The sequence below is a fragment of the Helianthus annuus genome, chromosome 2 (assembly GCF_002127325.2).
Source record: "Helianthus annuus cultivar XRQ/B chromosome 2, HanXRQr2.0-SUNRISE, whole genome shotgun sequence".
Taxonomy (NCBI): Eukaryota; Viridiplantae; Streptophyta; class Magnoliopsida; order Asterales; family Asteraceae; genus Helianthus; species Helianthus annuus.
In genome coordinates, this window is record NC_035434.2 from 158,696,027 (window position 1) to 158,767,098 (window position 71,072).

The window sequence follows — 71,072 nt, forward strand, 5'->3', positions numbered from 1 at the left end:
AACCTAGTTAATGGAATATGACAAAATGATAAGTTAATTTATGAGAAAGCCTAAATTGAACACTCTTTTAAAGTGGGAGGGTTCAATGTGTAAGTATTAAATGAAAATGTTTTAACTAATAAAACAAAAATTAAAAAAAAAACACCCACATTGGGGTTCTGGTCGATCGACAGAAGAGAAGCAAGGGGGTGAAAACCCTAGCTTTACAAAATCCTCAAGAATCAATAGAAATCTTAAGGAAATCGAAAGTATACTCAGCAAATTCTAAGCTCCTACACCTGTTCTTCGAAGTGGTAAGTCCGATTTTGTGATTTGTTGAATTGTAAGAAGTGGGTCTTAACCCAAGCATGAGTGCATGACATAGAATTCGTGAAATTTAGTTAGGATTAAGGGATAGGATAAGAACAATGGCAGAATTTATGTTTGATTTTGGATGGGATGTTGTGATTATAGCAAAAACCCGCTTGTTAAGAAGCTAGTAAGTGTAGGATGATGGAATGAGATCATATAACTAGAATTTTTATTATGAGCTTGATGTGATGTATGAATGATGAATAAAATTGATGTAGGATGAAGTAGTTATGTAAATTCGAATAAATGTAAATGTTGTATGATGATGAACTAGTAGAAATGTGCTTATTAGTCTTGTACCGTATACCTTAATTATGATGCCTACCAAGTGTTTGATGAAATGCTTAAGAGATAAATGTATGTGTGGTATGGAAAAATGGCTGAACGAATTGATTGACTAAATGAATGAATGAATGTTGTAATGTAGGCGTGAAGGAAGAAGGTACAAGCACTAAGAAAACGGAAGACACGCATGATCGAGGTATGTTCCGTTGCATACAAAACCTTATTTAAAATTTTGTTTATATTATGATAAACAACCCTTGTTATAATGATTATAGTGATTAGGAAGTAGATAACAAATCCCTCACGGATTTGGTTATGCTATCGAAGGTTACATTAAGCTATGCAAGGCGACCGGTTCGAGTCGAACCGGGTCGAGTAAGAAGATGGTACCATCCGTTTAGCACGGGTGGTCATGAATGCAAAAAGCAATGTATGAGTTCAATCCGTTATACGGATAGAACGGAAGTTTCTATGTGTAAGCTATTAACCCGATAATACCGGGTCGTAAGTGGTATTCTTGAATCTCATTATGAGAGTATATGCCATTACCCATTTAATTGGGTAATCGAATGCGTAAAAGAAATGAAAATATGTAAGCGAATGGAACTAAAATGTTAGTATTGTAAACGGAATAGATATTATGACTAACTTTTAAAAGCTTTGTTGTTGAATGTAGGTAAATCCTCAAGTTAGGCGACTTGGCAATTTGGAGCGAGCATATGCACACTTGATGGTTATCAAGCGCTTCCGCTATTATGTATTAATGTTTTGGGTCAAATGCTTGTTTTTGTATAACATTGTTAGTAGTTACACTTGTTAGTACTTGGTGTATGGTTTTTAGTAGTGTCTAGTCGAACGGGTCGTAAACTTGTTTGTTTGTTGATGGTTAATACAGGGATAGACCCGTCCTACGGACGGGTCATGCCCAAATTTTGTTAAAATCATGTGTTAATGGTATTAGCGTTTTTACCCTTTAAGTTGTGAAAGAGTTGTACATTTTAAAAGTTTATGTTTCTAGCGTCTTTTGGATGTCATTTCTTCTAGACGCAAATACGGACGTTACAAACGGCATAGTCACTCGCATCGCACATGAGCTCAAACGGCAAGCTCCAGTTGGGCGAGATAAGAATATGGGCACTTACCAACTGTTCCTTCAAGAAGTTGAAGGCCTTAAGACACTCCTCGTCGAAGACGAATGGAACGTCCTTCTCTAGCAAACGGGTCATGGGGCGGGTGATTTTTGGGAAATCTCTAATGAAACGCCTATAGAAACCCGCTTGCCCTCGAAAACTCCTAATTGACTTAACACTCGTGGGTGGAGGTAACCTACTAATGGTGTCTATTTTCGCACGATCTACCTCAATACCCTTTCTCGATATCTTATGCCCTAACACTATACCTTCCGTCACCATGAAGTGGCACTTCTCCCAATTTAGCATAAGCTTCGTCTCTACACACCGCTTCAGCATTCTTTCCAAATTCTTCAAACACACATCGAAGGAATCACCATAAACTGAAAAATCATCCATGAAAACCTCCATGGAAGTCTCTATCATATCCTGAAATATGGCGACCATGCAACGCTGAAAAGTAGCTGGAGCGTTAGATAACCCGAATGGCATGCGTCGGTACGCGTAAGTGCCATAGGGGCATGTGAAGGTGGTCTTATCCTGATCCTCCGGTGCGATGGGGATCTGGAAGTAACCGGAAAAGCCATCTAGAAAACAATAGAATTGTTGACCGGCTAAACGCTCCAACATTTGATATATGAAAGGCAATGGGAAGTGGTCTTTACGGGTGGCATCATTCAAGTTTCGGTAGTTGATGCACATGCGCCAACCCGTGACCGTGCGAGAAGGGATAAGCTCGTTCTTTTCGTTCATGACAACGGTCATCCCCCCCTTCTTGGGGACAACCTGAGTGGGACTAACCCAAGGTGAATCAGAAATGGGATATATCATCCCGGCATCTAGGAGTTTAAGAACCTCCTTCTTCACTACATCTTGCATGTTGGGGTTAAGCCTTCTTTGGGGTTGCACCACCGGTTTATAATCGTCCTCCATGAGTATCCGGTGGGTGCAATAGGAAGGGCTTATGCCCTTAATGTCAGACAACCTCCATGCAATGACCTCTTTGTTGGCACTCAACACATCTAACAACCTCACTTTCTCACTCTCCTCTAATGCGGATGAAATAATAACGGGTAGCTCGGAACCCTCCCCTAAGAAAACATACTCTAGATGAGATGGAAGTACTTTAAGTTCTAAAGGTGGGGGTTGGGTGGTGTCATCACTAACCGCTAACACATTGGGGATTAAAGGAATCCCTTCCTCTTCAACTTCACCTACACTCTTCACCTCCTCTTCTACCGTCGCTCCTACCTTCTCTTCTACCACTAGGTCCGCTCCACTAATGTACTCTAAGCAATGGTCGACACACGAGATAAACGAGTTCAAAAAGTAGACGGAATGGCAAGGACCACTATAGTCATCCGAACCACTCGGGTGGTTCATGGAACGATCTATATCAAAAGTGACTCTCTCTCCTCACCGACCATAAGGGTGATCTTACCATCGTAAACGTCTATGAGAGCTTTCGCGGTACGTAAGAAAGGACGACCTAGTATAATGGGAACTCTCAAATCCGCTTCCATATCAAGAATTACGAAATCGGCGGGAAACACGAATTTGTCTACCTTAACTAGCAAGTTCTCAACTATACCCCTAGGGTATTTAACGGACCGATCAACTAAGGACAATGTCATTCGGGTAGGTGCAAGCTCTCCAAGGTCTAGCTTCTCATAAAGAGAAAAGGGCATCAAGTTGATGCTAGCACCTAAGTCGGCTAAAGCTCGAGTGTTGGTGTTGCTACCGAATAGACAAGGAATGGTAAAAATGCAGGGATCGGTAAGCTTTTCGGGAAGCTTATTTAACACCACGGCGGAACATCCCCCATTCAACGGGACGTTAGACAACTCTCCTAATTTCTCTTTGTTCCTAAGGAGGTCTTTCAAGAACTTCGCGTATTTGGGCATTGGTTGGAGTGCCTCTATAAATGGAAGGTTAATCTTCAATTGCTTGAAGATGTCCAAAAACTGCCCGTATTCCCTTGAGTATTTCTGGTTCTTGAGGCGTGAAGGAAACGGAACGTACGCATGGTTCACTAAGGGTGAAGGTCTAACGTCTATTGGGGTTTTCTCAACTTTCTTCTCACTTTGAGACTCACCGGGCTGTGCGGTACTTGCTGGGCCTAGCCTATTTTGCACTTTGCCGGGAGTCTCCATTTCGATCTCCTCGTCTATCACATCTCCCTCTTCACAAACCACTCTCTCCTCGACTCTAGGGTTTCCTACGGTCTTGCCACTATGAGTCGTAATGGCTTTAGCATTGGGATTGAGTTGGGTGTGACCCGCAAACTAACCGGGAAGCCTCTCCTCTGATTTTCTAGACATATCCCCTACGACTCGTTGAAGATCTTGGAAGGAGGCTTGGTGGTTCTTAAGCATGAGATCGTGTTCACTAAGGGTCTTTTGAGTAGTTTGGTCCCTAACAATTAGTTGACTCATCATGGACTCCATCCTTTCTAAACTACCCCCTAGATCATAGCTTGAACCTTGACCTGTTTGACCTTGATTATTGACCCCCCATCCTTGACCTGCCCATTGAACCCTTTGTTGAACTGCCCACCTGAACCCCCACCAAAAAGTGAACTTTGGCCCCTATTTGGGTTTTGAGCCATTTGAAAGCCAGGGGGTCCATTTGAGCGAAAAGTGTTATTATTAAAGTTATTATTATTATCTCACCAACCCGACCCAAGATTATTATTACCAAAACCGCTAGATTGACCTCTACCAAACCCTCCTCCTACAAAGTCGACCTGCTCCTCACCAACAAGTAATGGACACGCATTCGTGTCGTGACCCCCTCGACAATACTCACATTTGTCTACCTTAGCCTTGATTTCTTTAAGTTCCCTAGACATGTTTTCCAGAACAGAGGCTAAACTAGGATCCATTGTGACATGGTTCACCACTCGGGCGGGTGCACTAATAGTGGTACTGGAATTACCACTTTGATACCTCTGATCGGATCGTGATTGGGATTGAGATTGAGAAATGCCTCAAAACTCTCTAGACACTCAGCAACTGTAAGAATACCCATCATATGCCCCCCCTGCATTAGTGTCGAACATATCACGAGTCTCTTGGGTGAGACCGTTATAAAATTTCTCACATAAAGCCCAATCGGAAAGACCATGTTGGGAGCAACGAGCACACAGGTTTTGGAAACGCTCCCAAGCAAGGTAGTAGGGCTCGTCGGGCTCCATGCAAAAGGAGTGGATTTGGTCCCTAAGACGTGAGGCTTTAGCGGGCGGGAAATACTTGTTCCAAAAGGCTTGACGAAGCCCCACCCATGTGGTGAAGGTACCGGTTGGTTGAGAGTCCAACCAAGTAGCTGCACGGCCAGCTAGTGAAAACGGGAAAAGTTGCAAGTAGGTGGCATCATTGGGTGCACCGTGAAGGCTAAAGGTAGCTAGCCTACGAGAGAAACAGTTTATGTGGGCCGGGGCGTCCTCATCGTCTCGGCCATGGAATTGGATGGTATTGGTGATAGCCTGCATGGCATAAGATGGAATCTGCCATGAGTTTTCATTGACTATGGGTGGAACGGTGATGGGTGAAGCTAGACCGGTGAAATTTTGGGTGGCTTGCTGATGGACGGTTTGCCTAGGGTTGGCCATTGGTTCTAAGTTGTCTGGATTACTAGAAGTACTAGAAGGAGGACTATCGGGTGGGGAAACCTTGGGTGAAGTTTTAGGTGAACGGTTTGGCGAAGGTGGTGGTGTAGGAGGTGGGGTGGGTAATGGGGTGGAATCAAAGTTAGGGAAACGAGAAGAGGATGTAGAAGTAACCTGAGGGCCTTGGCCCAATTGAGATGATGACTGCTTGACTGGTGGTGGTGGTCCGTGCGAGCGCAGATGTGGCATCCACTACAAGCAAAAACCTGAACACAAGAAAAGCAAACAGAAGTTATTACGACTCAAGATGAAAATAAAAGACACAAAACAAAATAAACCACGTAGCACGTATTTGTCACTGAAATCTATCAAAGCTAATGCACGCGATTGCCAAGAGTCCCCGGCAACGGCGCCAAAAACTTGATGTGTGCTAAACAGACTATAAAAATTAACTAAATTAGACTCTCTAAGCTAGACACGACAAAGCTTTAAATTCTAGACTCGACCTAAACCACACAATCGGCAAGTGTACCGATCAATGTAGTATAACCTAGGAAGTCCGGATATCGAACCACAAGACTCTATGTATCATGCAAATTAGACTCTAACAGACGCTGAAAGACATGACTTAACTTGTTTTAATTGTTTAGGGGGGGTTACGGAAAATCTAGGAAATCTATATTAAACAACTAAATTAAGATAGAATTAAACTAATACGAATTAAGACTGAGGACTTTCTTTATATGAGAACGAGACCACCTAGACAAGAATCCTGGATCGTTTTTAAGAGATTACTGATTAAGTTAAGTGCACGAGTTATGGAACCGGGATCTTAAAGTACTAAACCTATTAAGAACCATCGAGGCCCCTCGACCCTTCTCAAGGAGAAACCTGTGGAACTACCTAGGCCGTTAATCCTACCGGTTATTAGACTTCTTCCCAGTTGTCTAATTATTGTGTAAGTACCCTAATGTTGACCTACTCTTTCCCAATCATAGATCTAGGGTAGTTTGGATTAATTAATTTGACTTGATAGACTAATAAAACCGACAGGTAAACCAAGACATGACCTTTCCCAAGGACTATCTAAAGCAATTCGCCGGGTAAGACCTACCAATAGCCCCTCACTTCCCAGATATTAGGACTAGTAGAACACTAAGAATTAGCAAATTATTACTAGTTACGTCTAGGGGTTATTGCGCAATTCTCCCTAAAGAGTGAAGGTTTTCTAACGTGATGTAGACACTCACCGAAACCCTAAACCCTAGTATGACTCTATGTTGTGATATAGACCGTCACTAAGAATCATATGAAGCAAGTAATAACAGTAAACCAATTCAAAGTACGCATACACATCAAACCATTAAATCAAACCGCTTACTAAACATAATCACCCATAACAATCATGCAATTAACAAAACCGGTAAAAACTTTATATTAATCCATTCATCAAGTCTAGGCGGTTTATGAAATTAGCCAAGCATACTAAAACGTATCATCAATCCAAAGAAATCTAGAACAGAATTCATTGTAACAAAGTTCCGAAATAAATAACCGACAAAACAAGGGATTAGGAAACCCGATATAATCTTCGATTCTTCGCCCTCGACTCGTACCAATGATTCCTACGCCTTCAAATCTCCGATTGCTTGCCAAGAATGCTCCCAGATTGCCCAAAGATATCCAATTTTCGTAATTAGGGTTGTGTGTTAAGTTTCTTGGGAATTCATGCATCAAAACCCTAGCTGGGAAACACATTCCACGAGATCAGACCCTAGGCGTGACGCGACCGGGGGGGGGGGGTGGCGTCACGCGGCGCCTCCATGTCTTGATTTTATTATTATTTTTATTTCATTTCGATTTCCAGCTTCTCCGACGCACGTACGAATCCCGGTTTTCTTCCAAACTGCTCGTTTTTACTTGTTTTTCATCACTTTAAGCTACGGGACCTGAAATCAAAGCTTAATGTCAGCAGTATCGAAATTCTAACCTAAACTAGACTCAAAACAACTGAAAACTGACAAAAATATACACTATAAACATATGTACTTTGCACAAGAACGCCACGGGGGGGTCGATCCTAGGCGTGTTTGGGCGTTTTCGAGCACAAGAACGCCCCAAAATGGAGCCACTACGCACGGTCTTACACTTTATCCCCTTACAAAAAACTAAATTCTCTCACGACTTTTAAAATGGTCATAACTTTTTGTAATGTTAACATATATCTTTTTTTAAATTACACCATATAAATGAGTATTTTATTCTCTTTAATTTGAGTATAGTATTACTATAGTTTTTTTAATTAAAAATTGATATGTTACGTGATTAGCAGTGTCCAAGGGTGAGTAATAACTGAATTGTTAACCGAAACCAATCTGAAATCAACCAAAAACTAAATTAACTGAAAACTGATTAACCGAAACCCGAATTAACAAAAGATGGATATCGATTTTTTTGTATCCTCATTAAACCAAAATTAACTGAACCGAGCCATTCATATTTTCATATATTTCTTGCTTTTATATCTTCGGTTAATGTATTTCATATTTATACCCATATTTTATGTATTTATACCTCTATTTCATATACCTATACATTTATTTCATGTATTTATTATACCAAAACTTCATGTATTTCTAATCAAAAGCTTTAGCCAAATTTTGGTTTTGGCTATTAACAAAAATTAAACGAATCAAACAAAAAATCGTCCATCTAACGAATAAACCAAACCGATTAACTGAAAACGGATTGCTAATAAAATAGACTAATCGATTACCTAGATTTTGGAAAAAACAAAAAAAATCGGAAAAAATCAGAAAAAATCAGAAAAAATTGGAAAAAAACACATATTGTTGGTGCACTACATTTGTTGATTTCGCCTTAGATCGAGTCTTTCATTGTAATGTATAGATTAGGGCGCGTTTTACGAGAAAACTGGAGAGTTTATGTTTTGTAGAGAGGAGGTCCGCTTATACGGACATAGTAGGTCCGCTTTTGTGTCAGGTCCGCTTTTACGGACATAGTAGGTCCGCTTTTATGGCAGGTCCGCTTATACGGACATGTCCGTATAAGGGGACCTACTCACCTATATATACCACAAAAGAGGACCTCATTTGTAACTTTCCGGATTCCATACCGAGGTGCTGCCGATGTGAGAACTGAATGTAAACGTTGTCAAATTAATCAGAAAAAAGATTTAAGAAGATATCTAGCTGTTTCTACGTCAGGTACTTGTTTTCCGCACCTGTATCTGATCAAACTCCTCTGATTGACTCGTTCGGGTCAGAATCCGATCCTACACATATTCCGGCCAAAACCTCCCAGATTCCGGTCAAAACTTGTCCACTTAATAAAATTACGTATAAAAATATATGTATATATGTATAAAAACTTAAAATTATACATAAAAAGTCCGATCCGATTAATCCCGATTAATCCCGAGTAGTCGCTAGTCCCTACCTCACCGACCCGCTAGCGACTAGCGAGTTCTCCAACCTTGATATATAGGGTAGGGATAGTGTTCATTAATTCAAAAGTGTGAGAAATGTTTTAAACCACTAGATATTTGATCTAATGGTTGATATCAATAGGGACCAAATTATAAATTGTGTTTTAATTATTTGGACTGATTTGAAAATTGTAGAGGTAATAGTGTCTTTGTATATATTTCAAATTAGGTAACCTTTCCTAAATTCTAGCGATTCACTCTTTTCTAGCGATTCAATTTTTAACTTACTTTAAAATTCAGACATTCTAAAAAATCCAGAAATATGTAACTGCAATAAGAAATTTATAACACTATACATTCGTCATAAAACACTATATAACACCATATAACACCGTATAACACTATGTAACACCATATAACACCATATAACACTATGTAACACTATATAACACTATATAACAATATATAACACTATACATCTATCTAGGGCTGTAAACAAACCAAACATTCGGCGAACAGTTTGTGAACCGTTCGGCGGGAAGTTCGTTTGTGTTCGTTCATTTATTAAACAAACGAACACGAACAAGAAATTTTGTTCGTTTAGTTAAATGAACAAACATGAACAGAGGTCGTGTTCGTTCGTTTATGTTCGTGAACATTCGGTAACGTGTTCGTTTATGTTCGATAGTTCATTAGTGTTTTTAGTTTTTATATTTATTTAAATACTTCAAAATTCCAACAAATTAAATATCTAATAAGTGTCAGGGTATTATATATTTTGTTCATGAACGATTGTTTGTGTTCGTTTGTTTCCATTTGTGTTCATGAACATTAGTTTGTGCTCATTTATGTTCTTTAACATTCGTTTTGTTCGTTGCCTAAAATTAACAAACAAACACGAACAAGTTCATTTCCTTAACAAACGAACACGAACATAAAATCTCCTTCGATGGTTCGCGAACACATATATTTCTTAACAAACGAACATGAACAAGGTCTTGTTCGTGATTGTTCGGTTCGTTTGCAACCCTACATCTATCATAGACTTGCTATTTGACAAATATAACACTATAACAATATATAACTCTAAATAACACTATATAACACCATATAATACCATATAACACCATATAACACTATACATCCATCATATACAACTATATAACACCAAAAAACACTATATAACACCATATAACAGCATATAACACTATGTAACACTATATAACACCATATAAAAATATATAACACTATACAGTTCTGAAGGAGATGACACAAATTCGTAGATTAATTCTTAATTCGTATTCCTATAATTAAGGGTGGCCGTTATGGAATGTTATCAATTAATTAAATCAATAAGAAGAGTAGGGATCCTACGGAAAGTGTGTTTTTCCTAAAAAGTGTAAAAAGTCATAAAACACAATAATTTCAGGCATAAAACACACCTAAAACTCACAAATAATAGAATGAATATTACTAAAACACCATATTCAAACTCTAATAGTCCATAAAAACTTCAAACACACCATCGTAGAACTATGAATATAAAACACACAATGCTAAACAACATAAAACACAATAATATTTGTCATTCCATAATCAGAGCCTTAACATCTAAAACACAACACAAAACCCACATACATGATGTTTTAGTAATCTTCATCATATTATTTGTGGGTTTTTGATGTGTTTTATGGTTGACATTATGGTGTTTCATGACTTTTTACACTTTTTAGAAAATTTGGACTTTCTGGCCAACTCCTAGCCCAATAAGAAAATCTCTTGTTTACCCTTTTGAATTATTTAGATTGAGGACAAATGTCATCACCACAATATTTCTCACAATTCTCACACTTTTAGATTAATGTACAAGATATTCTACATATATATATATATATATATATATATATGGGAAGGTTCATTTGAGAAGAAAATTTAATTGAGAAGAAAAAGAATAAAGGATAATTTTGTAAAACATTATTCACTTATCTCATTTATTATCATATATGACTAATAATTAGTCATAAAGACTACCATCCTCCACAATAACTTTTTTTTTTCCTACACACATCAAAAGTTATCATACATATTTCGAAATTTATCATACACGTTGAAATTTATCCTACACAACTTGTAATTTATCCTACACTTTAAATTATTTTATTTTATTTTTTGAAAAAATATATATTTCGAAGATAAGTTACAAAAAATTGAATGTAGTTTGCTATTAAAAAGGAAGATTACAAATTAATAATCTATGTAGATTTACCAATGTACCCTTATAGTAATATTAAATAATTATATTAAATGAAGTAAAATAAAACATTCTTATTGGTTGAAATTTCTTCGTTTTTTCTTCTTACAAAAAATTTCTTCTCATTTGAACTCTCAACTATATATATATATATATATATATATATATATATATATATATATATATATATATATATATATATAGGGCTTGGTTAGATAAGAAACCCCTTCTTTTTAAGAAAACTATGGAAACCCATTCTGAACCATTGATTAGCTTACATCTAAGTTGATCAAAGGCCATGATTATTTTGGTGTTAATAAAAATAAAAGGAAATACAAAAGACTGCCAACTTGTACCATCCAAGGGCATTTTCGGTAGGTAACATAAACATCAAATCACCATAAAAGCTTCTCTTTCTCTTACCTCTTTCTCTTTCCTCTTTCTCTTTCCCATTTCTTCTTCCCTGATCTTGAAGACAACCATAGCCACAACCATAAAAGCTTATCCGGACGGTTTGAAGACCCTTCTTCGTGTTCAGGTGTTGTTGATTAGAGAAACAATAATCTTTAGAGAGAGAACGATGACAAGATAAATGTTTTTAGAGAGAGAAAGTTGATGTTTTAGAGAGAGAAACAACAATCTTCATCATGTTCATCTATAATCTTTATTTTTTTTAGAGAGAGAGAGATTTGAATGTTCAAGTGTGTGTGAGATAAGAAGGTTTGAAGACCCTTCTTCGTGTTCATCGGACGGGTATAGATCCGGTAAGTGTTCTTGAAATATCATTTCACACTTGATTTTTTGTTGAAATGGTTGTTAATACGTTTTTATGTGCTGAAAGTGTTTTAGTAATGGTTAATGGGGTATCCATGGTTAATGTTCATGTGTTTTAAATAAATCAAAAACTTTAGGATGAAATTTTGAACGAGTTTTTTTTGTTGGTTTGGTTGCTTGTTAGGGGCTTTTGATCTTAACAGTAGCTGTTCTTATGTTGGTTTGGGTTGCTTGTTTGGGTTTATGATCTGAACAGTAAGTGTTTTTTTTTTTGGTTGCTTGATTCACAGACTCAGGCCCATAACATGTGTTAAGCCCCCTGTTAGAATCTTATATAACGTGTGTTAATTTATAGAAACAAACCCATAAAGATATTCAATTGACAAGCTTGATGGATTTAAATAAATCCAAAACTTTAGGATGAGATTTTGAACGGGTTTTTTTGTTGGTTTGGGGCTTTTGATCTTAACAATAATTGTTTTTTTTGTTGGGTTGCTTGATTTACAGAGGCAGACCCATAACATGTGTTAAGCACCTGTTAGAATGATATATAATGTGTGTTGATTTACAGAAACAGATCAATAAAAGATATTGAATTGACAAGCTGGATGGATGTAGGCGACGTTAATGCGGGGACATTGAATAAGTCACATCCTTTGGGAAAGATGTCTTCGTTCATTTATAGCATGTGTTGGTGGTTCATGCTGTAACAGAACACCATGATGTAACGTGTAATATGAAACGAGCCATTTATGGTAACACATGTACCGGTAATTTTGGAATATATAATATTGTATTCATGTATAAGCTAGTGGTTTACAAAACACCATGATGTGTATATACTGATCTAACATGTGTTACAATTTGTCTGTTCGGAACATGTAATTGCTTAACATGTGACAAGGGTGAAAACAGTCGACGGGGGCGATGAGTTTAATGGGGAGCTTAGTTAATATCGTAATCTTGTTGTAACCCCACTTGTATACATATGATAACATGTAAGCATCCATTATAACCCGACTTGTATTCATGTATATGAAAGTGGTTTGCAAAACACCATGATGTGCATATACTGACCGTAACACATGAACGAGTTAACATGGAACATACAAGTTAATATCGTAACACCGTATACCTGAATAAAATGTGTTAAGCCTCTGTTATACCTGAATACATTAGTATAAGCTAGTGGTTTCCAAAACACCATGATGTGTATATACATACTGTAACATGTGTTAAAGTGACTGAAAATGTATAACGTGTGTTAAGCATCTATTATAACGTGTGTTAAGACTTCCATAATGGATGAATAAACTACAATAGTAACTTAAAAACAACAGAGTAAACATGATATAACGTGTGTTAAGCCTCTATTATAACATGTGTTAAGACTTCCAGAATGGATGCATAAACTTCAATAGTAACTGTAACAGTAGAGGTACAAATACGGGCGCCTCCACCATTATAATCTTGTTGTAACTCGACTTGTATTCATGTATATGAAAGTGGTTTGCAAAACACTATGATGTGCATATACTGATAGTAAAAACGTGTACAAGTTAATATGGAACATACAAGTTAATATCGTAACACCGTATACCTGGGATAAAATGTGTTAACCCTCTGTTATAATCTTGGTTTAACCTAACATGGTGTCATGTATAAGCTATTGGTTTCCAAAACACCATGATGTGTATATACATACTGTAACATGTGTTAAGCGACTGAAATGTATAACGTGTGTTAAGCATCTATTATAACGCGTGTAAAGACTTCCACAGTGGATGAATAAACTCCAACAGTAACTTAATAACAACAGAGTAAACCTGATATAACGTGTGTTAAGCCTCTATTATAACATGTGTTAAGACTTCTAGAATGGATGCATAAACTTCAATAGTAACTGTAACAGTAAAGGTACAAATACGGGCGCCTCCAACAGAAAATGTGTTAAGTCTAGACCGTTTTAACATCGTGTACTAGAGAAAACAAGAAGAGTCTCACATTACATATTACTAGTAAACAAAAACACATAGCACTAATACGTGTTACATTGTACATGGGTTTCATGTCACATGTAACACATGCATGTCCTGAAGTTCAAACTATAACACGTGTTAGTTGTGTTGTGCTGTAACATAAACATGGTCATGATCCTTAAGCATCTGATCCACGTTTGACGAAACCAACGGTCCCGAGAATTGGATCTTGTTTCCCTTGTATCCATCACCATCCTAATAACAAAAAGATAAGATAACCGTTAAGTCGTTAACCACACATAACTATTAACACATTCATAGCCAGAAAATCTTTTTCTCAAACAACATCACAACTTTTTAGCTAAATTGCAATCTTTTTCTCAAATAAAATCACAACACAACCAAAAATCAGTTCATATGCAAACCAAGCATAACTTTTTAACACAAAAATAAAAACCTGTAAATTACATTAGCAAGTAACCCCTTTTAAGAACCATTTTAACAAAAAAAAAATCATGTTTCATCTCTAAAACAACCATTACACAAAAACCTATTAACAACCAGGTTTTATGAATAATTTTTGATATTTTTTCGTCTTTTTTTTTTGAAAATTGTGAAAAGCAAGGAAACAAGATTAAATATTTCAGAGATTTAAACCTGGGTTGCCTAGAACACTTCTTTTAATTGACATATATGGACAAACCTGGAGCATTAAATTCCTCATCGTTTTGGAAGTCGCTGCAAAAGAACCGGTTTGGGAAACTACGGACCGGCGACATTAATTCAGAGGTTGGTGGATTTGTCTCCATTGATATTAATGGAGATGCTTGCTACTTTGGTGTAAATATGAAGTTTGGTGTTTCTCTGATGAGTGATGAAGAAGAGATAAAAGGAAAATATGAAAAAGAAATATGGGGGAGAGTGAATGTACGATTTGATGGGTTTGATGGGCAATTAATGAAAAGGTCACCTCATAATTCTTGGGGGTTAAAGAAATTTACTAATATAACCTTGATGTAAAAGTTAAAATAAAGAGATCAGTGCAACGTGGCAACATGCTAGCCACATATATAGTTTGCTAAGTTTCCTAAAAAAATGGGGTTTTTTACCAAGCATTATCCTATATATATATATATATATATATATATATATATATATATATATATATATAGAAGGTTTAAATGAAAACCACTAGTTAACGTGAAAACTCGAAAACTAACTAAAAAAGCCTAAAATACCAATTTTTGCTATTTTATGTATATAAAAAAAACTCTTTTTAAAAAAAAAAATTGCAGTGCACATGCGTAATAGTACACATGTGTTTGTGTATTACACACATGTACACTACAATTTTTTTTTGAAGAATTTTTTTTTATATAAAAAAAACTAGCGATTTTTAATAGAAAATTAAAAAAATTGGGTGTGTTTTTAGGCTTTTTTAGTTAGTTTTCGAGTTTTCGCGTTAAAAGTGGTTTTCATTTGAACCATCCCCTATATATATAACTTCATAAAAGAAAAATTACGGTTATTTGATGAAAATGGCAACTACCAAACTATTTAATGTGAGTTAACTGACTTTTTTAACAAAGTTAGTGGGTTGGACCAAAATGGCAAAAAAGGAAAACTCAGGGATCCCGAAGAAAAAAAACTATTTAGACTAAAGTGATAATTTGAGAGAAACTTAAGGACTAAAATGACCATTTACTCATTTTTTTGTTTCGTTATTGTTATTATAAGATGAGCACTAAATGCGTGTTGATTGTTGTTTTCTTTATAATTTCTAAAATATGGTGTTTTCAGATTCGAATACAACATTGTACTCTCTTATATTTTATTTGAAATCAAAGTGTGTCAAATATAATATATATTTTTTAATTTTTTTTCACAACAATGTAATGTTTTCTTATAATGATTATACTGTTGCGGCGTGCTTATTTCTACCTATTCTTCAATACAAATTTTATTCGGAAACTTGCCACAACACGCGTTCAAAATCCACGGATCAAATATAAAAGAGTTAAATCCTATTTTAGTCCTTGTGGTTTGGGTCATTTTGTTAGTTTAGTTCAAGGGTTTCATTTTTCACCTGTGGGTCCAATAAGGTTTCATCGTTGCCATTTTAGTCAACTGAATTAACTTCATCTATTTTTTCTGTTAACAAGAAGAGCAATTCGGTCATTTTATTTGTAATTCTGTTAACTAGAAGGGAAATTCGACCATATAAAATAACCGAATTGCTCTTCTCGTTAACAGAAAAAATGAATGAACTTAACCCATTAGACTAAAATGGCAACGGTGAAACCTTTTTGGACCCACAAGTGAAAAATGAAACCTTTGAACTAAACTGTCGAAATAGCCCAAACCACAAACAGTAAAATGACATTTAACTCAATATAATATATTAACTTTTTTTTTCACAACTTAGGTGCTGTTTGTTTTTTCTACAGGAAAAGGTCTGCAGTCTACGGACCACATTTGCAGGCATCTGCAGTAGAAGTGGTGGACCAAATGTCTGCAGTCTGCAAGGAGAAGAGGGTTTGTTTTTTTACTACAAAAACCCTTCTCTTCTCTTCTCACACACAAACACACACAGACCACAACTCTCTCTCTGCCTTGAACTCTCTCTCTCTCTCTACTAACTCTCTCTCTACAATTTGTCACAACCACCGCCTATAGCACCACCACCACTGCACCACCTCCGCCATAGCACCACCGCCATCATCTACCGCCAAGAATAACCACAACCGCCCACCCCCGTCTGCCTTCATCTACCACCACAACCACAACCACAACCACCCACCCCCATCGCAACATCAAAACCCACCACCACCGATTTGGGGGTTTTGTTCGATTTGGGGGTTTTGTTCCACCACCGATTTGGGGGGTTTTGTTCGATTTGGGGTTTTTTTCTACGGTCTTCGATGATGATGGTGGTGGACGGTGTAGCAGCGATGATGATGGTGGTGGTGATGTATCAGGTGGTGGGCTTATGCAGGTGGGAGAGGTGCGACGGTGGGATGGGGTGCGACGGTGGGAGAGGTGCGACGGTGGGATGGTGGCAACAGGTGGGAGGGTGTGATGGTGGCAGCAGGTGAGGTGAGGAGAAGGGGTCTGTGATGTGAAGAGGAGTGTTTAGAAGAGGTGAGAAGAGGTTAGAAGACATGGGTTGATGTCTGCGTGGGGAAGAGGTCTCGCAGACCTTTTTTAATGAAAGGTCTGCGAGAAAACAAACAAGCTGCAGGACCTTAAGGTCTGCGCACGTCTGCGCAACGCAGACATAAGTGACCAGAAGTGATTCTGGCCAAAAAACAAACAACACCTTAGTGTATTTAGGGTCAGGCTCTCCAAGGACTTCGTTTTTATCATTATCAATCAACTTTTACCTTTTAAGTGTTATTATTATTATTTGATTTTATCTCTTTTTATTAAGTTTGGGTTTAGATTTTAACGAACTGAACTGATGCTGTTTAGTTTTGAGGTTTCTCTTTCGCTTGCCATAGCATGTGTCCATACCATAAAGAATCGATATCTATCGAATTCCTATTACGCCCCACAATAATGCACAATTTAATGCGGCTAGTTTGACTAACTTATTACCTTATGTGTACTTTCAAAATAATACTTCAGATTAAACTACGGGGTGTGGAGCGTTGGTTGGGGCGGGGACTGCCGGGTAACGCTGGCTAAACCACATCGACCCCGCGTTGGCCACGGTGGTGCCCCGCTGGCATGGCTTTGAAGCCTAACGTGGGGGGGGGGGAGAGGTCAGGTGGTTGGCTTGGATTGGCTGGTGGGAGATGAACGTTTAGGCTAGCCGTTTGCTCTAGCCGTTGGGGATGGCGGTTTTGAAGTAAAAAAATCAAATTTAAAAAAAATTACAATTTTTACCTATAAATACCCATCCCATCTTTATTTTTTCCACATTTATCATCTTCAACCAAAACCAAACACAAAAAACAAATCTTCAACCAAACCCACACAAAAAAACAAACATTGTACATTGGACAGGGGAGGAGGAAATCACACTTGTGACATCGATTGTCGATGCACAACGTACGCTACAACGCGGTAAAACCGCGTATTGGGGACGAGCGTTTCAGCAATACCAACAACACGTTGGGAACGCGCATCACAATTTAAACGTGTGCCAACACAAGAGGCGTGAACTCAAACCGAAGTTGGATCGGTTTAAAGTTTGCTTCGACCGTGTCCCTGCGGGCGACTTGACCCACGACGATCGAGTGGAGATCGCGAAGATCGAGTATAGGGACGATGGGAATTCGGATTTTAAGTGGGTGCCCCACTTTAATATTTACCGAACTTTGTAATTTTTTTTTTCTTTTTTTAGGAGCTATTGTTTTTCAATTTTTTAGGATTTAATAAGTATTTTTTTTTAAATTAGGATGCTATGTAACTTTTTTTTTAAATTAATATAAGTTAGATGTTTTATTTTATAAGTGTCAGCTATATAAAAAAATATAAAAAAATCCACATGTCACCCCACGCTGGTTTGGCTACGCCACTTCCACACCCCACTTTTTTGGGGTGATCTGGTGAAACTCACACTCGCCACGTGTCAAGTAATGCCCCCCCCCTCAACCCAAACCCCCAAACCCGACAGTATTATGTTATATATATATATATATATGGTAAGGTTCATGCGAGAACCATTTTTATTGCGAGAACCAATGTGAACACAACCTAAAATAGTTAAAAAAACCCTAACCCCCACCCACCCACCCCCCCCCCCCCAAAAAAAAAACCTAACCCCCCCCCCCACAAGCTAAATGCTAAAAACTAAAACCCCCCAAAAACCTAAAAAAAACAAACACCCCCCCCCCCCACCACCACCCCAAAAAACCAAAACCCCTCTCCCCCACCCCTAAAAACCTAAACCCCCCACCCCCACCCCAAGCTAAAATGCTAAAAACTAAACCTCCAAAAAAACCTAAAAAAATCTAAAAAAAAACACACAATTTTTTTTTAAATATTTTTTAAGTTAAAATTGCTACTTTTGGTAGCAAAAAAAAAAAAAAATGGCTACTAAAAGTAGCGATTTATTATAAAATATATTAAAAAAAATATTTTGTGTGTTTTTTAGCTATTTTTTGTTGTGTTCACATTTGTTTTCGCGGTTCTCACAATAAATGGTGGTTTCTAACGGATCCTTGTCCTATATATATATATATATATATATATATATATATATATATATATAGGACAAAGATCCGTTAGGAACCACCCCTTATTGCGAGAACCGCGAGAACCAGTGTGAACACAAACAGTAATTCCTAAAAAAATCTAAAAAACACCCAAAAAAATTTTTTTTTATTTTTTTACTATTTTTTTTGAAAAAATCGCTATATTTTGTTAATAAAAAAAATAAAAAAAAATTTTCAAAAAAAAAAAAAAAAAAAATTTCGAGTAACAGTTATCCATGCACATGTGCATATGTGTCGTTTCTTTGTCAAATTCCGTAATTCATTACAAATAATAGTCAATTGCACTTTCATTTACACTACTACGTGTAATACACTATCTTTTACATTACCAATGTTAGAAATGCACATGTGCATCTATATGTATCAACAGGAAATAAGATGTTTTGGTACACTACTTTCTCTTTCATCTATCATTTCATCCATAATACACAAGCATGCACATGTGCATTTCTGTCATTTCTTTGACAAATTCCGTAATTCATTACATATATTAGACAATTGCACTTTCATTTACACTACCATATGTAATACACTACTTTTTACATTACCAATATTAGAAATGCACATGTGCATTATCATGAAATAAGGTGTTTTGGTACACCACTTTGAATACACTTTTCCTTTCATCTATCATACCATCCATAATACACTACCATTACCTCCTACCATCCATAATACAATACCATTACCTCCTACCATCCATAATACAATACCATTAACAATATTTTCACTTTATTACATGTATGTAAACACCATTTATACCATCCAATCAACATATTACATAAAAAATTGACAACTATAACCAAATCATCAACCACTAGATATAACTAACCAAAAAACATGTATATGGGTCTACTTCTCCATTCAAAATCACAAACTTTTTGTATCAAAACACGTTATATCATGGTTATACCTAATTATGCACATGTGCATTTTGAATATTGATAATGTAAAAAGTAGTGTATTACTAATGGTATTGTAAATTAAAGTGCAATTGTCTATTCCTGATAATGTATTACCGAATTTGTTGAAGTAATGATACATATGCACATGTGCATGGATAACTGTTACTCGAAAAAAAAAAGTTTTTTTTTTTTTTTTTTTTTTTATGGAACGAAATATAGCGATTTTTTGTTAAAAAATATTAAAAAAAAATAAAAAAAAAAATTTTGAGTGCTTTTTTGATTTTTTTTAGATTTTATTTTGTGTTCACATTGGTTCTCGCGGTTCTCGCAATAAGGGTGGTTCTCGCATGAACCTTACCCTATATATATATATATATATATATATATATATATATATATATATATATATATATATATATATATATATATATATATATATTTCTGCACAAAAAGAGATTGGACTGTCACGAAATAATAAACAAAGGCACCGTGCCACTAGCACGTACATGTTACTAAGATTGCAGAATTTAATCCATATACAAATTCTATATATAATTCATCATCTTCTCAAATGAGTCAACTTTGAACACAATGCCTACCATCAACAAAAAGCTCTTACTCAACACCACCGCAGTCCACATCGGCTGCGGTGGCGGCTGCCGGAGACTCAAACTCTCCAAAATCTTCAACCCTAAACTCTACAAACACAAACCCTACTACCACCACTCCTCCGCCTCCACCTCATGGACCACCACCCCCTCAACCACCACCACCACATTCTCACCGGACTCAACGGCAGAATATTCTGAAGTAAGAAGCTCTAGAGCCGTTCTAGGGTTTGGAAAGATCGGCGGCAACAGTCTAGCGGTGGAGAAAGATTCCGATGACCCGTACGTTGACTTTCGAGAGTCAATGTTGCAGATGATAATGGAGAAGGAGATTTATGGGAGAGATGATTTGAGGGAGCTTTTGAACTGCTTTTTGCAGTTGAATGATCCATATTATCATGGGATTATTATTAGGGCTTTTACTGAGATTTGGAACAATGTGTTGTGTGTCAAACTCATGCATGGGGATCAATGATTTGATTTTGTTGGATGGTGTATGCAAACTCAAGGTTAATTGGTTTAAGTATATGATGTTATTAGCACTTCAAAATGGATTATTCTATTCTTTGTAATGCTACTTTTTAGTTATTACAACTAGTTTTAGGGTTTTAGGATATTTTCAAGTGCTAATAACATCATTTATAATATATGTTGTCATGTTTTAGGTTGTGTTTGTGTTAGCAACTTAGCATAATGGTGTTAAGAATATATGTTTTATTTTAAATGTTAACATCATATAATGATAACATAATGTACTTGTTAGTTTTTTTTGAGTGACAAGGCCGTCTCTGAAAATGATAAAATACTTTTGGGCCCCATGCGAAACAAAAAAATTTAGGTCCCTCCCTATAATATATAAACTCATTAACCGTATATCAAAAAACCACAATACGACTATAATTGTTATAAAATAAACAAAACAAAAGCAGTGTAGCAAAATAACTGAATATATATAAACATACCCAAATTAGTTTGGCAACACGAACCTTTTCATATAAATTAAAAAAAATAGAACTATATATTGACTTATTGAGTTCTTATAAGTTTATATTGTAAATGGTTAAATGAGAAATGAGAAATAAAAAACCTACAAGAAAACATGTAAAGTTTGTTAGGTAAATGATTAAATAAGAAGAAAAAATGAATGAACTTGCAAATTTGTGGGGGCCCAAATTTAGATGTGAAAAATCAAAATTAAAACTAAGAAAATAGCCTTTTTTTTACCCCTATAGATAAAACAAGCTGAAATCAGCTCCAACCAAATAAAAAACATAAATTAAAAATGAAAAACAAATACAGAACATGAATTAAAAATGAAAAAGACGACAGGGGGAGGGATTAGAACCTGGAGTCTCCGGCTCTCAATTTAACTTCTGCATCCATTGAGACAAAGGACTAATATTTTCGTTTTTTCCAGCAACAAATTTATATATAAAATATATATTATTTTTAAACAATTTAGGCCCCTAAATGTTTTGGGCCTTGTGCGATGATACCTCTTGCACAGGCCCAAAGCCGGCCCTGGTGAGTGCTAACTTAATATGGTGTTTAAAGTTTGAGTGATTAGTTGTCTGTTTTATATCTCAAATCTGTATTAAGATTATATTATATATGTAACATAATTTGTGGTATTATGATACAATAGAATTATGAAAAATAATGATGTAAGTTTATTGTTTTTTTTTTCCATTATTTTATATGTATTTCTGTGTCTTCTTAATTAATTAAATAACACTTTTTTCACTCATAATTAATCATAAAAAACATTAAAAGTGCAAATCTTGGAAGTTACTTACGCAAGTATTTAAGTCTTAAAAGTAAGTTAGTAAGTACTAGTCAAACATTAAAGATTCATTACATAGGGTTTGGACTTTAAAGAATCAGAGGCAAAAGTGTCTCTTGAATGGGAAACTAAAACCCACTAGGATTTGAAAATCTTATTAACACAATGCATTGCAGATGTATTGTGACATGGATAATAAGTTAATTGGAGGAGAGAGGGAGTAGAGAGAGGGTAAAAAGGTTTTTGGTTAAGTGCACACATTTGTGATCAGAGAGAATGAGATTTGTGGGCAGTAAAATCTTAAATGAAGAAAAAAAAAAGTAAATAATGAGATGATACGGCAAAACATTTTGCAAAAAAAATGATTGTGCATTGGGGATGCTCTTATATGTATATGTGTACGCAAGTGCGAAACAGGGTGGTTTAATGCAAGTTTAATGACAAAATCATAATATTCCTTCGCCTATGAGTAGGGTTGTAAACGAACCGAACGGACACGAATAAGACCATGTTCGTGTTCGTTCATTAAGAAAATTAACATGTTCGTGAACTGTTCACGAACGCATACCGAACATAAGTTTATGTTCGTTAAGGAAATTCAATTGTTCACGAACAGTTCGTGAACACGGGTCTCGAATACAAACGAACACAACCAAATAAAAACGAACATAAACGAACATTTAAGTTGAAAATAATAAATAAAAACATTGTTATCCTTAAACAATGAAAATAAGTAGTTAAATACAACCATCAGATGATAAACAAAACACTAGAAGTCTACTACAACCACCAAACGATGAATCAAGTTTAACTAACTTAGACATAATTATCTCAAAAAAATGTCTTAGAATGTCCAAATTTTAGCTAACTTAGAAAAAATAGAGTTTCATGTCTTCAATATGTTTAGATAAAAGTTTTATTATTTATTATTTTTTATAATATAATCAAACGAACGTAAACGAACGAACATGAACTAACGTAATCGAACATATTACCGAACGTTCACGAACGCAATCGAACGAACGAGACATGTGTTCGTGTTCGTTCGCTTAGTTAACCGAACGAAATTTTTTGTTCGTGTTCGTTTGCTAAGCTAATTGAACGAACATAAACGAACTTCCCACCGAACGGCTCACGAACTATTAGCTGAATGTTCGGTTCGTTTACAGCCCTACCCATGAGGCCGCAAAGGCTTGAATTTCATCGCCTTTTGAAATCCTAAAATACACTTCAAATGTTGATTTTTCATTCAAAAGGGATAGTCTAGTGGTAAAGTAATGTATTCCCCAACTAAATGGTTGTAAGTTCAAATCTTGCAAAGAGCAGGTGTGGTGTAATTTAATTTTAGTAGTTAAAGCAAATTAATGTGATTTAATTTTAGTAGTTAAAAAAAGTGGATTTGTACCATGAAAAGTACACTCATGGTTTGGTTTTAATTTTTTTTTAAACGGCCATATTTCTTTAAGAAAAACCAGCAGAAGCTAGCACAACAAAACAACAAAATATACATAACAAAGATCTAAAAGGGGACCTATTTTTTTTTTATCCAAAGATAGCTGAGAGACTTGATTTCTTCCTTGGTTTTCGCGATGTTGGCTGTTGCGCCTGAGAAAACGGCCTCGTTTCTTCCCTTCAAAATACACCAACACGCCGAGATCACACCACCATATAAAAGACTTTTTTTAATCTCCGTTCCATTCTTTGTTCTTTACACATGGCACCCTACACCAACTCGCCACGGCTTGCCAAACAAGAGAGGCGAAAATCCATGAGGTGAAAAGGTGCTCAGTCGTCTCTTCATCATGCCCGCACAACTTGCAAACGCACAACCCAACCTGCACATTCCTATTTCTTAGCGCCGTGAGGGTTGGGAATCTATTCGTTTCCACCTTCCAAACCATGATATTTGCTTTTAGAGGGACCTAACCGGGCAACTATTCCATTTCATAATGAACGGGGCTAGTTAACTTCAAACAACGCAGTTTTCATTGACGCCACTGAAAAATCACCATCTTTGCTCGCAAGCCATGTCCAAGGATCCGTACCGAGGCTGAAACGGACCTCCACTTGGTTGAAATATTGCCTCTTCGAGCGCCATTTCCACTGAACCGTATGCATCTCGTATCTATCCTGAATCACACAAGTTTTAGCTTTTTCCAGCATGAATAATCAGTTTGATTAATCAGCTAAAATTATGATGATTAAAAGATTTTTAGGTTAAACTGTTTTCTTAATGTCTTGTTCTTTGATTAATCAGCTAAAATTATGATGATTAAAAGATTTTTAGGTTGAACTGTTTTCTTAATGTCTTCTTTAATGTAGATTGTACCGTATCAAATGAAACTGACGATGCACTAAACTTTTTTCACACTGAACTAAGACAGAACGTAGTGGGGCGCTATGCTCTAATATGGCGCCGGAAAACGCCCCCAAACACCGAAACGGAGGGCGGTATGAGTGAAAAAATGGGGTGGAGCGCGAGTATTATAGCGGCGCTATGGGGTGAGGTTTCAAATTTTGGACCAATAAAAAATTAGTTAGTCTTTTTATAATTAATTAATAAAAAACGAAAATTAATAACTAGGTATTGATGGGTAGGGGCTTTATGACTACGGGCTCTAGTGATATAACACCCCATAAAGCCCCTGTGTGACGTGGCATGACACGTGTCGCATAACGTCCACAAAGGGGCTTTATGACTACACATAGCCTAAGATGTCAGTGAAATGAATATTCAAAAACACTTGCTTTGAAAATCTGGTATTGGGGGTAGGTGCATTTACATTCTTATATGCATTATCTATCATTATTAACTATGGTTATATGACATTCAAAAAAAAACTATGGTTATATAAAAACAATATTCATATACAGGACTACAAAACAACCATTTGTGACTGTTAACCCAGTCGTAAATGCCCATTTGCAACCGTTTACGATAGTCGTTGATATCATAAACGCAACTGACTTTTATGAATGGAAGATTTTACGACCAGGTTTCACGTTGAATTTTCACACCCCTACACCTATACAACCCGTATAGAGTTATACAGGTCGTATAAGAGAATGTTGTAGAAAAAAATGTCAGAGAATATTTTTTTGGTCTCCATCTATACGAGCCTTTCAAAAAGAAAAACTATACGAGTCATATAACATTATACGATTCGTATAGAATGTTAGATGACCCATATAATGTTGTACGACCCAAACCTATGTAATGTTATACGACCCATATAGATGTTATACAACCCATAAATATTTTTTTCATCTATACAAACCGTATAACATTATACGGCCCAATATTTGTCATGTCAGAATATTCTATATGGGCCGTAAAACCCTATACGACCCGTATAGAGAGTGTGAAAACAAGATTTAAGGGTGTGGCTTTATTAAAAGCCTATAATATAAGAAATAGTTTTTTGGAAAAATTACACTTTTCGTCCTTTATGTTTATAGCTAGTTGCAATGGATGACCTTTACCTTTAATAATTACAGCCACAGTCCTTTATTCAGAAAACTCAATACGTCTTTCGTCCTTTAACACTAACTTGGTTAAAATTTTCAGTTAAATCTAATCAAATGAGGGCACTATGGTCATTTCATGTTTTTTTAATGTTATTAATAAACAAAACTAAAAATAGCATAACATAATACAACTTATTTAATCTCTTTATCATTTTATCTCATCCCCTAAAACCCTTTTTATCTCCTCCAGTCACTCACACTCTCTCCCTCTGATAAGTTCACCACCGCCTAAGTCCACCACCGCCACCCTCTGTAACATCACCACCATCATCATCGGAGCTACACGACCACCACCGTCTAAGTCCACCACCGCCACCGTCTGTAACATCACCACCATCATCATCGGAGCTACACGACCACCACACACACTCTCTCTAAATCATAACACCACCGCCAGAACAACCCACTTCAGAAATCACAATTTGGGGGATACCCCTGTTCAAAGATGAAAGAACTTGAAAATGTTGGATTTAGTGGATGAAAACTTCAACGATGATCTTGAAAATGTTGTGTTTAATGGGCGCTGAAGGCGGAAGGATATTCAATCTGCAGTAATATAAATCAATTCAATGAAGTTTCAATCTTCAGTATACATAAACAATTTTCCAACACGCTAAAATGAAATTTAAGCTGCAATAAAAAATTTCTAAAACCTACTAATTAAACATATCAAACATAAACAATTAACAACTCAACCCTTATAAACTCACAATAATCTCTCACCAATCAAAACTGATTTAACTTTTTGAGAAATTACTAACAGAAATATTGTTTCTCACCGGTAATCATAACGGAATCCCCAACCACCACCACTACCCTCGCCGCCGTTCTTTACCAATCACCACTACCCCTATAAATCACCAACCCTAATAACCACCACCGCCGCTTAGGTTTTTGGTTAGGAACGACGCTTCCGGCGTTGGACGATAACACCACCGAAGATAGCTTAACGCCGGTGAGAAGAAACCGACAGTGATTGAAACGGTGGATGATGCCGCCGGATCTGTTGATGAAAACGGTGGTATGTTTGAGGTTTTTGGTTGGAAACATGGCCGTGTCAAACACGGATCTAGTGTTTTCGTTTGAAAACACAACCACCACGCCACACAATAGATATAGGGTTAAGAGATTTGGGGGTTTGCTTTCAATTCGTATGGACAGTGGTTTCAGGCGCCGGAATGCTAATGGTGGTGGACTTTGGTGGTTCAGGTGTTAGAGAGGTGACAGAATCGGAGTGGTGTTGGTGGTGATCTGCACACACAGAGAAATAGAGAGGAAGAGGATGGGGTATGGGTATTTTTATATTTCTTTCTTTGAGTTTTAAAGTATTATTTGCTTTTTTATTATATACTTTAAATTATTAGGTAAAATGACTAAACTATCCTTGTATAACAAGACTTAACTGAAAATTTTAACCAAGTTAGTGCTAAAGGACGAAAGACGTATTGAGTTTTCCAAATAAAGGACTGTGACTGTAATTATTAAAGGTAAAGGTCATCCATTGCAACTAGCTATAAACATAAAGGACGAAAAGTGTAATTTTTCCTAGTTTTTTTTGGCTTATGTATCATTTATACAAGAGCCTTCCCTTTATTCTTTTTTTATAACGGATCAATGGGACTTGAACCATAAATCGTTTACCGTGTCTCCGGGGCACAGTTGAATGTAGATATCATGAACGCGAGGTGCAGGATACCAGGCCAAGAAAGCCGGGCAACCACTCCCCTATGTGCCAATCGCTAACGATCTCAATGCATCCGCCACGGACAACAGCTACACGTACCTCTGTCGACGATGCTGCTCGGACTCCAATCCAACAGTAGCAAAGAACGCAAAAGAGGTTCGTTTTTAGATCAAATTGGTTAATTAAAACAACTGAACCGGTAGACTGATTTATGACCCAGGGTTTGTTAGTGAAATTGTTAGGTTAAACTGATAATCGTATCGACGTTGATGATATTGATATATATGGTCTCTTTTTTGTTCAAATAACAACTTCTAATTCTCTGAATATATTTATACTTTCGTGTGAAATTTATTTATTTTTTCTTGATGATATTTTATATATTTATTTATTAAAACATGCATCATAATAGAGTTTCTATTCAAACATCGCTACTAAAATTTGTTACATTTTAATTTGCAGTTGTCAAGGAAGGAATAGAAGCAAGTTCTTGAGGTTGGTCTCTGTAAATTTTATTCAGCCAATGCTTAAGAGTTTACTGAATCTTGATTACATCCATATGACAAACACACCCCTTCATTTTTTGAAGAACCAGAAAAGGTTGAGATGGAAGAAAAAAAACATGGTATGCAAAATTTTAACTTCACTCATTATTTTATCAAGTCTATTAAAACTGTTGTAACCATTAAAACTCAACCATAACGTCTTACTCTGGTCAACATGTTGACTTTGCAGTATCTAGAAACTCCATTATACATGGCTGCTAAGAATGAGGGTTAGAAATGTTAAATATGATATTATTTCATTTAGAAGGATGCATATGAAATTTTAAGCATGTAGAAGTGTATACATATAATACTATGAAGAACTATTTTATTTTTATGATTAACTAGGTTATAACCCCGTGTATTACACGGGGTTAAATAAATAAATTTTATATACTAAATAATAAAACAATATATCTTTAAAAATCTCATTTATTGTACGGGTTGAATAAATATAATTTTATATATTAAATAATAAAAAGTTATATATATATATATATAAGAACCATATTGTACGGGTTGAATAAATGTAATTTTATATACCAAATAGAAATATTATATCTTTAAAACTGTCACACCCCCAAAATCCACCTGCGGAGTACCACCGCTTGGGAGCGTGACTGACCAGGATCAAGCCACCAATCATATTGAACATGTAATTAATATCAAGTAAAATAAATGTAAACCATACATCCAATACGATAGGTGTTCAAAACATAACCATAGTTTCAAAGTGTAGCGGAAGCATAGTAAATAATCCAACACTAGTTAATAGTTTTAAATGTCATAATAGTTCAACGTAGAAACCACGATCCTTGCCCACAACGACCCGCTTCTCCAGTGCAAGTTCCATAAGTACCTAAGGTCCTGCAAGGCATGCAGCAGAGAGTCAACAACTAGTTGAGCGAGTTCACAGTTAACAGTTCAGTAATAATATGGTATGAGTAATAGTAAGTTCGTTCGTTTATATCATGTTTCATATTTCCATCGCGGCCTCCCAGGCAGGTGTGCGAAGATATTAGGGGATGTTCTTCCCAAGTATTCTAGACTAGGTTTATTTGTATCGCGGCCTCCCAGGCAGGTGTGCGAAGGTTAGTAAGTTTAGTTCGCGGCCTTCCAAAGGCAGGTGTGCGAAGATGTCATAGTATTGCGGCCAACCCGTGGCAGGTGTGCGAAGATCAGTTCAATGAGTGTTACTAGTCTAGTAGGTTCGTATTCGTTTAGTTCTACCATCTGAGTGTGCATAACAATCTATCAAATCCCATTCCCCACCCGGGAACCCATGCCTTGGCTGTGTGAACTCACCTTGGGTTTGCTCGGTATGCTAAGTATGTGCTCAAAGTAAATCAATCACGTCCTAGAGTATGTACGTACACAATCAGTTTGAATTCATGCAGTTCGCGTATAAGCATAATCAATGATCATCAAGTAGTACACATCACCAGTCAACATCACATAAGTCATGCATAGTGTTTAACATCAGTTAGTTAACTCAGTTACACTTAACAGAATTCAACTAGTTTACTGTGCAGGTTATCCAAGTTGGCGAAACACATCAATTGGCGAAACACAGGTTTGGCGAAACATATTCTGTTTCGTCAAACCTCCTTTGGCGAAACACAATCCCTATTTCGTCAATTTCTCTTTGGCGAAACATACTCTCTGTTTCGCCGAGTTCCTGTTTCGTTAAAAGCTCAGATTCGTCAAACATTCACATTCGTCAAGCATTCACATTCGTCAAGCATTCACATTCGTCAAGCAGTCAGTTACGCTAACATACAGTTACACGGAAATCATGCAGTTAGATACAGAAACCCTAATCATGGTTATCGGCCGTCATCATCATCATCAATTATACAATAAATCATACAACACAGAAATCATCATCAAAATCAATACACGAATTCATTGATACTACCGAGGCCAATACATTCATTCATTTAGAAATCGATTGAGACCTAACCAGTGGCATCACAACAGTATTTATCAAACCGAAATCATCAGTTGAGTTTAGTCTAGAACATCAAGCCCTATGTATCAATCGATCTATCCGTTCAACCATCTAATCATAGCATAAACTCCGTAATCTATATGTCTATATCATAACAACAACAGTTTATCAATAATTCATGAGCATGACACTACATCAGAAATCAGTTTATAACAATCCCAAACCATCAACCAATACGAGTAGAAAAATACTAACCGCGACAAAGAATGTTAACGAGGTTGATTTGGGACTTCGGGAGCACAAGTTTGCCGTCGCACACACACACACAGGAGTTCTAGGGTTTTCTGTTTTGCTAAAATGTCAAATGGGGAGATTACGTATAACTTATACGCGTTTAAGGTTAACTGGGCCGAACTGGGCCTTGGCGAGACTGATAAGCCGGCGAAACACATGTTTCGTCGAGATGGGATTTGCGAAACAGGTTTCCTGTTTCGCCGAGCTCAAGTTGGCGAATCTAGTTCTTGTCTCGTCGGGCACTATATGGTTTAATCAATCTAAGTTTTCAAGTAGGTCACATGTTATACATATACAACCAAACACAAACCAAGCAACCACAATAACACTTTCATTCGTCACAACGTACACATTACAAGTCAAACAAGTCAAACGACTAATCAGTCAAAGTCAATGGTCAAGTCAACGTGCATTAAATACGAGTCAAAAGGTCGAGTTGTCACATTATCCCCAACTTGAAAGAAATTTCGTCCCGAAATTTGGTACGTACTTACTGAGGAAGCTAGATAGGTTGCATCGTTCACTGGTTTTCCTGGGGTGTCACATCCTCCCCCCGTTGATCTGGAATTTCGCCCCGAAATTCCGTAGTAGTAGCTTCAGCCTCAGCAGTGGTTGTATCGGTTTCGAATAACTGGGGATACTTTTCTTTCATTTGGTCTTCGCGTTCCCAGGTGTACTCTGGGCCACGTCGGGAGTTCCAACGAACTCGAACAAGAGGGATTCTCTTGTGTTTGAGGACCTTCACATCCCGGTCCGTAATTTCAACAGGTTCCTCGACGAACTGCAACCGCTCGTCGATAGTGAGTTCCTTAAAAGGAATGATAAGGGTCTCATCTGACAGACACTTCTTCAGATTCGACACGTGAAAGACATTGTGAACTGCCCCGAGTTCTGCTGGTAAGTTCAATCTGTAGGCTACCTTGCCGATTTTCTCAATGATCTCGAATGGTCCAACATATCGCGGATTTAACTTACCCCGTTTGCCAAAACGTACCACACCCTTCCAGGGTGAAACTTTTAACAATACTCGGTCCCCGACCTGAAATTCCAAAGGCCTTTTACGCTTATCCGCGTAGGCTTTCTGACGGTCGCGCGCTGCCGCCATACGTTGTCGTATCTGTGCAATCTTATCTGTGGCGTCCACGACAATCTCTGGACCCGTAATCTGACTATCCCCCACCTCTGCCCAACAGAGAGGTGACCGGCACTTACGCCCGTACAATGCCTCGAATGGAGCGGCTTGAATGCTGGTGTGATAACTGTTATTGTATGAGAACTCCACCAAAGGGAGGTGCTTTTCCCAGCCGTTGCCGAAATCGATAACACATGCCCGGAGCATGTCTTCAAGAGTTTGGATCGTTCGCTCAGACTGCCCATCCGTCTGAGGGTGATATGCCGTGCTCATGTCTAACTTTGAGCCGAAAGATTTGTGCATTGCTTGCCATAGCTCTGACGTGAATCGTGCGTCGCGATCTGAAATGATGGAGATGGGCACCCCGTGCCTCGAAACAACTTCTTTGAGATAAACGTCTGCGAGAGTGGAGAACTTATCTGTTTCCTTTATAGCCAGAAAGTGCGCAGACTTGGTGAGTCGATCCACGATCACCCATATGGTATCATTCCCGCGCTGGGATCTAGGTAAGCCTGTAACGAAATCCATGGAAATTTCTTCCCATTTCCATTGCGGTATCTTGGGTTGCTGAAGTAGACCCGCTGGTTTCTGATATTCCACTTTGACCCTTGCACATGTCAAACACTTGCCGACGTAGGTGGCGATGTGGGCCTTCATGCTTGGCCACCAATAAGTAGTTCTGATGTCGTGGTACATTTTGTCCGACCCTGGATGTACCGAATAACGGGACTTGTGAGCTTCATCCATTACAAGCTCTCGTAGACCGCCATAAAGTGGAACCCAAATACGCCCCGTTACATAGTAGGCGCCGTCTTCCTTTTGTTCCATTTGTTGCCTCGAACCACGTAAAGCTTCAGCCTTTACGTTTTCTGGTTTCAATGCTTCCACTTGAGCATCTCGTATCTGTGCAGGAAGACTAGACTGAATAGTGAGCTGCAAAGCTCGTACGCGTCTAGGTAGAGTGTCTTTCCGACTAAGGGCGTCAGCCACAACATTGGCTTTGCCTGGATGGTACTTGATAGCGCATTCATAATCATTCAGTAGTTCCACCCATCTTCGTTGACGCATGTTCAAATCCTTCTGCTTAAGGATATGCTCGAGACTCCTGTGATCGGTGTAAATCGTGCACCTGGTACCGTACAGGTAGTGTCGCCATATCTTAAGCGCGAAAACAACAGCTCCCAGCTCTAAATCGTGCGTCGTGTAGTTCCGTTCGTGAACCTTGAGTTGACGAGAGGCGTAGGCAATCACTTTATCCCGCTGCATCAATACGCAACCAAGACCCTGTGTTGATGCGTCACAATAAACCACGAAATCTTCCGTGCCCTCTGGCAACGAGAGAATAGGCGCACTGCAAAGCCTATCCTTTAAGTATTGAAAAGCGGTTTCCTGGGACTCTCCCCAGCGATAGGTGACACCCTTCTGTGTCAGCAGTGTAAGCGGTTGAGCGATCTTTGAAAAGTCTTTGATGAATCGCCGATAGTAACCCGCCAAACCCAAGAATTGGCGTATTTCCGTTGGTGTACGCGGTGCAGGCCAGTTCCTGATCGAATCTACCTTGGATGGATCAACATGAATCCCATCCCTGTTCACCACATGGCCTAAGAAGTGGACTTCACGAAGCCAGAAGTCACATTTAGAAAACTTGGCGTACAATTGCTCCTTTCGAAGGAGTTCCAAAATAAGACGTAAGTGCTGCTCGTGCTCCTCCTGACTCTTGGAGTAAATCAAAATGTCGTCGATGAAAACAATGACGAACTTGTCAAGATAGGGTTTACACACCCTGTTCATAAGATCCATGAATACGGCAGGCGCGTTCGTTAACCCGAATGGCATGACAAGAAACTCGTAGTGACCGTAGCGAGTTCTGAATGCGGTTTTGGAGACGTCCTCATCCCGGACTCTCAGCTGATGGTAACCAGACCTCAAGTCTATCTTGGAGTAGTAACTCGACCCTTGCAACTGGTCGAATAAGTCGTCTATACGCGGAAGAGGATAACGGTTCTTCACCGTCACCTTGTTCAGTTCACGGTAGTCGATGCACATTCTGAACGTACCATCTTTCTTCTTCACAAATAACACTGGAGCTCCCCAAGGCGAAGAGCTTGGACGAATAAAACCCTTTTCCAAGAGCTCTTGTAGCTGCTTCGACAGTTCTTCCAGTTCAGTTGGAGCTAGACGATACGGTGCGCGGGCTATTGGTGCTGCTCCAGGAGCTAACTCAATCTGAAACTCGACTTGACGATGAGGAGGTAAGCCAGGTAAATCTTCAGGAAACACCTGAGGAAAGTCACGTACAACTGGAATATCCTCCAGCTTCTTTTCCTTTGCTGATGCGTCAGTGACAAGTGCCAGAATGGCAGCATGCCCCTTTCGTAAACATTTCTGCGCCTTTAAGAAAGAGATGATGCCAACCACAGCACCACTCTTGTCGCCTTGAACTTCGAGAGGTTCTTGACTAGAGCGAGGAATACGAATAACCTTCTCCTTGCATAAAATCTCTGCGCGATGTTGGGATAACCAATCCATACCGATGACGACGTCGAAACTACCCAAGACTATGGGTATAAGATCAATCGAGAAAGTCTGACCAGCTAGAACGATGTTACAGCCCTTGATTACATGTGCCGCTTCTACACTTTTACCATTTGCCAGTTCTACGACGTGTTTAGTGTTTAGGGGTGTTGGTGTACGTTTTAACAATTTACTCATTTTCAATGACATATAACTTGTATCAGCACCCGAATCAAATAAGACAGTAACATAAATATCGTCGAGAAGAAACTTACCCATAACCACATTGGGGTCATTCACTGCGTCACCCCGACCTAGCACGAACATACGACCACGAGCTTCGTTGCCATTGTTGTTGTTTCCCCCGTTGTTGTTGTTATTGTTGTTATTCCCGTTGCCCTGGTTGTTGTTGTTGTTGCGATTCTGGTTCAACTGTGGGCAATCGCGTTTGTAGTGGCCTTCAGCCCCACACTGGAAACATCCCCGGTTTCCACGCTGTGGATGCTGCTGCTGGTTCTGTGGAGCTGGTGGTGGGAGTTGCTGGTTTTGGTTTGCTGGTCGCGAGCTTCTACAATCTTTAGCCTCATGGCCCGGCTTGTGGCATCTTTGACAACGTTCCCTGCGACATCTTCCACTGTGGTGTTTGTTGCACCTGTTACACCACGGGTGAGTTCCCCTATAACCACTCTGCCCCTGGTTGCCCGATGATTGCTGATTCGGGCTCTGATAATCGTTGGTGCGACGCTGCTGAGTTTGGGACTGAACCGAAACTGATCCCTTGCTGGAATCCCCATCCCACTTTCTTTTGTTCTCGCTGGTTGTGGCAGAAGTAGTAGCAGCTGGAGTGGCTGGAGTAGTAACTGTAGCAGTAGCGTTGACACGCTTAGGCAGTTTATTCTGGTCCACTGCCTGGTCGGTGATGCGATGAGCGAGGCGTTGAATAGCCTGGATGTTGTCGAGATTAGCCGATGTTACGTGGCTCTGGATTTCTGGCGCCAAACCCTTGAGATACAACTCAATACGCTTGTATGGAGGGTCCACCATAGTTGGACACAGCACGGCCAGCTCATTTGACCGTTTAGTATACGCTTCAAGCTCTGATACCAATCTGTCACACCCCCAAAATCCACCTGCGGAGTACCACCGCTTGGGAGCGTGACTGACCAGGATCAAGCCACCAATCATATTGAACATGTAATTAATATCAAGTAAAATAAATGTAAACCATACATCCAATACGATAGGTGTTCAAAACATAACCATAGTTTCAAAGTGTAGCGGAAGCATAGTAAATAATCCAACACTAGTTAATAGTTTTAAATGTCATAATAGTTCAACGTAGAAACCACGATCCTTGCCCACAACGACCCGCTTCTCCAGTGCAAGTTCCATAAGTACCTAAGGTCCTGCAAGGCATGCAGCAGAGAGTCAACAACTAGTTGAGCGAGTTCACAGTTAACAGTTCAGTAATAATATGGTATGAGTAATAGTAAGTTCGTTCGTTTATATCATGTTTCATATTTCCATCGCGGCCTCCCAGGCAGGTGTGCGAAGATATTAGGGGATGTTCTTCCCAAGTATTCTAGACTAGGTTTATTTGTATCGCGGCCTCCCAGGCAGGTGTGCGGAGGTTAGTAAGTTTAGTTCGCGGCCTTCCAAAGGCAGGTGTGCGAAGATGTCATAGTATCGCGGCCAACCCGTGGCAGGTGTGCGAAGATCAGTTCAATGAGTGTTACTAGTCTAGTAGGTTCGTATTCGTTTAGTTCTACCATCTGAGTGTGCATAACAATCTATCAAATCCCATTCCCCACCCGGGAACCCATGCCTTGGCTGTGTGAACTCACCTTGGGTTTGCTCGGTATGCTAAGTATGTGCTCAAAGTAAATCAATCACGTCCTAGAGTATGTACGTACACAATCAGTTTGAATTCATGCAGTTCGCGTATAAGCATAATCAATGATCATCAAGTAGTACACATCACCAGTCAACATCACATAAGTCATGCATAGTGTTTAACATCAGTTAGTTAACTCAGTTACACTTAACAGAATTCAACTAGTTTACTGTGCAGGTTATCCAAGTTGGCGAAACACATCAATTGGCGAAACACAGGTTTGGCGAAACATATTCTGTTTCGTCAAACCTCCTTTGGCGAAACACAATCCCTATTTCGTCAATTTCTCTTTGGCGAAACATACTCTCTGTTTCGCCGAGTTCCTGTTTCGTTAAAAGCTCAGATTCGTCAAACATTCACATTCGTCAAGCATTCACATTCGTCAAGCATTCACATTCGTCAAGCAGTCAGTTACGCTAACATACAGTTACACGGAAATCATGCAGTTAGATACAGAAACCCTAATCATGGTTATCGGCCGTCATCATCATCATCAATTATACAATAAATCATACAACACAGAAATCATCATCAAAATCAATACACGAATTCATTGATACTACCGAGGCCAATACATTCATTCATTTAGAAATCGATTGAGACCTAACCAGTGGCATCACAACAGTATTTATCAAACCGAAATCATCAGTTGAGTTTAGTCTAGAACATCAAGCCCTATGTATCAATCGATCTATCCGTTCAACCATCTAATCATAGCATAAACTCCGTAATCTATATGTCTATATCATAACAACAACAGTTTATCAATAATTCATGAGCATGACACTACATCAGAAATCAGTTTATAACAATCCCAAACCATCAACCAATACGAGTAGAAAAATACTAACCGCGACAAAGAATGTTAACGAGGTTGATTTGGGACTTCGGGAGCACAAGTTTGTCGTCGCACACACACACACACAGGAGTTCTAGGGTTTTCTGTTTTGCTAAAATGTCAAATGGGGAGATTACGTATAACTTATACGCGTTTAAGGTTAACTGGGCCGAACTGGGCCTTGGCGAGACTGATAAGCCGGCGAAACACATGTTTCGTCGAGATGGGATTGGCGAAACAGGTTTCCTGTTTCGCCGAGCTCAAGTTGGCGAATCTAGTTCTTGTCTCGTCGGGCACTATATGGTTTAATCAATCTAAGTTTTCAAGTAGGTCACATGTTATACATATACAACCAAACACAAACCAAGCAACCACAATAACACTTTCATTCGTCACAACGTACACATTACAAGTCAAACAAGTCAAACGACTAATCAGTCAAAGTCAATGGTCAAGTCAACGTGCATTAAATACGAGTCAAAAGGTCGAGTTGTCACAAAAACCACGTGTATTAGACGGGTTGAATAAATGTAATATTGTTTACCAAATAATAAAATAATACATCTTTAAAAACCTCATTTATTACACGGGTTCAATAAATGTAATTTTATATACCAAATAATAAAAAATTACATCTTAAAAAATATGTGCGTTACATGGTTTGAATAAATGTAATTTTCTGTATTAAAAAATAAAAAAGCATATATCCTTAAAAAAACCCCTGTATATTGTACGAATTAAATAAATCTAATTTTATATATCAAATAGTTAAAAAGTTATATCTTAATTACTTCATGTATTACATGGGCCGAGTAAATGTAACTTTGTATAATGAAAATAAAAATATTTAATATGTTAATACAAAGTTTGGTTTTCGTAATAAAAATAGATTATTCTGTTGTTGCAAAATTTGTTAACGAAGTCTAAATAAATTTAACCTTTTATTTAAAACTCCGTAAATGTATAAATGATAAATAATATTAGTTAATTTTATTTTAAGTTTCGTAAAATATATTTGATACCAAACTAAACAAAACGTTCAAATATAATTAATTCAAATAAATAATATTATCAATGAGAAGAAGATTAAACTAAATAATAATTATCAATAAGATATTGAACTAATAATATTTAGTAGGAGGATTATCTATAACTAATTAGAAGAGATTAAACTAAAGTAATAATTATTTATAAGAGATAGCCTAATATGATGACAAGTGTCCCTAAAGTAGTTTCTTTTATTATATAGTTAGATTAGATAAGGTTATATATTCCACTAACAACAATTATTCCTTTTGATACAGGAAATGATTTGTCTAAAAGTTTTGGATGGACAGTTTTATCCATTTCTTTATCATTTCAAGTTTTTTGTTATTTTTTTGTGTTCTTGAGGTGGAACTGAACTTATTTTTTAGGATGGTTCATTTTCTTTTAGTCGGATAGCTTACATAAAAAAAATACTTTTGCTAAGGCCACTCATGCTTCAACTAGCTTTGATAGATGATTCATTGTTTTCCGAAATACAAATTTTAAACTCATAGTAATATTTTGAGTGAATCGATTTACTTTATGTTGTTATCTTCAATGGATCAAATGGGTAAGTAACACAAACAGATAAACACGAAACATATTAGTAGCTGGTGTGGTGTATTTATTAACTTTACACCATAATTCGAGACTTGGGAGGTAGAAAAACAAAGTTTTCCAAGGGCGTTATGATGACGGCTAGTTGATGCATTTGGATGACGAGAAACGACTAGCTCTACTCAAACAAATCGGCTACGGTCGCTAAAGTGGTAGAAGACATTAAATCCCTTAGATATCTTTGGATAAAGAATAAACCCCCCTATAGATAGGTTGGAATAATTGGTGTAATTTTGATTTTTGAGTTTGTATGTTTGCGCTAGCTTGTTGCTAGTTTTTCTCAAAGAAAGTTGCCATTAAAAAAAAAGATAAACAAGAAACATGTTAAATGAGCCCTACTGGTCGAAAAAGTTCCCTAAATCATATTATTAAAATAATTTGGTTATTATTGTAATAATATCGTTTTTTTAATCATGTTTAATGCTCTAAGTATGTAAAAATATTTTTATAGAGAAAAATATACTAGATTGTTATTGTTGTAACATATGTGCTATTTTGTGAAGTTGGAAGCTTTTGACATCATTGTCATCTGGAGAGAATTTGGTTACACCTCATTCTTTGAAGCAAACAGAGGAGGTTGTTCTTGATCAGGGTTGTAAAGTATAATTTTCTTTATTTGTTTTTAAATTTTTCAGGATTTCTGTTAGTTAACCGCTAAGGATGTAGGAATTCAAGGGAAGTCGCCTAAGAAAGGTTTATGCTATCAAGGAGTGTTCTATAATTATTTTAGCGTATGTATTATTTTATTCATTTCTGGATATCTTATTTATATACTAACAAATGAAAATCTTTTATGGACAGATATTATTTTTTGTTCATTAAAACTAATATCTCTTATATTAAATACTAATAATAATAATTTTAGACATATATTTTACTATTTGGAAATACTATTGAACCGTTATGTGATCACAATTTTGAAAATAAGAAAATCAAATTGAAATAAGTATGTATAAAAATAATTAATTAACTTAATATATAAATAAGTAATAAATGAAAAAAAAAATCGAAAGTGATCGAATGAAGTAAATAAATTTTCCTATACAATGAATTTTTTTTCCGAACACGTGTTACTTTCTGATGCTTTGTCATCTTATTTTACTATTTATCTATTATATTAAATTATAATAATAATAATAATAATAATAATAATAATAATAATAATTTTAAACAAATTAGATAAGAATAAATATTTATTTTTTCTATAAATAATTTTAGACAAATATTTAGATAAGAATAAACGTTTGTTTTTTATATAATTATAAAGTTATATCCCGAGTATTTTTTTTAACGACCAACAGAATCAATCCTGAATACTCTCGGGGCACCCATTGAACCAAACGGAGTACTCCGAGAGTAACCCGAGTCCACAATATATTTTGAAGTTCGGTGATTTTATATTTTATTCAACACGTGCGATACACGAGTTTTTTTTAAGATATATATTTTTTATTATATAAAATTATATTTATACAGCCCGTGTAATATACGAGGTTCAAAGCTAATATATATATATATATATATATATATATATATATATATATATATATATATATATATATATATATATAGGCTAATGCTAGACAAAAACCCTAAAAATTTTTAAAAAACCCTAGAAAACCCAACCTCCCGACATTTTTTTTTTAAAAAATAAAAAATGTAATATACATGTTTTTATGAGTTTTGGGCCAAAAAAGCGCCGAAGGATTTTTTTTTTAAATAAACAAATTTCAGCCACTTTTGTGACTAACATGTGTTAGACAAAAAATGCTGAAACTTGTTTATTTTTTTAAAAACATTCCTTCGGCGCTTTTTTGTTTTTTGTTTTTTTTTGGCCCAAAACTCTTAAAAAAACATGTATATTACATGTGTTATTTTTTTCAAAAAAAAAATGTCAGGAGGTTGGGTTTTCTAGGGTTTCTTAAAATTTTTAGGGTTTCAAGTGTCGGTGGTTAAAGTGTCGGTGGTTAGAAAGACTTCTTATTGAGTAGAAGCTTTTTCCTTAAAAGCCCCTAAAAGCTTCATGCCAAACATACCCTAAGTAATCATTTCAAAAGGAATCAATCTGCCCGGATAGTTGATTCTTCCCCAAATCTATGACCTTGATTGAGGACCTAAAGTTCAAACTGTGGTGTTGTGTGCGTAAAGTCGTAAACAATAGATGTCACACTGGAAAAAGATGGAACGCGACGCAGGACCTAAAGTTCAACCTATTATGGCAATTGCAAGGATCAAATTCTCCAAATACGTATAAAAATGATGCAAATAAGTACAAACAAATTCGAGATTTTTTTTTCAAAAAAACAGCTGTTAACAAGTAATTAACTATATAGGCATATATCAGGAGAGATTAAATGTGATGGTTTACTTACAAGTTTAGAATGTCCGATGTAGGGGTATGGACGAACGATATACATGTTGTTCCGGTGCGTTTCAGGCAAAGGATATGTGAGTTTGACTTGCAAAGCGGTTAGAATATGTGAGATCATAAGAATATATAATATTAAAGTGTTAGATAATGGGTTACTACAAGAATGAGCTCAGTACCGATATCGGTATCGAAAAAAAAATAGTAGTACTAAAAATCACATACTAGAAACCTATAAAAAATGGTAGAACTGAAAATCACATACTATAAACCTATAAAGAAAATGGTATTAAATCTATTTTGACTATAATAATGTTTAGAGTAAATTTCAAAGTTCGTCCTTTATGTATGTCTAATATATCAAATTATGTCCTTTATCTTTAATAACCTCAGAAAACATACTTAATGTTTGAGAAACCAATCAGGTTATGTCCTTTACCCTAAACCTAGTTTGTTTTACCAGTTAAATAAGGTCACGTGACAAGCACATGAGGGCATTTATGTCATTCTACCTACCACCTACTAATTACAGTCATATCTCCAAAAAACCCTAAACCCCAATTTCACCCACCATCGTTCCCCCAATTGCTCAACTCGCCCCTTAGGTTTCTTCACCGATTGCATCGACGATTTCCACGAAGAAACAGAACCATGTCTCAATCAGAGACTTGGTACATACGAGAAGGAGTTGATCATGATGAAGTGATGCAGCTATACGGTAATGAATCCTAGATTTCTTTTTATAAACTGTTAATTTTCTACATTACGTTACTGATCAAGTTCGAAATTGTTGAAAAATGCAGAAGGATTCCCTAATCTTTTCTCCTTTCGGATTCATCATGGTGGTAGGTTAACACATCCTCCTGGTCGCACTTATGTTGGAGGTAGGATTAACTACGTTGACCTAATTGATATCGATTTGTTCTCTGTTTTTGAGGTGTCCTTAATGATTAATGAGTTAGGTTATTCTGTGAATGATCATATAATATACCATTACCTTAACCCTAAAAAAGATATGGATAATGGTATTGAGGAGTTAGGCACTGACAGTGATGTTTTAAGGTTCTCTGCACATGTTGAAGAGCATAAGCTAATTGAGTTGTATACCACGCATGGGTTAAGTAACATAAAGGAGTATTTCAACCCACCAGTAAAACCTCTGAACCCTCTTACTATAGAAGAGATAGATGATCCTGGACCTTATGCTCTTGTCCCAGCATCAATAGTCTTTAAAAGTGTAGGCAACCATTTTAGTGAGGATGGACAATCAAGTGTGTTGGGGCAGTCAAGTAGTGTAGGTGGACAATCAGGTGTGTTTGGACAATCAGATGTAGGTGGACAGTCAAGTAGTGTGCTGGAAGAAGCTGATATTGGTGACTTTGATTTCGATGATTTCCTGGAGGATAATGTGCATGATCAGCAACATCAAGATAATGTGCATGAACAGGAACATCAAGAACATCAAGATAATGTGCATGAACAGGAACATGAGGTTGGCCAGGATAATGTGCAAGATCAGGAAGATGAGGTTGGCCAGGATAATGTACAAGATCAGGAGGTTTCCCAGGATAGTGTGCATGATCAGGAAGAAGAGGATCAAGAAGATGAAGGTAGTGAAGAGAATGATAGTGATAGTGATTTTATTGTTGATGAGGATAATGCCATGATAGATCCTGATGTTGATATGACAGATTATAGGTTGAACATTGATTTAGAAATAGAAGATAATATGGCAGGCAATCATCAAGATATAGATTTGGGAGATGAAGTGTTAGACAATGATAAGTTTTCAAGTGGCTCAGATTCTGATGATGTTGAGACTAGCCTTAGGAGACACCACCTAAGAACCATTAGAAAGGAACATGAAAACTTGGCAAATTTTTACTTAGGCCAGGTATTTAGTACCAAAAAAGAAGGCAAGAGGCTGATTAACAAGTATGCTGTTGAAAATAGGAGGTGTATTAAGATTGTGAAGGATGATAATACCAGGGTAAGGGCAGTTTGTCATGGCATGCTACCAGATTTTGAGGTTGATGATAATGGTGTCCATATTGATACTCAAAGAAGCAGAAGAGGGAAAGAAAAGGTGGCAGATGTGAAAGGTAAAGGAAAAGGGAAACAAAAGGTGGCAGATGTGAAAGGTAAAGGAAAAGGTAATATCAAGGGTTCTAGAGTAAACAAAAAAAACAAGGAGGGGGCTGATGTGAACAACAAAGACAAGGAGGGGGCTGAAGTGGTAAATGTTGGTGGAAGGGGGAAGAAGACAAAACCTGAGGAATATTTATGTCCTTGGGCTTTGTTAATATCTAAAGTTAGTGGTACAGAATCTTGGATGGTCAAAACATACATAAGTGAACATAAATGCTGTCAATCATGCAAGGGTTGTGGATTTGGCTAAGAGGACATGTGCTTGCAGAGCTTGGGAGATCACAGGTACTTTTGTTGTATTGTTTACTTGTTTGGTGTGTAGTACTAATCCATTTAATTTACAGGAATGCCATGTAGGCATGCTGTTGCAGCAATATGGAACATGGCTACTAATGGTAGAAGGGTGGGTTCATTAGAGAGTTGGTGTAATCCCATCTACACAATGGCTAGGTGGAAGCAGGTTTATGCTTTCAAGGTTAACCCTATCAATGGGAGGTCTTTATGGGTCAAATCTCAAGTTCCTACCACCCTTACACCACCAAATCATCATAAGCAGGTGGGCAGACCCAAGAAGGCAAGGAAAAGGTCTGCATTAGAAGTGGAGGAAATGACTCACAGTGGAAGGTTGTCCAAGAAACACACCAAGGGAAAATGTGGCAAGTGTGGACATGTGGGACATAACACAAGGACTTGCAAAGGGGATGCTACTGTTTAGGGTTGTCTTTATGATTTAGGGTTGTGTCTTTTGGTCTTGAACATGTTTAAGGGTTGGTTTATGTCTTTTGAAAACTTTGTGGTTATGTACTTATGTATTAGGTTGAACATGGAATGGCTGTCTTTTGAACAGGTTTTTGGGTCAGTCTTTAACTTATGAAGTGTTTGGTATGATATCCCAATTGGTTCAATGTGGTTTATTTACAAAGCTTATTGCAAATTGTCAGGTGTTTTGTACTCGGACATGTCAGAGATTTACAAAGGTAATTGCACAACTTCTAACAACAATATATCACAACTTTCATTACATGATGTCAAAATTACATTAGATACCAGCAATCACAGACCAAAATTACACTAGAAATACACTATATAACAAATGAAACATATCCAACTGATAATCAACCACTTCTTCAGTTTCATAACCTCTTCTTCACTTTCTTTGACTCAGACCTCAAGCTTGTTCTTCTGTTCTTCAGCAAGGTTCTTTCCCTTAAGCAGTCCAGGTATGATGTCAACACACCTTTGACACCTTGTATCAACCCAACCAATGAATCGACAATCCGAGCCCTAATTAACACAGACATAACAAGTTTCAATTTCAGGTACAAATCAATTACAAAACCCTAATTATCGCATACCTGATCAGGACATGCATAGAAACGACGTCCAGGATTGCGATTAGTCCAAGATGTCACAATTACAGCTTCTTTCCCGCATTCACATACCACCATTGTTGTTTTCTCTTGCACGATTGCGTATTTGAGGGTGACTTGCAGGGGGGACGAATTGGGGATTAGGGTTACGTATGTGGAGCTGATTGAAACATGGAGAAGATGATGGTGAGGTTTAGGGTTTTTATAACATTTATAACAGGGCACAATAATGGGTAGGTAGAATGACATAAATGCCCTCATGTGCTTGTCACGTGACCTTATTTAACTGGTAAAACAAACTAAGTTTAGGGTAAAGGACATAACCTGATTGGTTTCTGTCACACCCCAACCGATGGCGGAAACATCGGGATGAGACGAAGTGTGTAGATTGCTCAAAACGTCATAACACTATGTGACAATAATTAATTTAAATTCAAATTTCATTTCAAAACTAAATGTCATACATAATTCAAAAGGAAATAACAACTTTGTTTCATAACATAACATAACAAACAAAATGATAGATTAATCTAGGTGTGTATCTAGTCCACCCTAAACTTGTTTCATGAATCATCCATACTTCAATAATCAACCTGCAACATGTATTAAAATAGAGTTTCAATGCAAAAGCAAAGAGCGAGTATACAAGTTTGTTTACATAGCATAATAGAATAAAAACTCATATCCAACATGAACATAACAAAATAGTTTCAACGTGCTAGTTTACGTAGTCCAAGTGATAGCCCAAGTTTCCCAATGCGTTTAAAGTACCTAACCCAAAGTTTAACGGGAGGTTGTTATGTCTCCTCCTAACAATACCCCAAAGACTAACGGGGAGGTGCATTACTCCTATAGCGCTACTATTGTTAAGGCGGAACTACACACAAGAATTAAACGTTCACATAGCACAAAATAGTTTCAAGATTCACAAGTTTCATGTTTCATGTTTAAATGGATAGAGTAAGTTTCAAATAAGTTTCAAGTGTCACGTGCGTTTAATATAGAATACATGTTGCACCCAAAGTGTTTAAAAGTAAAAATGGGTTCGAGTATACTCACGGTTTACAAGTGGTGACTTGAAGTTCCGAGAGCAAGTTTGTAGATGAGTTAGTTTGGAGCACCTTGTCCTTCTACACAAGGAAACGTAGGTGTGTGAGTTTGGCGTATACGGAAGATTATAGATTCGGAGTTTTTTAAAATATAAAGAAAGTAACATAGGTGAAAATAATCATCTTGTATACATAACTCTTGTTCTTGACACTATTGAAACTCAAAAGAGTTGGTATGATTTCATGGATTCTAAGATCCATTAGAGTCGTAACAAGGGCATGGTCATAGATGATGTAACGTCCACTTAACAAATAACTATTAAGTCATCATCAAGTCTTAGTTACTTAGATGTATACGTATAGAATAACTTAGATATTATATAGTTTACAAGTCTTATGATTCAAGCATGAGGTAGGAGATTAATTTCTCCATTTAGGTACCTCTTTGTGTCATGGAATACATACATGAGGTAGGAAGAACAAGCTTCCATTTAGGCACCTCTATTGTTCACCACTACACTTGTTGTTATAAACAACAAGGAGGGTCATGAACATACAAGTATCAAGGTATTAACAACAACTAATCTATAGCAAAACATCAAGTAATGAGTGGATTCTTATGAAGGATAGCCCAAGCTAATCCAACCATCACACATTCAACAAGTTTCACACTTGAACATTACTTGTGGGTAAAACCCTAATTAAAAACAGAAAGTTTATGAGGTTTTAACCTCTGATTTAGATGTCTCAACCATGTTTTTAAGCTTAACCAACCATAAGAGAGGTTGTAAGCATTAGGACATTGGTTTGAGATGTGTTTCACACAAGTTGGATGAAGTTTGCATAAGTTTGAAACAAAACAGAAAGTTTTTGGTCAATTTCGGAGCAATTCCAGGTCTGATTTCTCCAAGGAGAAGTCAAGGAATCAAACTACATGATTAACCAAGCAAGTAGGAAAAAGAATCAAGCAATTTCGTTAAGAAATGAGCAAGTTATACCACTTTTAGTGTAGGTGTATCAATCTGCCCGAAAATGCAGCTTTGAGCTTGAATTTGAGAGTGTTTTGGAGAGATTAGAGAGTGTTTGTAAAGTGTTTAGGACTTGGATTAGTGTGGTATTTATAGGAGAAGGTTTAGGTTAGGTTGTGGTTGAGTAATTAATGTTAAAACATGATTTAAAACTCAAAAACTCACCAAAAACCCGCCCAAAACGAGTCTGTCCGCGCTGGACTGTGAATCAGGTCATTTTAACGAGTTGATATATATTTTACTGGGCTGATATTGTTCAATGAGGAGTCCCAGCTCAGCTGGTTAATGCGCGTGTGTGTGAGGGTACATACCCGGGTTCGAGTCCTGGGGTCTGCATCTATTTTTTTTGAATTAATTTCTTTTAGTTTCCCACATGAAACTTTCAGGAAATACATAAACAACCCCTGTAGTTTAAAGTTTCGGTTAATTACTCAAAAAATCCCTAGACTTTAATTAAAACTAATGTTGGGTTATTTTGTTTAGTAAGAAAACTAACTTTATGAAACAAACTAACTAGGTTAGTTTACTAACTTTAAAATCTAACGAGTCTAACTAGATTATTATAAAAATAAACTTTTTTTTAAATTGTAAAATTAATTAATTTAATTAACTAAACAATTTATAAATAACCATATTTATAAGGATAAAAGATTTTTAACGATTAACTTCATGAAAATTTCGAGTTTCATTATTTTACGAGTTTCAACTTGTTTAACGAGCATTAAGCGAAATAACGAATCGGGAGTCTATGATAATATATCGTTCAAACGTGAACATTGCACATAAGTCTAACACAAACATGAATAAAATAGCTTCGTTTTCATAATAGTCTCGAATTACTAATGAAACGAAAGTAGATTACAAAGAGAATACAAGTGTCTAAATATGGAAAGTACAACATGACTTGCTAAAACAAGAAGGGTTCGAAAATGCGGAGCGTTACAGTCTCCCCTCCTTTAGGAAATTTCGTCCCGAAATTTAGGAATACGTAGGGAAAAGATGAGGTCTCGTCATGGTTAATCGGATATAATGCGTTTGTGAGTTGCTTAAAGCTTGTATTAGGTCCAAGAGGTCTGTAAAACACTGAATTTCCCATGGCACGTTTTATGAAATTTTGGTAACATGGTGAAAACACTTATATATAGGAAGTACCAGCGGCGTATCCACCATATTTTGACCATGTTACGTCCATTTCGTCTTCGGTGTCATGTTACGTTCCGCGTATTACCATACGCAGTAGCACACTCTATGGTTCTCATACGCCTATCACTATAATCCCGTGTGCACCCGTGATTATTTTGATCGTCGCATGATCCGCATAGCTTGTACTAGTTGCGTATGAATCAAGGTATGCATAATTTTGAAAATAAGATTGCGAGTGTATAGAAATGTAGCATATAAGTACGTTTGTGTTCCAAATAGTATAACAAAGTAAGCGAATCCCTAGGGTTTCGCTCGCGTATAGGTGCGAAAGTATAAATTTTGTGTAAAAGCATGAGCATAGTATAAGTTTAAATACGAACACGCACGAGAGCATAAACACAAAACGCATGCCAGGAGTATGAGTACAAGTATAAGCATAGCGTGTATGAAAAATGAGTATAAATGTGAGTACAAATTTGAGCATAAACGAATGAATGTGAACATAAACGTAAATCGTATAAATGAGAGTATATATATAAGTACGAGTCTAACATAAATCGTATAAATGCGAGTATAACTATGAATTTAAGTATAAACATAATTGTATTGGTATGAGGAAAATATATGGATGTGAATATAAGTTTAAGCATAGTTGTATAGGTACAAGTACAAGTAGGATATATGAGTATAAACACGAATACGAATATTAGCGTAAACGTAATTGTGAGTGTAAGTATAATTGTATTATTATGAATATAAACTTGGACATAAGTATGGCGTAAATGTATAATTTGTGAACATGAGTATAATATAAAGTGTATGAATATGTATATGATTATGAAAATAAACATAAATGTGTAAGCGTAAGATGTATAAATACGAATATGGATATGAGTGTAATAAGTAATAATTTTGTATGTGGTATTAATCGTAATATACGAATTTAAGCATCTAAAAGGCCGAGAAGTTTTGAGTATATAAACAGAATGAGGGGTATATGCGGATTTGTCGTGAGATATAAACTAAAACACGTAAGATAGTATGCATGTATAGTTGTTTGAGCAAAGCGTGAAGTTTAATTAAAATCAAAATAGATTAAGTTGACATGAAATATAGAATCTAGTTCACAAATGTAAAGAGAGTATAAAATATATATTGGTTGTGTGTGTTATACTTTGTGAAAGAAAGGAAATGCTACTCTTGTTTTAAAAAGGATTTACATTCGTTGAAGATGGTTGGTTCTTATGAAGTTTCCTTGCCTATACATTTTAAATTAAATTGACGTTTTGAATAATGGTTGAAAAGGTTCTAGAAGTAAATAAGTTTGCATCGTTTTAAATAATCTTGCATTAAAGAAAAAAAATTCGAAGTTTAGAGATTTTTGCGACAACGTTGATTCTTAAGAAAAAGGATTTTGGTATACGATCTTAGTGATTATTGAAAAAGCGTCTTTAATAAAACATTTTACTGATTTTGAAAGAAATTTTAGTAAATGATTGAATAACATTGGTAGTATTTTGTAGGTGTGCGTGAAAAGTTGGTTTGATTCCCAATTGAAAATAGAAAATCTCTAGTTTAAGGACATAAGATGAGTCTTTTTCAATAGTTACGTTGAATACAAAATTTCGTTGGCAAAGGATTTATTAAACCAACTAGGTTGATAAGTAGCATTTCGTAAATTTTGAAAATCAAGGAATAAGCGTTTATGGTAAAGGTTAAGAATTTTGCGTGTGTGAGCTATATAAAAATAGATTGTAGAGTAAGGAATTCGTTCATATAAACAATGCATGTTGAAATAAATAGAGATTTGGCCAATGATAAATGATTTAGATATAAACGTGATCATGTTTACGTAATATTGTCTATTAAGGAAAATAGTGGTAACGATCACCTAGGTAAGGGAATCACCCCTAGTTCGTTGGCGAGGTCGTTGTAAGATGAGAAAAGAAACGGAGTTAGTCGTCAAGGTAAGGAAATCACTCTCATCTTGATGATGTGTCTCCATTTATTGTTACAAGGGGTATAAATAAAATTATGTGAAATCATGTATATGAATAATGTATAAATGTATGATAAAGTATTTGTACGATATATGAGTAAAAGTGAAATTTAAAAAAATAATTTGAATTCGAAAAGAGGGAATAGGTGGGACTTAGTCATAATGTTTGTTTAAGAAAACGAAATTGATCATATAGCATAAGGTGTCACATAGCATAAAGGGTTCACTTGATTCACATGGCATAAAATGTCATATAGCATAAAAGGTTCAACTCGAGATGTATAACATAAAAGATTAAGACGTCTCACATAGTATAATCATGGGTTTCACATAGCATAACATGAATAAGGAAAGCATTGTAAATTTAGTTTGTTCGAGAAGAATTATTATTGTTCGTGATTGCGATAGCGTGCGAAATGTTTAAAACGACATTTTGAAATGAACGAACGTTCAAGTATAAAAATCACATATAAATTGAGATACATAAAAGAGAGGCTCAATAAAACATTGGAGTGTTTCGGGTAGAGAAACGTCGACTATTCCAAAGTGGGTCGAAAGTTCTTTCGAATTAGAGATATTGTGCTTTGGCCTATAAGTAAGATACTCTCGTCGAGAAGCGATTAACGGTATCTTACCCTTCCGGTTACTACACATCTCTAAATGATTGAAACATTCGGGACTTTGGCGAGAATAAAAATCAAGGAATGGGACTTAATCGACAAGATGCGGGTTTCACCCCTAATTTGACGATTTCGTACCCTAAATGTGGTTGGTACTCGTCGGCCAAGATAAATTTTGACACTTTGACGAGGGTCCACTAGAGTTGAAATGGAAATTACCATTAAGTTGTGGATGTCACTCCTAGCTTAATGGTGAAATTTCGTGCAAAAATAGATTAAAGGTAGAATGAGAGTCGTTTACCAAATTGTGGGTTTCACGCCTATTTTGGTAAATTCTTCTCGTTGGTGTTACAAGAGTATAAAAATAGCATAAGTGTATTCGTGTTAGCCTTAGGAAAGGCACATAAATTTAATCAAAAGTATAGCTAGGAAGCATGCATGGTAGAGTGCAAAAGTTTTAAACAACACATAAGAGGCAAAATTCTTAGAACTATAGATTAGGGCAAAAGCATGGCAATTTTCCTAATTCCCTATAGTTATGGCTCTGATACCAATCTGTCACACCCCAACCGATGGCGGAAACATCGGGATGAGACGAAGTGTGTAGATTGCTCAAAACGTCATAACACTATGTGACAATAATTAATTTAAATTCAAATTTCATTTCAAAACTAAATGTCATACATAATTCAAAAGGAAATAACAACTTTGTTTCATAACATAACATAACAAACAAAATGATAGATTAATCTAGGTGTGTATCTAGTCCACCCTAAACTTGTTTCATGAATCATCCATACTTCAATAATCAACCTGCAACATGTATTAAAATAGAGTTTCAATGCAAAAGCAAAGAGCGAGTATACAAGTTTGTTTACATAGCATAATAGAATAAAAACTCATATCCAACATGAACATAACAAAATAGTTTCAACGTGCTAGTTTACGTAGTCCAAGTGATAGCCCAAGTTTCCCAATGCGTTTAAAGTACCTAACCCAAAGTTTAACGGGAGGTTGTTATGTCTCCTCCTAACAATACCCCAAAGACTAACGGGGAGGTGCATTACTCCTATAGCGCTACTATTGTTAAGGCGGAACTACACACAAGAATTAAACGTTCACATAGCACAAAATAGTTTCAAGATTCACAAGTTTCATGTTTCATGTTTAAATGGATAGAGTAAGTTTCAAATAAGTTTCAAGTGTCACGTGCGTTTAATATAGAATACATGTTGCACCCAAAGTGTTTAAAAGTAAAAATGGGTTCGAGTATACTCACGGTTTACAAGTGGTGACTTGAAGTTCCGAGAGCAAGTTTGTAGATGAGTTAGTTTGGAGCACCTTGTCCTTCTACACAAGGAAACGTAGGTGTGTGAGTTTGGCGTATACGGAAGATTATAGATTCGGAGTTTTTTAAAATATAAAGAAAGTAACATAGGTGAAAATAATCATCTTGTATACATAACTCTTGTTCTTGACACTATTGAAACTCAAAAGAGTTGGTATGATTTCATGGATTCTAAGATCCATTAGAGTCGTAACAAGGGCATGGTCATAGATGATGTAACGTCCACTTAACAAATAACTATTAAGTCATCATCAAGTCTTAGTTACTTAGATGTATACGTATAGAATAACTTAGATATTATATAGTTTACAAGTCTTATGATTCAAGCATGAGGTAGGAGATTAATTTCTCCATTTAGGTACCTCTTTGTGTCATGGAATACATACATGAGGTAGGAAGAACAAGCTTCCATTTAGGCACCTCTATTGTTCACCACTACACTTGTTGTTATAAACAACAAGGAGGGTCATGAACATACAAGTATCAAGGTATTAACAACAACTAATCTATAGCAAAACATCAAGTAATGAGTGGATTCTTATGAAGGATAGCCCAAGCTAATCCAACCATCACACATTCAACAAGTTTCACACTTGAACATTACTTGTGGGTAAAACCCTAATTAAAAACAGAAAGTTTATGAGGTTTTAACCTCTGATTTAGATGTCTCAACCATGTTTTTAAGCTTAACCAACCATAAGAGAGGTTGTAAGCATTAGGACATTGGTTTGAGATGTGTTTCACACAAGTTGGATGAAGTTTGCATAAGTTTGAAACAAAACAGAAAGTTTTTGGTCAATTTCGGAGCAATTCCAGGTCTGATTTCTCCAAGGAGAAGTCAAGGAATCAAACTACATGATTAACCAAGCAAGTAGGAAAAAGAATCAAGCAATTTCGTTAAGAAATGAGCAAGTTATACCACTTTTAGTGTAGGTGTATCAATCTGCCCGAAAATGCAGCTTTGAGCTTGAATTTGAGAGTGTTTTGGAGAGATTAGAGAGTGTTTGTAAAGTGTTTAGGACTTGGATTAGTGTGGTATTTATAGGAGAAGGTTTAGGTTAGGTTGTGGTTGAGTAATTAATGTTAAAACATGATTTAAAACTCAAAAACTCACCAAAAACCCGCCCAAAACGAGTCTGTCCGCGCTGGGCTGTGAATCAGGTCATTTTAACGAGTTGATATATATTTTACTGGGCTGATATTGTTCAATGAGGAGTCCCAGCTCAGCTGGTTAATGCGCGTGTGTGTGAGGGTACATACCCGGGTTCGAGTCCTGGGGTCTGCATCTATTTTTTTTGAATTAATTTCTTTTAGTTTCCCACATGAAACTTTCAGGAAATACATAAACAACCCCTGTAGTTTAAAGTTTCGGTTAATTACTCAAAAAATCCCTAGACTTTAATTAAAACTAATGTTGGGTTATTTTGTTTAGTAAGAAAACTAACTTTATGAAACAAACTAACTAGGTTAGTTTACTAACTTTAAAATCTAACGAGTCTAACTAGATTATTATAAAAATAAACTTTTTTTTTTTAAATTGTAAAATTAATTAATTTAATTAACTAAACAATTTATAAATAACCATATTTATAAGGATAAAAGATTTTTAACGATTAACTTCATGAAACTTTCGAGTTTCATTATTTTACGAGTTTCAACTTGTTTAACGAGCATTAAGCGAAATAACGAATCGGGAGTCTATGATAATATATCGTTCAAACGTGAACATTGCACATAAGTCTAACACAAACATGAATAAAATAGCTTCGTTTTCATAATAGTCTCGAATTACTAATGAAACGAAAGTAGATTACAAAGAGAGTACAAGTGTCTAAATATGGAAAGTACAACATGACTTGCTAAAACAAGAAGGGTTCGAAAATGCGGAGCGTTACAGTTTCTCAAACATTAAGTATGTTTTCTGAGGTTATTAAAGATAAAGGACATAATTTGATATATTAGACATACATAAAGGACGAACTTTGAAATTTACTCTAATGTTTATTATCGTATTTTTTTTCTCAAACACTATAAAAAAATATAATCTCCCGCTATAAAGAAAATGATATTAAATCTATTTTGGCTATGATAATGTTTATTATCGTTTCACTATAAAAGTATAATCTCCCAGACAGTGATATTTTGGCTTTTGTATTTTTTTTTCGTAGTTGATAGTTTGATGCTATGGTTTATTTGTTCTTTTACTTATTACAAGGTAATAGACGGTTATATATATTGCCTTACCAAGCAAGACACCCCAAAAACATTTTTAAATGAGTGTAGTTTAAATAAATAAATTTAACATTTTTATTGGAAGAGGAAATTCTCAATTCTCAATTCTCAATTCTCAATTATAGAAAGAGTGACTAAAGTAGGAACAGGAATATAGGATACTAAGAGCATCATCAATAGCCATTTTTTTGTTGTTTTTAGAGGATGATGTGGCATTTATATCAATTTTTACTACTGTGGGTTGTGTTTGTGAGTTCCATTTTTTTTATCATGCGTTCTTCTTCACATACAAGAAAAAATGGAAGAAAATGGCAGTGGATGAGACCAAATGGGATTGGGTGTCTTTCTCTCTCTATATATACACATATATATAAATAGGTAATTTATATATAAATTAAAGACAAGGTCGGTGACCATTGTCTTTATATCTCCATAAAAAGACAAAACAAGTTATCACACCTTTTTACATTTTGACTTTCTTTTCTTTAAAGTTTTGAAGTTTTTGAATTTTTTTTTTACATTTTTATTTCTTTTCTTTAAAGTTTTTAACCAACAAAAAAGACCCTTATACTTTCAAGTTTTTTCCATTTTACACCCTTAATTTTTTGACATGAAATACTATTAACCTCTATCTTTAAGTAAGTTGCACATTCACTTCTATCTTTCAGTAATTGACAACTTTAACCTTCTTAATTTTTTCTACTTAATAACTTGACACCTCCTTTGATTTAAATGACTTTTACGACTTTACACCGTAACGCGGACAAATCATTATACTTTTTTTTATCTATGTTCTACTTATTTTGTGTACGTTTGTAAACTGTATTTGAAAGCAAGTCGGGTCAAATATACTACATTTTCATTCGATGGCGATGTAATTTTTTTAAGTAAAGAGTCGGGTCAAATATACAGTATAAATACGAGTTACTTTAACTTTAGACGCCGCCGTAACGCGCGGCGGGTCAAAATCCTAGTTAAAATTAAATGTAAAAGGTGGTGATGATGTGGCAATGTTTTTAAGTGTTTTTTGTGTTTTCTTATTGGGTGGGTTTTTGATGTTTTTGAAGGGTGAGTGTTTTTCTGATGTGTCAGCTGATTGAACACATTTTTAGGTGTTTTTAATAGTTCTTATTGTGGATGCTCTAAGGCCGAATATGAACCGAATATCGGTAATTAAGTCACGTATCTGATTATATAATTATATTACCATGTGGGGTAAGGTTATTGTAAAAAAGACCAAAAGTGTGAGAAATGTAAGAAAGAATCACTACTAGAAAATACACTCTTCTTGACACGAGAACAATGACACGCACATATATTATGACATTCAAAAGCGTATGTATCTATGACATTCTTTTTTGTGTGTCATTGGATTCATCTTGACATGCAAACAATGACACACGCTCATTTTATGACATTCGAAAGTGCCTGTCAAGAAAAAAATGTCATGATTTTACAAAATTCAATATATTTATGACACACTTTTTTGTGTGTCGTTCTTTTAGCGTCATAAAAAAACAAGATCTATCTTGACATGCAAATAATGACACACGCTTACTTATGACATTTAAATGCTTGTCAAGAAAAAAATGTCATGATTGTACAAAATTTAATAAAATTATGAAACTGTTTTTATGTGTCATCTTTTTAGCGTCATAAAAAAACATTATATAAACATAAGGGTTAATTTCCTATAGCAGTTATTGTTTATGTAATATGGACATCATGGTTAATTTACAATAGCAAATCATGGGAAAAACTTGAAAACTGTTAAAGAGAAAAAAATTGTATGGACTTATGAAAAGTGATATATATCTAATATATTAATTAAAAATTATATTAACAATGTCTCGTTTAGGCTCATGGGCTGCGTTGTGTTCGGGCTAGTTTACTTAACGATCTTGTTTTTAGGTTCAAGCTCGTTACAATTAGGCTCAACATAGTTTTTTTGGGATATGGCCATGTCGTTTGGTGTTGGTTTTGGAAGGTACCCTATCGACGAGGCGATGTTCTCGTCGGTCTCTCATGATTTCCCATCCCACCCGCATCTTCCTATATCCAATTTTTTACTCTAATAGTTATGATGACTCTTAATGAACTTGTCACACGCTATATTAGTAATAACGTCAAACTTGATCGACCAATTTTTTTGCACATATACATGTACGTACATACATGTTTTTAGCTGGTGTCCTAAAATAGCTTAGAAAAATACTACACTTTATTAAAAATACCTCATTTTTTTTAGTTAGACTAATCTTTTTTTAGCTGGAAAAAACGATTTTCTTGGGCTCCATTTAAAATCGTCAAAATGGTAATATTTTAGGTGATTAACTGGTTTGCAAATACCAAAAGCACTATTTTGGGCGTTGTAGGTTATGACCAACCCAGAACACAGTTTTCAACCGTCCAAACTCTTGTGTTTTTTAATAGTAAAATGAGCTAGCTTAGATAGCTTAAACAAAGACAAAGCTCGGCTAGAGTTCGACTCCCAGCTTAAAATAGTACGTATATTATATATATATATATATATAGATAAAGGATCCTGTAAAAAAGGCATAAATTGTGAGAAAGGTGAGAAAGAATCTCAGCTATTAGATCATTCCATATCAATTATATTAGATCAGGGTTATATTAGTAATTGTACAAACAAACCTAGTTAATGTTCAAATCTTTAACCGATTTTTATGAGTTTTTTTAGGGAATTCGATTTTTGAAACTTTTATCAGATCATCTAAATCTTTAAATCATATCGATCTCTTAATCAGTATAAATTCGCTTTCAATTTCTTATTTTTTGATCACGCATACAGTTTGAATTACGCATATAATCGTTAATCTGATTCATACTTTCTTGCTTCATGGAGAACGACGATCAAGGTATTTATTCATCTTTTATTCGTAGCTTATTCAATTACAATCATCTGTTTAATTGTAGTTGTCAAATTTTCAATCATCTGTTTTTTTTTTTATTGGAACTCTCATGAACACACCAGTTATAACGCTGTATGTTGTGTTTTTTTATACGTGCATGGTGTTTTTATGTATGTTATCGAAGTTGAAGCTGGTATGTGTTATTTATTTAGGTTGATGTTGAGTCATGGTGTTTTATTTCAATGGATGTTCCTTACAGGGGTTTTATAAGTTCATGGTGTGTTTTCAAATAAATAGAGGCTGGTTGCTATAACAGTTGTTTGTGATGTTATTTTAAACACATTATGTTGTGTTGTGGTTTTCACTGTAGAAACATCTAGTTGATGATCAGTAATCGTGTTTATATATAAGCCAGGGTGTTGTTTTATTCGTATGGTGTTCTTATGTATGTTATCGAAGTTGAAGCTGTTTCTATATAAGCCAGGGTGTTTTTTTATTCGTGTTGTGTTATTTTAGGTTGATGATGAGTCATGATGAGTAATGGTGTTTTTATATAAGATAGGGTGTTTGTTATACGTACATGGTGTTTTTTCGTATTAGTAGAGGGTGTTTTTTCATAACAGTGTTTATGTGGTGTTATTTCATACGTATTTTTTTGTATTGTTTTTTTACTGTAGAATTATTTTTGCAAGATTTCAAACCTATCAGCCGGTTGGGAAACTACAACTGTCACCAAACTCCGGTAAGAAGACTTATTTACCGGAGGTAGATGAATCGCTTAAGCCGAGGGATAAGATGACCTTTGCCACAGTGAACAACGCATTCTTCTTTTATCAGAAGTATGCAATGGCTTCAGGCTTCACTGCCAGGAAGTCTTCTCAATACACACATCAGGGTGTTATAAAATCAAAATGGTTTGTTTGCTCAAAGGAGGGGACTAAACCTTTTAAAACGATCGATACATCTAAAAAGATTGACACCTCAAATCACGGCTCAAAGAGGAAATCTGTTCGACGTGTTCCTTCTATAAGGACTGGGTGCAAAGCACGTATGTGTATAAAGTTAATGCCTTCGAATCTATATGAGGTATCTTCTTTCATTGAGGCACATAATCATTTTTTTGTTGCTGAGGAAGATAGGCATCTACTTCCCTCTAACCGAGGTATGAACCATATGCAAGAGCAAGCCGTTAACGCGTTGAGTGCCTTGAACATTGGCCCTGTGAAAGCGTTTAATATCATAAGGACATTGTATGGTGGGTTTGACAAGGTTGGGGCAACCAAAAACGATTTTAAAAATTTCAAGCGAGACCTGAACAGGTATATATCGGAGTTTGATGCTGATATGATGATTAAACGGCTTTTGAGGAAGAAAGAGTACATGCCTAACTTTTCAATGGAGTATATAACAGACGAGAATGGAGTTTTAAGGGGTTTGTTTTGGGCAGATGAAGATGCCAAAAGGAATTTTTCTGTGTTTGGTGATGTTGTTTCATTTGATGCCACATATCGTCGTAACAAGTAAATTTCGTAATTATTATATTTATTTTGGGTTTTACAGCTTATTTTTTCTTAAGTATGTGTAATTCATTTTTATGGTGTTTTTATTCCGTATTTGTTTTTTAGGTACAACATGATGTTTGTTCCATTTACCGGCATCGACAATCACAATCGCAATGTTACTCTTGGTGCCGCAATAATAGGGAACGAAACTGCTGAAACTTATAGTTGGTTGCTAAATGTGTTTCGTCAAGCATTTGGCCGTGCCCCTCCGGTGATTGTCACAGATCAAGACCCAGCCATGAAGAAGGCTATCGAAGATACATGGCCCGAGAGTAGACATAGGCTATGCATGTGGCACATCATGGACAAGCTTTCTGCTAAGGTGTTTAGTTGTTCATCCTTTTAACCTTTTCATACTACTTTTTAAATACTTTTTGGTGATTATGGTGTTATATGTTTATTCAATGGTGTTTTAGGTTGGTGCTTCAGTCTGCAATAATACAGATTTCAAAAAGAGGCTGTGTGCCATTGTGTGGACCGATTCAATTATACCAGATAAGTTTGAAAGTGAGTGGGCTACCATAATGAACGATTTTAACTTGGTTGATCATGAGTGGCTGCAGTCAATTTACCAAATCAGGGATACTTGGATACCAGCTTATTATCGTGAGGAGGTCATGTCCGGGCTTATGCGTACCTCTTCTCGTTCCGAGAGCGAGAACCATTTCTTTGGACAGTTCTGTAACCGGGGTTGCACACTTGTCGAATTTCTCGGGCATTTTGATTCTGCTATTGAAGCTCAGAGACATGAGCACAGGAAGAATGACCATGACACCAGAAATACCAACGCTGAAATATTTGATGAAGAATTTGTTTTGGAGGATCAAGCGTCCAGGATATTCACACGCACTATATTTTTTGACCAGCAGTTGGAGATACAACACGGTACACACAGATGTGCTATCGGAAAGTGGGAAGACATTGGTGATTTCGTTAACTTTTTTGTGAAGGACTGGGAACAACTATGCACTACTTTCTTCGAGGTATACACATGATGTTTTGTAGTGTTATTCTTGAAATTTGTATAGATCTTGGTGATTTCCAGTTGCACATGGTGTTTTATAGTGTTATTTTTAAGACAGCTTTATAATTTCGAATGGTGTTTTATAGGTTATGATGCGGGAGGCCGACATGACTGTGTATTGTACATGCAAAAGATTTGAACAGTTTGGGTTGTTGTGCTCACACATCTTTTGTGTGCTAAGGATGCTTGACATTAGGGAGTTTCCACAACGCTATATATTACGACGTTGGACTCGGGAGGCTGTTCCAAATAGTACCCCTGGTGCTATTCTAGGTATCAATGAGACTGAGGATCGTTATAATGAAGTTAACCGTGTTGTACGTGAGATCACATATTCTACAGAGTCGGTTATTAATCAGCTTGTCACCAACTTTGATGCGCTATGCTCGTTCAGGGATCATGTTGTTAATTATTTCAAAACTGCTGATGAGTCTGTCGTCAATGCTCCACCTAAGAGCCGTCGTGATAGGTTTGCAGAAATTACTGGTAACACAAAACCATCAGAAGCAACCGTTCGTGTTCCCATTGGAACAAGATTCAAAGGTATGGGTAAGCCTAAACGGATGAAGTCCAAACGTGAAATTGCAGTAAGTCAGTTGGGTAAAAAGAGCCGTCAATGTCAAAACTGTTTTAGATACGGTCATAATAGACGTTCTTGCAAAAACCCTACCCGGACTAAAGAACAAGCTATGGCCGAGGATGACGGTGAAGGAGCTGATGAAGGTGACGAGGAGGAAGATGAATGGGAGGAAGTTGAAGAAGATATGGATGAACAAGATGAGGATGCATTAGACGGGGAGGATGGGGAAGAGGAGTAGTAAGTTATTTAGAGATATCAAAAAATTTCGTTATTTTTAACGTACTTCCATCTTGTTTCGTACATTGCTAGGTTTTTTTATCTTTTTTCGTATTCGCATACACTCATGGTTTTAATTTTGTTTGATTATGGTCGAATTTTAATATTACCAGTCACAATGGTTTATATTTTGTTTCTGTTAAATTCGTGTGTTTTATTATGTAATTTTGAAATTTGATTAGTATTTTTTGTGGTTCATGGTGTCATTATTATGCATGTTGATCAGGGTGTTATTATTATTATTGTTCAGGATGTTATTTGTTAATTCCAGTTTCAGGTTGTTATTTTTGGTGTTATTTGTTAATTTCAGTCCTATGTGTAAAAACTTTTTGTCCTCACTCAGATATTTATTCTAAGCCGGCGGTTTTATGTGTGTTTAAAAGAGTTTTTTTTTTTTGTTAATGGTGTTATTTGTTAACGCAAGTTGACTATTGTTAATTTGTCTGTATAGAAATAATTATTTTTTTAATTTTGCAGAACCATGGTGTTTTTAATTGTACAGGGTGTTATTATTGATGTTCATATGTTCAGGGTGATTTACTTATGTAAGTGTAGCGTTATTGTGTTATTTACATAAGTATAGTGTCTTAATTGTGCAGGTTGCAAAGGAGTTGGTATTTTTATTTACATTTTTAGCATGATCATCATTTACTTTGTGAAAAAACTATCTGCCCAATACGCGTTCTTATTTGTGCCGGAAATTGTAATATTATTTGATTAAAACACGGAACTTTGTCATAGTAAAACTTACATAATAGACCACAACTTTGTCAAAACACTAACACATCTTATAATCTATATTTCCCAAAATATTTGTCAAGTAACAAAAAGATTAACTTGTTCTGCTGTCTACTTACTCTTCAGCTCCCAACCTTCCAGTAATCCGATCAAACGCATTCTCGGCCATTCTCAACCTATCATCCTCGTCCAAAAGTGCATAATCTTGTACTTCCTTTTCCACAACTCCCCGTTCCGTGTTCACATCGCTTAGGAGCATTTTTGAGAGGTACTTCTTACGCAGATCCTCGATTTCGCGTGCTTGATCAGGCAAAACCACGTTGTTAACGTCCCTCTCATTCGATAAACAACACATCCACTGTGCATTGTGTGTTCCTATTCAATACCAAACCATCAGAATTGTTCATATTTCGTGTACATTTATTTTAATTAATTTTTTAATAAACAGAAATATAAACGCGATTACCATTGTAAGTTTCCATATGCCGCATAAGGAAAATACCACAGTCGATACCATTGTAAAGTGTTTGCCATGGCAACTCTAGTCGAACTGGTTGTGTATTCCTTAGCTGTGCAGCGATTTTTGGATGCATTGGTCTTAGATACCGACAAAATGTACTTATCTGCAGATACAAATTATCGTTGTAAAAAACTTAATTTTTTTATTGTTACGGTAGCTGTATAAGTATAAACATACCATCTTCTCCACATTTCCATGATATCTCTCCAATCCTGCAGCACCTTCTATGTTGTCAATAATATAGACATCTTTTGTTTTCAAGTTGAAAAACAGCAGATAGTAATGCCGCCCGGTCAACATGGGTATAAACACCATCTCAAAGTTGCCTTTAAATACCTTTGGTCCCGTTGAATCAAGCACAGCTTTCATGTTGTTTGTAAATTCTGCTAATCGTGCATCTTCGGACAACGCGAAATCTTTTTCCAGCTGTGGTGTTATTCAGGCGAACAAAAAATGAAATTATGGTGTTAAGTCAAGAACTCACAATAACATAGATATCTTTTTTAAATCCTATTCCAGATTTGGTGTTTTCCAGGTAAACAAACAAACAATCTGTGTTATTTACATAAACATGGTGGTAAGTTAATACATGCTGCTATTTAACTATAATCACTATTAAATTAAGAATTCATAATAACATAATAACATAATTCTGTTAAATTAAGAATTCATAATAACATAATTCTGTTATTTAACTATAATCACTATTAAATTAAGAATTCATATTTACATAAACATGGTGGTAAGTTAATACATGCTGTTTAGTTAATACATGCTACTATTTAACTATAATCACAATTAAGTGTTATTCAGTAATTTGTGGTGTTATTTAGATACATAAAGTGTTATTCAGTAAACTGTGGTGTTATTTTGGTAAAATACAGTGTTATTTATTAAACTGTGGTGTTATTTAGAAATATAAAGTGTTATTAACTAACGATGTTTCGGTATAAGTAACTGTGGTGTTATTTAGAATTCACAATAACATAATTCTGCTATTTAAACCCTTTTCCAGCTATTGTGTTATTTTACATAAACATGGTGTTATTTAACTATAATCACATGATACAGTCTGCAGAAATTAAACTTACTAGCATTCCGGCGTTGCAGAATAACTTTGTTGCTGTCCCCATCCTATTTTTTTCTTCATGGTTCAGCAACGCGGCCCAGGCACTGATGACATTCACGTGCACAGTTACACCAGGCATCATCGATTCAAAAGCTACCCTCATAACCGACACGTTACCGTTGTCGCTGAACAAAACTTCCCTACAAACCAAAACACCGTCGACACGGATGTATAATTCAATATATGTTCAAAACTGATAACGTATAATAAACCACATAAATACGTTTGTTAAGGTCCATTTTGGATACTTACCATACGTTTCCTACTGCAGAAAATATACATCGAGCAAGTGTTTCTTCAGCCGTCTCACGAACGGTTCTCAACATAACAGGTCGTTGCACGTACGGTGACCGTAGTGCCGCCGGAAGCTTGATTGTTCGTTTCGGCCTCGGCGATCTTTGACGCTGAACAGGAACCGTTACTTCTTGACGTTTTTCATCCTTTGCTGCATCGGCCAGTCTTGCCGAAAAGTTCACTGTTTCAACTCCTGAAATGTTGATCTTTGTCTCTGGTGTTATTTCACTTTGAACCCTTTCAACGACTTTGTCCAGTTCTGCGACAAACGAAGCCGTCATTGGTGAAAAGGGAGAAGTGTGTGGTGTTATATGATCTATTTTTTTCTCGTTCATAGGAGTGTTATACCCGTCTATATTTACACTACCTTTTTGCGGTTCAACTGGTTCAACAGAAACAGCCACGTCATCCTTTTCTGCCTCAACGTTTTGATCTCCCTTTTCCACTTCATCTCCATCCTTTTTTTCCTCATCGTCAACGACAAGCAGCAATTTCATTAACTCCTTCCAAACCAAACCTTTCTGTTTCAGCAGATCACTATCCGGGAACATCAGACACGATTCTGTTATGGTGTTATTGATCTTGTGAACGCATAGCTCAAATTCTCTAAACAAGTTATCCAACAAATTCGCTCGAACCTGTACGAAACCCCAGTTTAAAGTGTTATCATTAGAAATACCATATACTTTCAAGTATATTACAAATTTTAAGATGTTTACCAGCTCAGAATCGTCATGAACGCCTGTTCCTGCTGCTGATGGAGTGTCCCCATGTCGAGATGCCATCGGAGTGTGGACTTCGCCATCCGGACCTACAAATAATGCACATGTTTGGGTGTCAGTCTGTGACAGTAGGTAATCAGCACAGTGTCTGTATATACCCAAGTGCGCATCATCATCTTCGATCAGCACATTGTCCATTCCCTTTTTATGTCCTTGTTTTTGCTTCTTGAATTTTTTTCTATCACCATCAACCCCTTCTGCTCGTTTGTGTTTTTTATCTTCCCTTTTATTTGTCTTCTTAATTTGTTCATTATCCATCCTTTCTATATCACCCTCGAGATTGTAAAGAAGATCGTCATCAACAAGTTCAATTATATTTGAACTGTGTGATGAAGGTATCTTCTTTAACACAATTCCGTAAGCAATCTGCGACAACATTTTCCAGTACGTAAGCAATCAGTTTCAAAATAATTGTTAACCAGATAGCAATATTGATGTTATTCAGTTATATAAAGTGTTATTCGGTAATAAAGTGTTATTCAGTAAACTGTGGTGTTATTTAGATACATAAAGTGCTATTCAGTAAACTGTGATGTTATTTGGAAAATATAAAGTGTCATTCGGTAAATTGTGGTGTTTTTTAGATACATAAAGTGTTATTCAGTAAACTGTGGTGTTATTTAGATACCTAAAGTGTTATTCAGTAAACTGTGGTGTTATTTAGCTACATAAAGTGCTATTCAGTAAACTGTGATGTTATTTAGATACATAAAGGGTTATTCAGTAACGATGTTTCACAATAATTTTTTAATACTAAAAGTTAACTGCTTACCGCAAGTAATAACATAGGACCTCTAAAAGCATCATCACCACCACGCCACGCTGTTTTCGTTCTTTTGAGACACGAGATCATGTACGCACACCAATTGAAGCTTTTGATATCCACGCCCGGCTGAATATTTGAAATGAATCGCACATTGACGGAGTTGTTCGTCGTGGTTTCTCCAAGGAGTGAGAAGTAAAGAACCAAGAAGTTCAGTACAAACAGTCTTCCGTTATCAGACTGGAAATCCAATATGTAATTCATCAGCTGAACCGGGGACAAGCGGGTGATATCCATATGATTAAACTGTTCTCTGAACGCTTGGACAACAACATCCTTCCTTTTGCTCGCTTTCTTTTTTTCAGCAAGATCCGTTGGACCCATAGGCAGTCCGAAAACACTCCTAACAAGCTCCGACGATATGTTTATAGTGCGCCCGCCGTCCACGTGTAAAATATCATTGTCTGGGTCGTAATTTGTAACCAACCAATTTCCCAAAGCAGTAGGCACACCTGTCACCTTGTAATGAAAAATCGAACCAAACCCAATTTCTCCCACTTTTTTACGTTGTTCCTCGTTTAGGCCGGATGCTAGTGTTATCATATTGTCGATACCTACTTTTGGCCTGATACGGGCACCCGTGAACGGCTTATACGGCTGCCTCACTTGTTGATGCATTCCACGAGACGTGCCTCTTTTGGCAGCCGATTTCCGTCGTTTACCCGGTGGTGGGGTGTCGACAAAATCGTCATCCGGGTCTCGTACCAGATCTACAACAATTTTTAATATGAATTTTAGTAAATAACTACTTCAAAATATTAGCGCTTCAACAAAATACCTTTTTCAGATGTTATTTTGATGGATGGGTGTACGACAAGTTGACTATCATTAACATCCTGGGCTGCAAACAAAAAACAATTTTCAATCCTTTAGTATAACCCAACAACTTACAATTAAAACATCATTTTTTTTCCAAAACTCACATTGTGTGTTTTTTATCGACGACGAATCATCTTCTTTTGTTTTCGCATTACCCACATCTGTTTTAATCAAAGAGAACATTGTAAAAAACATAACGCTTATTGTTTTTGATATCTCGATAATTTAAACTTCAATTCAATTACCTTTGTCGTCCTTATTTGACGTTTCTGAGTCACTACATACCAATGGTCGTTCAATTGTGTTTTTGAAACGTGATTTGTACATTTTGCCCCGAAGCCGATGGCTTGACCTGACTGTAGAAATAATTAAAAACTATATTTAAAATAACTCCCTTAATATATATAAAACACCATACCTATTTATAACACCACTCAAAACAATGACAATCTTATTATAGATCAGAATGAGAAATAACACCTTGATATATATATAACACCATTCCTATTTATTACACCACCCAAAACAATGACACTCTTATTATAGATCAGTATGTTAAATAACACCCTTCATATAATTCTACAAGATAAATAACACCATTCATAGAGCAGCATGAAGCTGCAGTATACATAACACCATACCTATTTATCGCACCCTTCAAACAAAGACAATATCTTAAATAACACCATAAATGTGAATCTACAAGATAAATAACACCCCATATGAAATTGTAGTATAAATAACACCATACCTATTTCTAACAACATTCAAAAAACACCTGATAGAGACTCCATACAGCGTTTATAACATCATTTAAGATTTATAACAACAATTAACACAAACTATCTGACCAAATACCAAAACCTAAGCAACCTAAACACCCAATAAAAAAACACCATATGAAAAAAACACCTAACCAAGTGTTATAACACTATTATTATGGTACAACAACATTATAACACCATTATTAAATTGAACACTAAGGTTTTTGTTCATGATAAGAAACACCATTAACACATTAGAAGTCAATCCCAAAAACAAAAAAAACCTTAACTGATGAACTAAATAACACCATTGAAATACACCATTAATCAATAAAACCCTAGTATTAAACAATAAAGTCGAACCTTTTTTGAAATCAGAGGTTGATTTCTTAAACTTTGGTTTTATAATCCCGCGATTTGTAGTGTCTTCAACTGTCAAATGATCAAATTTCTTCTTCGTCCTTCGTTCCATTGCATCAAATGTCTGTTTTCGCTTCCTTCGATTGTAGACGATTGTGATTTTAGGGCTCATTGAACCATGTAAATCTTATAATATTTGTGGGAAGAAATCGCCCCTGTATATTCGAGCGTAAAATTCGTTAATGAGAGAGAAATCAGGTATAACAGATACGGTTTTTGATTTGAAAGTATATGAAAGCCCTATTTTACCCCTATCAAATCAAATCAGTTAATAAAAAACACTATTTTAATTACAATATTGCCACTCTAATCTTAACCATTAGATCAATGATCTAATGGTTTATATTCTTTCCTATCTTTCTCACAAAAACTACCTTTTTTACAATAACCTTCCCCTATATATATATATATATATATATAATATAAAATTTAGAGTTAAACGCCATTTTAGTCCATGTGGTTTGGGCCATTTTGACAACTTAGTCCAAAGGTTTTATTTTTCACCTGTGGGTCCAAAAAGGTTTCACTGTTAACATTTTAATTCACTGGGTTAACTTCATCTATTTTTTTTTTCACGAGAAGGGCAAATAATTAATGAGGCTGAACCGGTACCGAAAGTACCGATACCGAAAATGACAAAAGGTGGGTACCGGTGCCGAAAAAATCGGTACTGGTACGATACCGGTATCTAGTACCAAATGCTCATCCCTACCTACTATGTTCAAAGGTATTTTAGTAAATGTAGAATATTAAATGTTTATACTTTAAGATGATGCCCAAATCATTATTTGGCCAATTGTTCGACCATAATTTCATTGAATGGATTTGTTAAGTTTAATCATATTAATCAATGTTAATTTTGTTACCAATGGGCAACGACAACCAATAACTAGTATCACGTCAAATATCATTTAACTTTAGTCTTTAGACCTTAACTAGTTATAGTATCCAAAAAACCACATTCATCTCTCTTAATTTAGGATGATTACTCCATAATGTTTGTAAATATATGTGGTACCTACATTTAAACTTCGTTAATTTTCATTATTATGTATGCTTCACAATATTTTGTATGTAGATGGAGGCGTGTTGTCATCCAGCACCGGACATTGACTGTCAATTTCTCAGAGTAAGTGTACATTTCTTTTCTAGATGCTTGGAAATACAAGGTTTAGGGTTTCATTTTTGTTTAACTGTTTGTTTTTGTTATATACTTCTACACCTTGGTGAATAGTGATGCTATTGAAAAAAAGTTGGGGTTTAACTTATTTACAAATGACAAATTAATGTTGTGTATGAAGAACGGGAGAGTCTATGATAGTTATGGGATTGATGCTCTACATTTTGTGATACCTAAATGGTAAACATATTTTTGTTATTTCGCTCACATGCCTTCTTTGGACATCTAGATATGGGTCATGCTACCACTCCCTTTCTTTGGATGCCTTGCATTTTATTTTTGTCCTGATATAGATGAACTTTAAAGTTTACATATAATTTGAAAATTTCAAGCACTTTTTGTATTTGATAATGGGCTTATTTTACATATGCTATAAGATGTATAAAATATGTCCTAAAGGCAGTTGATAATTAAAATTGTTTCTAGGAATGGATCTGTAACTTTTTGGTCTGCAAGTAAGACACTTGATAATTAAAATCTACGTGGGCATTTATTTATTACATATTGAGTTAATTTTTGGATTTAGCCTTATGTGTTTTGATTTAATCTGGGTATTGAGTGTCAAGCTAATCAGGCCAGCGCTACTAGTGAAGAGTGCACAGTTGCTTGGGGTAAGCTTTTGGTTAAAAACACTTTTTTTACACAATTAATGATTTATTTTATCTTTGTCGTGTTAGTTTGATGCATGTTGTGATTGTAAATCTATAATGACTGATCATCAGTTCTGTCATAGTTTTAGTAATTAGTTCATATAGTAACAATTTGTGGCCCAGGGATTTGTTGCATTTGATGCATCAAACACGGTCATGCTTGCGAGATCTTTGTTAAACTTCCAGTGTATACATTATATTATAATTATCTTTAGTATGCTAATCTGGCTAGCATAAGGACTTGTCACTTTGGTAGGTATAGTTGGAGAGGTTGATTCAGATTTTTGCAATTCCGTCCTCTTGAATGAGATACCTCTTCTTATTAAGTATACCTTGTTACTGTTGTATCATGAGATGGGTCAAAATTTGAGGTATTAGATGTTGTGTTCATCATTTGCATCCTTGTTACTGTCATCACTTCTTATATAATGTAAGTGCCTATATCTAGTATAAATTACCCTTCGTAAAACAAAATTTATTTTATTGCTTCGGTTTATGTATGTTAACTGCAGGTTCCTGTATGAGCAAATTAAGAAAAAGCAAATACATGATCGTGGAATATGTTTTATGAACACGTCTACAATTCCGCGGGCTGATCAACGGAAACCCAAAGGGCAATGACATCATCCTATTGCAATCCTGGGTTTAATTTTCCTTACAAATAAGTTTTCGTAAAAACCTGTTATCTTAATTTATTTTGATTAAATTTTTGATTTTGAAGAAACCATTGGTTGTTGGCAGTACTAAACCTGAAAACAACTACTTGCTATTATCTTGATTCCTTACGACCTGGAAGTGTCGATGAGCAGTTGAGGTAAATTATTGATACGTAAGTAATACAAATTATCATAATGGATGATACAAGAGCTGGAATACACTTTGATATAGTTTTGAGTTTTTTATAGGGCAATGGTCGTATATGCTTCACGAAATGGTGCAAACGTAAGGGTTAAACTCATCTGGATTAACGCTAGGGTAAACACTCAATCCTTTATTTAAATTGTGGTTATAATGATATTGTAAATATTAAAACCCTTTAGTTTAAACTTAAATCGCAATGGTTTCACATTTCTTGATATTTTTAGTTGTGTAGTGTCCACGTCAGCCAGGAGGTACTGAGTGCGGCTACTATGTGGTGAAGTTCATGAAGGAGATAGCTTACGAGTGAGTTGAAATACTTGACAATCATAATGTAAGTTTAGACATATTTTAGTTAGTATATTAGAGAAATATGTACTTATATATCCAAACAAATGCTTAAATTCATATATTAGGATTAAATTCTGATTTTTAAGATTTATTTTATTTAATTGTTGTCTTAGGTTGGGAAAGGAGTAGAAAAATACTCGGCTGCGGATATGGATGACATTCGTGAAGATTGGTCGACTTATGCAGTTAACTTTATTTTTAAGTTATAAATCGTATTTTAGGTGTTGATAATGTATTGACAAACAATTCTTTTTGTGTTAATGTAAAAATATTTGTAGTATACTTGGCAAATGATTATGTAATGGATTGTTTTGGTATATATATATATATGTGTGTGTATTTGTTTTATGAAAAAGATTTATTGTTTTTGTTATTATACATGTATCCAGGGCAAATTAGTAATTTTATAAAAAAATTATACAATTAAAAACTTGACACACGTAAATGAATGTCATACGTATTTGTCATAAATGCCTGTCATGAACGTGTGTCATTAAAAAGTGTCATAATATAATATGAGTGTCATAAAATGAGTGTCATGAATGTGTCATCAATGCGTGTCATTAAATGTGTGTCATTAAATGCATGTTATGTTAATTTTATGACTCCTCAATCAACGACTCCCATTTGCGTGTCATAAAGACTTTTTTATGACACGCAATGCATGTCAAGAAAGGTGTTTTTTCTAGTAGTGAATCTCAGCCATTAGATCTAAATTACTTGAAAAGGGTAAACAAGTATATAACACCATTCAGCAAGTATATAACACCATTCAGCATTCAGCAAGTATATAACACCATTCAGCATTCAACAAGTATATAAAGTTATTGAAGCTTCAAGTATATAACACCATTCAGCAAGTATATAACACCATTCAGCATTCAGCAAGTATATAACACCAATAACACCATTCAGCAAGTATATAACACCATTCAGCATTCAGCAAGTATATAACACCATTCAATAAGTATATAAACCATTCAGCAAGCTAGTATATAACATCATTCAGCAAGTATATAACACTATTCATTGACTAAACATCTGATCGAAACATATTTTTTTCTCTATATAAGTATAGCAATATGGTACTCATATTAAAGATAAATAAACGCTCGTTATTATGGTGTAATTTTTTTTAAAAAAAAAGTTACGTATAAAAAGTTATTGACGCTTAAAAAAGACGGGGGAAGTTACATGTACATTACCTAATTTCTAGTGGGTTTAAAAGACTATATTGTTCCTAGATATTTCAAATCAGTCCAAATTAATAAAAATATTTAACAATTTAGTCTCTATTGATCTCAACCATTAGATCAAAAGATCTCATGACTGAGATTCTTTCCTACCCTTTTCATACTTTAGGCCTTTTTTATAACGTTAAAAATTACATGTTGAGATATCCATTACTCAAAAGCCAATCTTAAACTCACTTGAAAATAAACTGAAATATCAAGTACTCAACTGCTTATGTACTTTTAATAATTCAACTTTCTAACAACTTTAACATGCTATTTGTTATACTTTAAATTATATAATATATTAATATTTCGGTTATGATTTTTGATACGGGTAAACGGGTCCGGATAATAAAGCGGGTAACACATAATACCATACACATCCCAAACCCTAAACTTTGTTAAAACTAATCGCATATCTGGTTCCATGTTTGAATACCCGTCCAACATGTCTTCAATTTCGAGTTTTCTGATGGTTAGTTATGGAGGAGATGGTTAGACCTGACCAACCCAGGGCAGGAT

At 35.8% G+C, this 71,072-nt stretch overlaps 3 protein-coding genes and 1 long non-coding RNA gene across 4 annotated transcripts; 3 read left to right on the forward strand and 1 right to left on the reverse strand.

The window, feature by feature from the left end:
* The first annotated feature begins 176 nt into the window (after positions 1-176).
* Positions 177-1,610, forward strand: LOC110907191. The gene is made up of 3 exons (XR_002573930.2): positions 177-293; positions 779-832; positions 1,313-1,610. It is a non-coding gene; the product is annotated as an uncharacterized LOC110907191 (long non-coding RNA).
* A 1,547-nt stretch (positions 1,611-3,157) lies between these two features.
* On the reverse strand, positions 3,158-3,919 carry LOC110899151. The gene has a single exon (XM_022146026.1). The coding sequence runs from the start codon at positions 3,917-3,919 to the stop codon at positions 3,158-3,160; it is 762 nt and encodes a 253-aa protein (XP_022001718.1).
* A 16,514-nt stretch (positions 3,920-20,433) lies between these two features.
* LOC110907202 (transcription repressor OFP6) lies at positions 20,434-21,050 on the forward strand. Its single transcript, XM_022152220.2, has one exon. It carries the CDS (start codon positions 20,544-20,546, stop codon positions 21,033-21,035), a length of 492 nt encoding a protein of 163 aa, XP_022007912.1. The 5' UTR covers positions 20,434-20,543; the 3' UTR covers positions 21,036-21,050.
* Positions 21,051-55,633: 34,583 nt separating this feature from the next.
* Positions 55,634-59,949, forward strand: LOC110899160 (protein FAR1-RELATED SEQUENCE 5-like). Its single transcript, XM_022146036.1, has 5 exons — positions 55,634-55,659; positions 57,223-58,065; positions 58,171-58,429; positions 58,524-59,090; positions 59,218-59,949. Exons 1-5 carry the CDS (start codon positions 55,634-55,636, stop codon positions 59,947-59,949), a joined length of 2,427 nt encoding a protein of 808 aa, XP_022001728.1.
* The last annotated feature ends 11,123 nt before the right edge of the window (positions 59,950-71,072 follow it).

Excerpts from the sequence above, each read along its gene's own strand:
- LOC110907202 (XM_022152220.2), top strand. The coding sequence starts at position 20,544 with ATGCCTACCATCAACAAAAAGCTCTTACTCAACACCACCGCAGTCCAC.
- LOC110899151 (XM_022146026.1), bottom strand. The coding sequence starts at position 3,919 with ATGGAGACTCCCGGCAAAGTGCAAAATAGGCTAGGCCCAGCAAGTACC.
- LOC110899160 (XM_022146036.1), top strand. The coding sequence starts at position 55,634 with ATGTCGTTTGGTGTTGGTTTTGGAAG. Across the intron at positions 58,430-58,523 it reads TGGACAAGCTTTCTGCTAAG|GTTGGTGCTTCAGTCTGCAA; the intron begins GTGTTTAGTTGT and ends ATGGTGTTTTAG. Across the intron at positions 59,091-59,217 it reads TATGCACTACTTTCTTCGAG|GTTATGATGCGGGAGGCCGA; the intron begins GTATACACATGA and ends GGTGTTTTATAG.